The sequence below is a fragment of the Notamacropus eugenii genome, chromosome 2 (assembly GCF_028372415.1).
Source record: "Notamacropus eugenii isolate mMacEug1 chromosome 2, mMacEug1.pri_v2, whole genome shotgun sequence".
Taxonomy (NCBI): domain Eukaryota; kingdom Metazoa; phylum Chordata; class Mammalia; order Diprotodontia; family Macropodidae; genus Notamacropus; species Notamacropus eugenii.
The window spans coordinates 291966317-292038405 of record NC_092873.1 but is presented as its reverse complement, the minus strand read 5'-3'; the positions used below and the strand labels follow the sequence as shown (position 1 = coordinate 292038405).

General features: G+C 38.6%; 1 protein-coding gene and 1 long non-coding RNA gene across 4 annotated transcripts; both read left to right on the top strand.

Annotated features, from left to right (window-relative positions):
• Positions 1-3363: 3363 nt before the first annotated feature.
• LOC140527447 (uncharacterized) lies at positions 3364-14506 on the top strand. The gene is made up of 2 exons (XR_011974805.1): positions 3364-9066; positions 12668-14506. It is a non-coding gene; the product is annotated as an uncharacterized lncRNA (long non-coding RNA).
• Positions 14507-15634: 1128 nt separating this feature from the next.
• On the top strand, positions 15635-58252 carry SLC16A1 (solute carrier family 16 member 1). Of its 3 annotated transcripts, XM_072644379.1 has the most exons (6): positions 16244-16419; positions 45229-45330; positions 48150-48410; positions 50949-51092; positions 51931-52797; positions 54628-58252. In XM_072644379.1, exons 3-6 carry the CDS (start codon positions 48194-48196, stop codon positions 54903-54905), a joined length of 1506 nt encoding a protein of 501 aa, XP_072500480.1. In that variant the 5' UTR covers positions 16244-16419; positions 45229-45330; positions 48150-48193; the 3' UTR covers positions 54906-58252. The 3 variants fall into 3 exon arrangements, with proteins under 3 accessions (XP_072500481.1, XP_072500479.1, XP_072500480.1); XM_072644380.1 differs by lacking the exons at positions 16244-16419; positions 45229-45330 and adding an exon at positions 15635-15750; XM_072644378.1 differs by lacking the exon at positions 45229-45330 and having other exon boundaries at positions 16185-16419.
• The last annotated feature ends 13837 nt before the right edge of the window (positions 58253-72089 follow it).

The following is a 72089-nucleotide window of genomic DNA, read 5'->3' as shown; positions in this document are numbered from 1 at the left end:
GTTAACAAATTATTCCATCAGTCACACTTGAGGCGGTTGGGCTAGATAGTAAGGTGTAGAGATTGGAACAGTCAGTAATAAGTTATCCTCATCACAAGGTGATGAGGAGAAAAGAGGATCATTCAAGACATGGAAAAATACATTACCATTTAGAACTCATTACAGAAGAGTAACAATGTGTTCACCAGTCACACTGGAAACCCACAGTTCCCTGTGCTAGGCTCTGGCTTGTTGATGATCTGGTTAATTAGAGTTTAGTCAAAAGACTAATCTTTTCATGTAGCTGAGTATGGAGTAGTAAAACAATCCTCCTATAACTCACTGCCCCCTTTCTGCTTTTCTTGGCTTCATCAGTTATTCTTCTTCTAGAATTTGTTATTTTTTTTCCTGTTGATTTTTAAAAAACTCTTGATAAACGGATGATTTTCTCTCTGCATTTCTTTTGAGAAAAGGTAAAAGGTAACGTGCGGTGAAAGGAACATACGCCATGGAGTCAAAGCCCTCAATTTAAATCCTGGTTAAGATACATATTAGTCAGAGGAGTTGGAGGCAGCACAGTACAAGAGAAAAGAAACTTGGAGTCAGAAGATCTGGGTTGAAAGTCTAGCACTATTACCTATGTATGCATTATGGAGGGCAAATCACTTTAAACTCTCTTGCTCTGATCTCCGTATCTGTAGAATGGAAATCAGAATGTCTGCACTGTTTGTCTTATAGACTTGAAGAGAGGAAAACATTTTGCAAACCCTATATATGTGTATGTGTACATATATACATACACGGATGGCTATGTACAAAATACTTCAGTATCTTAATATTATTCAACAGGGATCTGTATACCAATTTGTATAACTTTCATTGGATTCTCGGTAAAGAATGTAACACCCTTGAGGATAAGGGGCTGCTCTGTTTTTGCCTTTATACTTTTAGTACCTAGCCTAGACCATAACAGGAACTTAAAAATACTTGTTGAATTGAATTTTAGGCAAATCACTTCATGACTCAATGCTATAACATCCATTCACAAACATTTTACTGTTATATTTTGGATATGATACTAAAATCTCATTAACTGTATGCATTGAGGAAGCATTGAATATCAATCACTGGTAGTTCTTAGGTAGTACACAAGGAACTTGCAAAAGAGAACCTTCAATTTATTCCCTAATTGAGTAATAAAACTGATTGTTTCATTCACCGAGTGGCATAAATAGCATTGTTAAAAAGGGATGTGTTGAGATGATATTTAGATATGAGAACATGACTGTTCAGGAATCTATAAATGTTCCTGCTAAATTCAAAATGTTATAGCTAAGCATAGGGCTTTGTGTCAGGGATGGTCATCAATTCTATTTTACTCTCTAGGCTAGAGTCTTTTTTAAAAAATCAGAAGGAAACAGTAAGACTATCTCTTAAATCCACAGGAAAATTTTCATTAAGACATAGCAGATTTAATGATTATCACCCACTTCTGGTAATTCATGTTAAGAGGGAATGGGATCATATCTGGCTCTTTTCCCCTAAAAGCGAAGAAGGAAGATGTAGACAGTAATAGCCAAAATGACTGAGATCCATAGGTGAGGTCACTGAACACCAAAGGAACTGGACCAATATAAGTGAACATCCATATTTCTAATTGGCATAGTCAAAGGTGCCTGTGATCTGTCTTTCCCAAATTAGTAAATTTGTAAAGAATAACAGCTTCCTTTGTTTATCCTTGAACATAAAACAAATATTCAAGTGACTCACAGTCAATCTGAAGTCTCAGAAGAGCTGTTCATCTCCTGGTTGGACCCTATATGTGTCCTAATATATCTTAAATCAGAGCCAAAGGAACTGGAGGACTATATCACTGATTGACTGACACATGCCTTGCTTTGATTTAAATACATTTCAACTAAATAAGTTCCTTGTGAGAATCAGCTATATCTTTCTTAAATCTTGGACAGACCACAACAGGAGGGCAAATGGTAGTACCTGAAGAAAACCAGAAAGCCCTGCAAGAGATTATGAACATCTGGGCAAGAAAGTGAAGCTGAGATTTTGAAATGGAAAGAAATTGTGGATTATAACTCAGATAAGTGTTTACTGTGGAGGTGGTCTTAGGCACGTTTCTGTTTGGACTCAGAGAAAGAAGCAGTGGATATAGAGTCTGGGGCCAACTGAGGCTTGATGACAGGAAAAATCTGTCAGGTGGAGATGATGTACAGCAGAATGAGAGGCCTGGAGAAGCGAGTTCTCTCCCTGGTAGAGTTCTCTCCCTGGTAGAGTTCTCTCCCTGGTAGCAGCTTGATGACAATTGCTGGGTATATTATAAGTAGGGATTCTTTGGTCCAGTGGAGCTCCACAGGGTCCTTCCAACTTTCATCTTCAATAGTAATTCTGCCTGTTCCCAAAGGGCAGAACTGGTGGCAATGGGAAGGGTGAGGGGGAAAGGCTGTTGATGGCCCTATTGGCAGATTTTAGCTTCAAGACGCAGGGGTGGGAAACCTGAGACCTTGAGGAGAAGAGCTACTAACTTGGGAGTCAATGAATTCCCTGTCAGTGTAGGTTTTCACTAAAAATAACTGGCATTTATATAGCCTAGGATCTGCAAAGTACTTTTACATATATTAACCCATTCAATCTTTGTGAAAGCCCTGGGAGTAGAGGTGCTAGCTTTAGAGACTTGCCAGGTTCATGTCGTAAGTGACTGAGGCAGGATTCAAAACTAAGATCTTCCTGACTCCCAATTCCCACACTTGATAACCGACTACTTGGCTAGGATGTTGATTCTCTAGCCAGTTACTAATTGAACTAGATTGTATCTCAGGACCCTTGCTACTCCAAGATTCTGTAAAACTTCATATTTACCTAACACACAATGCCAGTTGTCAGATTTCCAAATTAAGTTAATTATACTGGTGTTTATTACGGTGAATTGCAAGGTACATGCCCTTCAATCTGCTGAAAAGTTCAGCACTAATCTTAATTTTTTTTCTGAAAAAGGTAAAAGGTAAAATAGGCTTCAATTCAATTGTTTTAATTGTATCTTATATCGGTAAAGTTTAAAACATGGCTGTCTAAACATGGACACTGGGACCCTATATAATTTGATAAGATAAATAGGGCAGAATATTCAGAGCAGAGGCTTTAAGGTCAAGCCTGAAGACAAAGGCTGGTCGTGAAAAGTGACAACTACTTGGACTAAAAGTGAAAAAGTATTACAATTCCCTCTGCCAGAGAGAAGCTGAACTGTGGAAGGCACAGGGGCTTAAATTCCAGAGTTTGGAGAGAAAATTAAAGTTAACCTGAAAATATGATTCTCTGAAGTTATGGCTGTCTGGCAAACTTATAGGTTGTCTTTGAAACTGTCCACAGATAGTTACAGAGTGGTCTTGTGTCCTTAGGAGGTGTTTCTCATAATACATGAGCATTCTAAGTGTTTACATTGATACTATCTTATGGTGATAAGCTGGAACAGGAAGACACTAACTTCTTAACTACTTGATGTAGCTGTACCTTTGGTTAGGTTAAATGGAGGAACAGCTTGAGCTAGAAAAGTTTATATTCTCATGCTTCCCAAGCTCGAGTAAGAAATGGACAATACATGATGGTAAATGGTATCCAGAAAAAGAACTATGGAGTCTGTTTGTTCTTTTTTGTTTTGTTTCTTCTTTCTCATGACTCTTTCCATTGGTTCTAATTCTTCTTTACAACATGACTAATGTCAAAACGTTTAATATGAATGTATATGTAGAACCTAGATCAGATTGCACGCCATCTTGAGGAGGGGAAGGGAAGGAAGGGTGAAAAAATTTTGAACTCAAAATCTTTTTTTTAATTTAATTTAATTTTTTTTAGTTTTTCATTTTTAACACAGTTCATATCACATAAAACAATTCCAACTTTTGGTCAGGTGATACTTCTTTTAAAGCATTTATGATATAGACCACAAACAAATTTTTTTTTGACATTAACTGAGACACAAATAATAACCATGTATGCTAACTTCACAAGCCCTTGACCTAATTGTCTCCACACTACTACTAAGAATTAAAGGACCCTAACTTATTATTGTTGGTCTAAAGTCCTAAGCCTAATAGCTTAATTTTAGACTTAACCTTGGATGTTCCCCTACCAACAATCTATAATTTAATAGATCTGGTATTAAGCTTACAAACCTTTTGACTATAGGAGATTGACACTAAGAGTAGGGACATTGCAGGGAAACAATATCTGCCCAACTTCATGTCAATTCCAGGCAGGGGTAGATTGTCAACTTGCATTCAGTCAGGCTTAAAGTCTGCCAGGTGTCAGTGGGGAAACTGAGTCAGGAGAATCCTACCTCAGCCCAGGCTAAATAGCTGCTCTCCCACCCTTCCCATGAGATCACCTTTTTCAGTTCATATCAGAATCTCATAGGCTTACTGGCATCATGGATTGGAGGCTCAGACTGCCTTTCTTGCTATCCATACCTGGAGTTAGACTCAGAAGAACAGTCACTTAATAGTCTCACAGAATCTTAAAATAGCAAGTTCCAATAACCATGTTTCAGATATGACTATAACTTCACATTGGCTAAGGAACATCTTTTGAGGCAAATCTTAAGTGACTGACATGCCTTTCTGTACATGTTCTAGTTGAACTCCAAATCTTATGGAAGTGAAGGTTGAAAACTAAAAATAAGTTAATTTAAAAAAGAAACAGAGAAAATAACCATTATGAAACAGGAAATAAAATTACATGACAATAAACAACACACATTTTTGTTTCAACAGCTTTAATGTCACAAAACAGATCTGAAAAGTCAAAGGACACTGGGAGAACAGGTAGATTCTTGTCAGGAATGCCCAAGGGAGGAGGCTTCATTTTTCTAGTGTGAGTTGAGAGAATATGACGGAGGGCTATGGAGTGGCTTGCTGCCTTGACAATCTAGACATACCACCATGGATATGTGCCTAGTCCTCTGGGACAGTGTTCCAGCTCTATAAAAACAGGCTAATGAGAAGCTGCATGCAACTCAGTAACATCAATCACATATCAAGGTAAAATTTTCTCTTAAGGAATTCAAGTATCTTTACTAGTTTTCTGGGGAAAGTGAAAAATTTTGTGAGAGGAATCAAGGTTTTATCCTTTCAGCCTAGTTTTTCAAACTGGCAGTAAGCTCCACAGTGAACCTTAATGTACAATTTAAGATTTAGCCATCCATATAGATAGAAAGTCTATCCTTAAGTATTATAGGCCTTTCCTAAAATACATATAGGTATATATACATACCTATACTCACACACACACACACACACACACACACACACACACACACACACACACACACATATATCTTCCCTTCCCCTATGGCTTCTATTCAAAGAGAATATTTTTCTCTTTTGCCTGTTTACCATGGAGAAAATAAGCATAAGAAAAGAAAATTATAACTTTATTGGTAAACCTCCCCCCCCCAAAAAAAAGTATAAACACTATAGAGAACATAAGAATGCCAAAAGCCCTCATGGAAGTCCTCTTCCTGGAACTGTGACTAAGCAGTAGACAAGTTATTTAAATCCCTCAGAGATTTGGTTTTCCCATGTGCAAAATAGGTGGAATGGACAAAATAATTGCTAAAGTCCCTTCCATCTTGGAAACTTCATATACTATAATATTCTCAAGATTTGTTTTGTATTCTATGACACTGACTTTCCTCAAAAATCCCATTACATTGACTGGAGTACCAAATGCTAAATTTTAAGAAATCTTACAAGAAATTATATGAATCTGCTTGCTGCCCCTTAATACTCCTGGAGAGGTTGGAGTCAGTGTATCACTTGAGCTCACAAGTTCTCTGGTTAAAGCTGATCTCCCTAAATCCAGCACCAACAAGATTAGGATCCAAGGCCAGGCAGGGGCAGGAGACAGAAGATCCACCTGGTTGCTTAAGGAGGTGTGAACCAGACCAGGGTGGAAATGGAACAGGAGCAGGTCAAAGCTTTCCTACAGGTCAGCTGTGAGAATGGGCAATGGCAGGTGAAAGAAAGAAAGAGAGAGGGAGGAAGAAAGGTGAAGAAAGAATGTGAAGATCACTTTTCACTTTTGCCAGAGGTCCTCAAAATCTTCAGGAGATTACTAATGATCCAGAAGAAGCTTTCCCATTGATTGTTATTTTCTTAAGAAATTTTTTTTTCTTTCAGAAGGGGTAAGTCCAGATAAGAGTTTGGTTTTCCTCTACATTTTTTGTGGGCTACCCAAAATTCTCTGGCAGGCCTGATGTAAATGTTCACTCCTTTCCCTCCAACTATTTTCTGATTGACTGAATTCACCAAAGTCCAACAATCACAAAGCACAGCAGTTCCTGTGGGGCCAATGTGAAGGAGAGGGAATATTTAGTGTAATGGAACAATACACCAAACATTCTAGCACTCCATCACATGTTACAAATTATGCTCACATCTCTTCACTTCTCTGTGGATGTTGGGTTTTTTTCCTTTTCCCCTATGTGAAGACTACAGAGGTGCATAACTATGGTAATCAGACCCTTTACCTTTGCCAAAGTTGGTTTTCACTGGTCCCAAAATGTTGATATTTTCCCATGTGGATTAGCATTAGAGGCCAAGTCCCACACAACCCTTTTCCCCAGCTATCCACATGAGACATGCCTATGTAAGTCAGAACATATTTGACTGGAATCCACTCTGGAAATTCATCATGCTCACCTCTCATGGACCAAAATATTTTATACCGACTCCATAAGCCCTCAATAATCAATCAGTAAATAAATATTTATTAAGTACCTACTATGTGCCAGGTGCTGAACCAGGAACTGCTCTAAGAACTGGGAATACAAAAAAGAGGCAAAGGAGAGTCCCTGCCCTCTAGGAGCTTCCAATTTACCATGGGAATCAATATGCAAAGAAACATCTACAAAACAAGCCATAAACTGAACAAACAGGAAATAATTAACAGAATAAAGGCCCTGGAATTAAGAGGTATTGGGGAAGGCTTCCAGGATTTTAGTCGGGACTTAGAGGAAGCTGGGGAGGTAAGTAGCCAGAGTGGGAGAGAAAGCTTTCCAGGCTTGGGGGCAATAATATCTACCTCTTTTCTTGCTCAATTTCTCTCCTGCTTTAACTTCACTCAGTAAATAGTCCTTTTACACAGTAATATATCACAAAGAAGCCTCGGGGCCAGATCTCACCCAACTTACCAACAAGAAAATCCAGGCAAAAGAATGTCCTAATATTCCTTTATAGCTACCCTGGAGGAATAATAAGTCTTCTCAGATGTGGCAAACTCTAGTGATTACCTCCCCCAGGATTCTCACTCAATAAAGAGCTACACTCTCTGGAAAGATATCACTGTGAGGTTTCATGTGACTTTAGGTGGGGGGTTTATGTTGCAAAAATTTATTAATTAGTTATTGGGAAACTATAATGGCTGTGTGGTAACATTATGCAGAGTATTCCTGTATTTCTGACTTTTTGTTAATAGAAGTAATCTATTTAAGTGTAGGTAGGATTTAGTAGATGCATTTTTAAAAATTTATGTATTATGTATTTGTGTGTTACATATTAATTCAAGTATTATCTATTTTACTTATGCAGTATATATTTAGGTATTTATATTTTATTTCCAATTTTTAGAAAATATAGGTTGCTATGTAGTATAAAAACTAAAAACTAATTTTCATATGACCTATCACTTAAAGGTATTAGAAGGGAAAGCAAGGGAAAAATAAAGTAAAAAGGTTTTCTCCAAAAAAGGTTTTCTCCAACATCCAAAACTTCTGCAAAAGGGAGTCAATAGCTTAAGGTAAGTTTTAAAAAAAAATTTCAAAGACACTGCAAAGGAAACAGAGAGAGGGAAGCAAGAAGAACAATGAGGTGAAGATGAAAGGGCAACAGAGGTGGAAACAGAAGTGGCATCTTTGGGCACGTACAACATGCCACCTGAATAAGAGAGGAAACCAATGTACAGAGGTCCCAGGTTAGGGCAATAGGGTCAGGTAGAGGGTTTCAATGATCTGGCCTTTGCGTTGGGGTTTTCTCTGTCAATGTGTATGTATGTATGTATATGTGTATGTATTTCTTTGCCTGTCTTATTGATAGTTTCATTGTTCAAAAGGTGGAGAGTGGAGGCAGTTAGGTGGCGCAGTGAATAGAGCACCAGCCCTGGAGTCAGGATGCTGAGTTCAAATTTGAACTCAGATACTTGACACTTACCAGCCGTGTGACCTTGGACAAGTCACCTAACCCCAATTGCCTTGCCTTTCCCTCCCCCCCAAAACAAGAGTGGACAGTGCAATAAGAGGAATTCCTACTCTGGATCTGACTATGCCCAACCAAAAGAAACTTTTTGGTGAACTAGAAATGATAGGAACTTGAGAAAGAGGGGGGGAACAAAGTGCTTTGTCTTAAAATTCATGGTAGAAGAGAAACAAGGAAGCAATGTAACATAGTCTAGATTTTGGGAGCATGTAGGAGAAGTCAATCAAAGAGGGCTGAGAGGTCTCAAGTTTGAAATAAGATACAAAGTAACAGTTCCAATAATGAAAATGGGACATTGTCTAAAGGGATCAATGTGGATGCACAAGGAACTCAATTACCAACTTAAGATTTATAAAAGGCAGATTCAGAATACGGAAGCGAGGGCAATTGATAGAGTATGAATACAAACCTATGACAATCTCCTAGGAATATTTTCAGAAGTGCTAAAGCTAAGCATCAGTGGAAGTCGAAAGTTACAGACAATAGGAGGAGTTAGTTTTTAAAGCTCTATTGGGGTAGAACAGAAAGAATAAAAGAAGGGGTGCAACCACTAGAGAGGGTGGATGGCATAACAGTTATAGATGACTAAGAGAAGGCAGAACCACCCAAATCTTATTTGCTTCTGTTTTTCTCTAAGGAGAAAATCTTTGAAAAGACAGAACAAAAGTGGATAATAGAGACAAGTAGAGAGAGAATATGAATATACTTAACTGCTCGTGTTCAAGTCAGCAGGGTACTGAAAGAACTGGAAGGTATGATTGCTGAATCACTGTCAGTTTGCTTTGAAAAATCAGGAAGGAGGGAAGGACTGCAGGATTGGAGAAAGGTAAGTGTCCCAATTTCCCCCCAAAGGGAAAAGGGTAGAATATGTAAACCCTAGGCCTGTGGGCTTGATTTGATTCCTGGAAAAATTCTGGAATATATTCTTTTGAAAGATGATTAGTGAGATTCTAGAAAAGGAAATAGTGATTCCAGAGTCAGCATTGCTTTAAGGACAAGTCTTGACAGATTGATTTCATTTCCTTCTTTGATGAGGTTTCCCTGACTCACAGGAATGCTTCATGTATAGTTTGCCTAGATATTGGCTACACATTTTGCAAAATCTCTTTATCAGAGCCTTGCAGGTAAGATGAAGCCATGTGGGTAATAAGATACCACAATTAGGAGACTGCTAAGTGGTGTCGTGGTTAGAATGCTGGTCCTGGAGTCAGGAGGACCTGAGCTCAAACCCTGCCTCATACACTTACTTGATATATGATGTTGGGCAAGTTGATTAACCTCTATCTGTCTTAGCTTTCTCATTTGCAAAACAGGGATGACAACAGAAGCCACTATCACAGGGCTGTTGTGTGCATCAAATGAGATAATATATGTAAAGTGCTTTTTGCAAACAAAGTGGACACCTGAATTCAGGAATGACATTGATTAGGTCAAGGGTGTCCAAGATAGTGAAGGTGCTTGAGTCTATGTCATGAAGAACAGTTGAAAGAACTGGGGGTTTTTAACCTGAAGAAGAAAAGACTCCAGGGGAACATAATAGTGAATATGTCATGTGTACTATCACAAAGAGAAGGATTGCTCTTCTGTTTGAACTAGAAAGGCAAAACCAAGAGCAGTGGGTGGAAGTTGTAAAAAAGGACATTAGTAAAAACCAAACCAAACTTCCTCTACCAAAAAAATCTGCTTCAAATTAGAAATGAGCTGCCTCTAAAGGTGGTCACACCCCTTGTCCTTGGAAGTCTTCAAGCAGCCACTAGGTGACCATCTGTCAGGTATGTCATGCTCGAGATTCTTTTCAACAAAATCTCTCCTATATGTTCCTATATGACTCTGCCCCCACTCTGTTCAGGCCCTCGTCACCTCTTGCTTGGATTACTGCAGTAGCTACTGAGAAGTCTGTTTGTCCCAAGTCTCTCCCCAGTCCATTCCATCCTCCATTCAACCACTAAAGTGATTTTCCTAAAGCACAGGTCTGACCATGTCACACACATAAACCCCACCTTCTCAGTAAACTCTAGTGGCTCCTCATTGGCTCCAGGATCAAATACAAAAATACTGTGTTTGGCAATCAAAGTCCTTCATAACCTAGTTCCCTCCTGTCGTCCCAATCTTCTTACACCATACTTCCTGATACATAGTCATTGATCCTAGGGAACTGGCCTCCTGGCTATTTCATGAACAAGACATTCCATTTGTCAGCTCTGGACATATTTTCTAGCAGTCCCTCAGGCCTGGAATGCTTTCCCTTCTCCAACTACTGATCTTTCTGGTTTCCTTTAAGCCTCAGTGAAAATCCCCCCTTCTACAGGAAGCTTTCCCCGACTCCTCTTAATTCCAGTGCCTGCCCTCAATTAATCACCTCCTACCAATCCTTGTATGTAGCTTGCTTCGTATATACTTGTTTGCATGTTTCTTTCCCCACTAGTTTGTAAGGTCTTGAGGGCAGGGACTGTCTTTTGCCTCTTTTTGTATCCCTAGCTCTTAACACAGAGCCTGGCATATAATAAAGGCTCTTAATAAAAAACGGATTTATTTTCACGTATGGGTTGGACTGAATGATATCTGGGTTATTTTTTTCTTTCCAGTTCTCAAATTCTTTGATTTTGTGATTCTACTTCCTCCTCATCTTGGTCTCATATAATTTCTGCTGTCCCATAGTCTTCCTCCTATTTGTGCAGCTCTCACCTGCCTATCCCATTATTTCATCCAGATGGGAATTTCCAATTAGAAACATCCTCTACCAATGCAAATTGACTTCTCTGAATTTGTGCTTTTTAGACATTAAGTTGCCTGGGGGTACTTGCCTAGAGTCTCAAAGTCAATATGTGTTAGAGGAGTTACTCCTTCCAGACTCCAAGGTCAACCATCTCTCTCTTCTACCATAGCCACCATGTTTCGTTGAACTAGAGGTGAATTAGAAAGAACTGCTCCCCCAAACTGCCTATACTACTGATCTCTCCCTTCAGCTTCTTCCCCAACCAATCTAACCTGTTGGGGTGCTTGCCCCCACTCCACCCCTAGCCTGACCTTCCTTGTCGCATTCTGTACCCTGTCTAGTTACATTCTAATTTGTACTGTAGTTACATGTTGCTGTCTTATCTAGCCTGCTAGATAGGATCCGATCTCCCACTGACTAATGCCTAATGAAGAGCTTTACACACAGCAGGCAGTAGATAAACTTTTGCTGTAAATACTTATGTTAATGGCAAGAATCTATTTTGCATCCCTTGACTCCTTGAACAATGCCTTCTTTGCTGAGGGCAGCTGTTTTAAGAAACTATAATGACTCTTGCTGTGAGAAGTGTGAAGTAGTGGATAGAGGGTCTTCCTGGGCTCCACAAGGAGCCTCCTGACATATTGGCCACATGACCTTGGGGAAACCTCTGAAATCTGTCCATGTCCCAGGCAACTTTCTAAAACTAAATTACAGAGGAGTTCAAATTTTCAGAAGTGGCAGATATCTCTATACCTGATGTTCCCAACACTGATGAAATCCCATGTTCAGACTAAGAAATAAAATTACTATTTACCATATCATGTCCAAATTCTTCTGCCTGTTTCTTTTTTGTTTTAGATTTTAAACCTTTAATTTGTTCAATACAAACCCAATATTCTAGGACTTCATATAACACTTCATAGTTTGCAAAGGCCTTTACATATATCTCATTTGTTGCCTACAACAACATTAAGTGAGAGGTGCTATTTTTGTACTGATATACATTTTAAAGATGAAGAAACTATGCCTGGGGAGGTCAAGTGATTTCCCCGGGGGGCATATATACAAATAGTGTCTAAGGCTGGATTTGAACTTAGGTCTTCCTGACTCCAAGTCTAGCACTCTCCACTGTCCTCCTAGCTGCCCAAGTTTTCTGTTTTTTTCTGATCCCAAGGACAGGACTAAAATTCACATGTTTGGACTAAAATCCAAGATTCATGATTAGAAAATACCACAGACATACAGGTCTGGCAAAATCTGGCCAAATCCACAAAAGAATCAGCGAGTGGGGTGTTATTCCCTGCTTGTTGGCCTTTGCTGGAAGTTGGCATTTTTTCTTCACTGATGTGGTAACAACAGCCACTCTCTGCCTCATTGCAAAATGACCTTGACTTGGGTTCTGGGAGAAACTTTTCATATCCATAGGGCTCATATAGCATAGATGTCAAAAAGCAGCATCCCCACTTTGGGGTCTTGGCATTGTTTTCCAGCTTGCCAATGTGCGCATCAATCTTGTATAACACAGCACACTTGAATGAAAGGTGAGCCATATGGTAGTCTAACAATGGAAGGAAGAGACCTTGAGGTGGCTAAGTTGATAGAGCTTAGGGCATGGAGCCAGGAAGACCCAAGTTCCAATCCTGGCCTCAGATACTTGCTAGCTGTGTGACTCTGGGAAAGTCACTTAACCTCTGTTTGCCTTAATCCACAGGAGAAATAAACGGAAAACCACTTCAGGGCCAAGAAAATCCCATGGACAGTGGAATCATTAAGAGTTGAATGTAACTGAACACCACCAGCAATGGAGAGTAGGCAGTGTGGACCTGGCTTGGGTAGGTTAGGATGATTATCTGCACCAGAGAACTGCAAGTATCTACTGAGGTTTTCCATCATTCCTAATGTCTCTAAGTTACTTTACTCTGCTGACAAGATCTTCACATTAAAATCTACATTTTCTGTGTTGAGGAATTTTTCAACCTGAGTTCCTTGAGAACCCAGGAAGTATCTCACACACTGGCCAGATCACATGGCTGAAGGTCAAATAAAGTCAGAAACCAAACAAAGGACACTGCTTGCTGGCAGCAGTAGCATTTGAATGGACCCATGGGACACAGACTGTCTCCACAGGAAAAGCTGACAGGAAATTCTCTTGCTGTGGGTTGGGTGGGGGCTGGCGCAGCTGGGTTCTGTGTACACAACCTAAGGTGGATGGAGATAGTTGCATCAGTTTTTGTTATTAAGTCTACAATAGAATGGGGAGTAATTTGGTCAAGCAAGTACATCCTGATGACCAGGCTATCTTTCCTCCAGAAAGAGCCTCATGGTTCATCTACCCAGGCTTGACTCTGTGGTAGCATTTCTGGGAGTATCATGCCTGACTTCAAGAAACTAGTCTTAACCCTGCCAACTGGCACAGTGCTAGTACTTTGGGGCAGGCATCCTACAGAGACAACTGGAGATAATTTGATGGAGGAATGACTTCTATCAAATGAAATCCACAGGCATTGCCCTTGCACAGTGCTGCCAGTCAGAGATGGGCATGAAGGTGGCAGGGGCTGAGGTGGAGCTAATCTTCCCAAGTAGGTGTTCACTTCCATGGCTATCTCCCGGAAGGGTTTCTCATGTATGTGGGCTTGGTGAAGTACATCTTATCAACAGCAATGATGATTGGTTTCCTGTATTGTAGGTCAAGGAGACATGCTCTCCCAGGTCTTCCCTTTGCTGGAGATGCTTCTTTCACACTCGTCCACTCTTCCTGCCACAATCAGCACTACATAACTGGCCTATAATAGAGCAAAGGAGGCAAGAGGATTCACCACCAAAAAGGGCCAGTCACCTTTTTTTTCCATGTCCTTCAGCAGTTCTAGAATCCATCCAAGCAGCCACTAGGGGCCCTCCTCACCTTGCCCTCTCTCTTAGACCAGGCTGCTTGACTGTTCCCAGGACTTGGTTGGGATGCTAGTTCACAACTCTGTTCCTTCTGATGAGATAAAGGACCAACACTTCTTATCACCTTCTCAGTCTTTAACCTTGGAAGTCTCCTGGTACTGTCACCTGACTTACTTAAGTAACCTAAGGACCTTATTATCCAACTGACTTTGGAACTGTCAGGATCTCCTGGCCTGTCCAGCTGCAGAGCAGCAGGGGGGACTTTCTTTTCTACGTTATCTCCCAAAATCAGAGTGGGAGCTCCTGGAGAACTGGTGACCATTTGTGACCCCAGCACTTAGCACAGAGCTTGACACAGAGTAAGTGCTTTTTTATTCATTCACTCATTCACTAACTCATTGAGTCTTGATGAAGTCCTGGTGGTCTGGGGCATCCCTTGCTGGTGATGAAATACTTACTGATCTCAAACTTCCACAGGGAGAGAGATGTCTGTGGAGGTGTGGTGCTACTGCTGATTCTCCATTTATATTACACTTCAATGCTGTGGTGTCCCTTCAAAGCTCTGTCCTGATAACAAAATTTCTTTTTCCTTCTCTCAACCTGGAGTCTATAAATTTGGGTGTTTTTAAAATGTGCATATACATATATATGTATTTCAACGTAACTGGCTTCTTTTGTAATCCTATATATTTTATTTTGTGCATTTAAATATATTATTCTGGGAAGGCGCCCAGAGTTAAGAACTATTGCTCATTCTGTAAACCTCCTCAGCTTCTATGGGTTCAACTGTCATCTCCATGGAGACTCAGATTTATGTAAAAGCCCTTGTTTCTCCTGAGATAAGTCTCTCAAATCACCAACTGCTTTTTGGACTTTTTGACAGAGATGCCTCATAGTCTTCTCCAAACAGAACTCACGATCTTTCCCCCCAAATCCTCTCCTCTTCCAAACTTGCATTACCCTGCTTTCCAGTCCCAGTAATCATTCTTTCCTCTTCCTTTTCCCTCATCCCTCATAGCTAACCCGTTGCCAGTCTTGCTGTTTCTCCCTTTACAACATCCCTTCTCTTCACTCACACAGCGGCCACCCTGGTTCAGCCTCTGGACTACCGGAACACCCTTCCAACTGGAGTGTCTGGCATCACTCCCCCATGTGAGCGCCCAAGCGCGGGCCCGACCATGTGCCACTGTCCCCACCTCGCCCCTCCCATTCAATGAACTCCAGCGTCCCCAGGCCCCTGCGGGATCGCACCGTGGAACACTCTTTGTCCGTACCAGCTCTCCACAACCGGAACCTTGCGAGCATTTGGCTCCCCTCCGGAAAACCGGCCCACGTTCCGCGGCTCTCGGGGTCGCTCCTCTCCAGTTCCCAGAATCTGGCACGGCTGCCGGCCCCTCTCTGCCTGCCTGGAAGGCTCCACCTCCCCTTCCGGGGGCGTCTTTCCAGATTCCCTTCTCCCGACAACCTTCCCGACTCCGGACTCTCCCGTACGCCGTGCTTTCTCCTCTCAGGTTACTTTCCTTCCTCGCCAGCCCGAGCGTGGAGTCGGGAAGCCCTGGGTTCAAATCCGACCTCCGTCACTTACTAGCTCTGGGCAAGCCCCTTCACCCTGTTTGCCTCAGTTTCCTCGTCTGTCCAAAGAGTCGCAGAAATGGCTCAGCACCGAGGTGTCTCAGCCCGGAAGGCCCCGACGGGGCCGAGAAGAGTCGACGGCTGCCCACGACGGCCTCCCGTGTCCCTAGGTGCACGCAGTGCTTCCCGCTCCTCGAGGGCAGGCCCGGAGCCCGGCCTGTTCCCCCGTGACGTGGACGGTCCTTCCAGAACCCGCGGCCTCCTCCTCGGGGATTCCCAGCGAGGCTCGTCCTCGGAACGTCCACCTGGGCAAACTCTCCCTTTGCTGCGGAGGTGGGGCTTTTCCGCGGACCGGTGTAGACATTAAGCGACTTCGAGCTGGGGGGAGGGGGGAAGCAGGGTCCGCCGGGGAGCTGGGGCTTTGTCCCCCGGCTCCTCCGTCTAGTCTCTCCTCCTCCTCCGCGGTGGGGGCGGGGGTGACGGGCACCCCAGCAGGGATCACGTGGCAGGGCCGTGGGGAGACGCGTGTGTCCGTGTGTGTGTACGTGTCCGTGTGTGTGTACGCGTGTGTGTGTACACGTGTGTGTGTATGTGTGTGTGTGTGTGTACGTGTCCGTGTGTGTGTACGTGTGTGTGTGTGTGTGTGTGTGTGTGTGTGTGTGTGTGTGTGTGTGTGTGTGTACGTGTGCGCCGGTCCGGGCGGGGGGGCTGAGGTGGGGGGGGGCGGGGGTGTGGGGGGGCCGGCGGGGGAGCTCCGCCCTCTGTGCGCATGCTCCTGCCCCAGGCACATTATAAGGCCGGGACTAGAGCCTCGGCGGGCAGACCTTCGGAGGGGACGGGGCGCTGGGGGCTCGGGGCTGCGGCTGCCGCTGGGGGAGCGAGCCGGCGGGCGAGCGAGTGACGTGAGCCGAGCCTGGAGCCTGGAGCCTGGAGCCGGGCCCAGCGCGGCGCGAGCCCTCCCTCACACACGCCCGCGCTCCCTCCGGATCTGGGCACATAACGGTTAGTCGGGTAACGGCCGCCTGGGGAGCTTCCCTTCGGTCCGCGCGCGCCTTCGCTGCGCTCGGAGCCTGGACCGGGGTGGGAGGTGGGGCGCCAGGAACCGCTCGCCCCGCTGTCCGGGGATGGGGGAAAGGAGAGGATGCGCGCCCTGCCCTCCCCTCCCGCCGGCCCGCACGCGCGCACACGCACACACACACAAAGGGCTTTAGCCCCGCGTGGGGATGCGGGACACCTGTGGAGCGGTGAGGGGCTCTGTGGGGCGGTGGAGAAGTCACTGCCTCCCCCATCCCGGGAGAAAGGGACCGAGCCTTGGAGATGGGTGCTGCGGTCCGTCCAGAGTCCGGGGAGAGCCCCGCTGGCCTCCCCCACGTAGCGCCCTGCCGGGCTCCGGGCACTCTCCGGCCCAACGTTGGCAGCGCGAGGCTGCCCTCGGGACCTGGGCGGGCGAATCCGGGCCGGGCCCAGGACTTTTTTGTCATTCCGCTTCGTGACCCCGGGGTTTTAAAGATGTAGGGCGGGGCGGCCGCGGAGGCGCCCCCTTTGACGCGTGGGGAAACTGAGGCCCGGGGGGGGGGTGCGGTGGCTTGTCCACGGCCACTCAGGTAACAAATGGCCAAGGGAAGATTTGAACCAGGGCCCTCTGGAAGACCCCGGAGCTAGTAGTCATCGCGTGCCCCGGGCTCGCGGCTGGCGAGTCTTCCCGGGAGCGAACGTCCAGGTTCCTGGTCAGAACCCCGTGGGGCGGCAGGGTCTGCCCGGAGCGCCTGGCGGTCTGGGCCCGGCGGGTGCGGAGGAGTCATTTCCCCCAGACTGCGGCTGCATCCTCGCGGTTGGTGCTGCACGTTCCTCGGTTACCATTGCTGTGCTAGTAACGTGGCCCCATGGGGGGGGGGGAGATGCCGGCGTGGTTTGCCGTTTGACAGATGAGGAAACTGAGGCAAACGGGGTTAGGCGACTTAGCCAGGGTGACCCAGCTCGCGAGTGTCCGAGATGAGCCTTCCGAGGCCAGGCCCCGCATGGGACCGTCTAGCTTCTCCAGGTTACTGGCTTTTACGTGGTTATAACTTGTGACTACCTGCGCGCACTTACTGGGGACCTGGCTGCATCCGCACCTGGGAGAACCCTTCTCCTTAGTGGTAGCTTTGGGACCTTGTCGTTTGTGACCGCCCTTGTCGTGAGATGAGCCAGTTAACAGGATCTGCTCATGGGAATGAAAGCTTTGTCAGTGCCTACTTAACTTTCTTTGGGAGGTGGTTCTGGCTTAGTTACTTCCACCGGTCTGTCTTAATTACCGTTTCCAAAAGCCACACAGTGTGGCCTTTGTTCAAGATTGTTTATATGCTTTAGGAATAATACCATTTTAATAGCACAGTTTTGGAGGGATGGGGATTGGAGTCAGACTCCAAAAAGCTGCTGCAATTTAGTAATAACTGAGTGGACTATGAATTTTGTATGTTAGGGGATGGGGCTCAGTATAACTAATAGAAGTCCTCTGAGGGGGACCTGCCCATCCACCCAAGCTCCGCTTTGCATGCCTTCAAGTAAGTGGATAAGATTTCAAAATCTACTTAAAGTTTTGCTGTAATTCGCCTGTCTCTATCGCTGCCCTCAACAGCAAAAATGATTGAAAGGAGGTTGAAAATGTCTTGACCCCAGGTGAAGATAAACTTAATTACCATTAAAAGTCATAAAGGAGAAAGTGCTGGATTTGGAATTAGCAAGAGATGGGTTCAGATTCTCACACTAGGTGTAAGTTACTTAACTTTTGAGTTTTTTTGCTCATCTTAAAATAGAGAAAATAATGCTTGTAGTAGCCACTGCTAGGATTTGTGAGACTCAAGTGGGAAAATTAAGGTGCTGTGCTAATTTTAAAGTTTACATAAATCTTATATTATTTTAAACACAAGCTCCTTGTTAGCAATATCCATTTCTTTTTGTCTTTATCATATTAATTAGAATCATCATGAAATTTCTCAATCTTGAAAAGACATTAGGGTAAATTCCGTCCAGATCCTTGATTTTTACATATCAGATCATAGAACCCATCCCTGACTTCTATTTAAAATTTCCTTTCTTACTACATCTTGATTAGGTTACTAAATATGCTCATTCAGACAATATTAGCTGCCTTTAACATGGCTCAGCTCTCCCTGCGAGCTTCCAGAAATATGTTTGATTGTGCCTTAGTGTGATAGTTCCGGTAAAACCCTTGTTAAAGTTTAAATTCTTTTGAGTATGGGGACATTTCCAAGTGGCTTGGTCTTTGAAAGGTTGAAATGCTTAGAAGATATGTAAAATGTAGAAATGGGGTAAGTTTTTTTTTTTAATCACTGATTTTTTTTTTTAACTACCTTTTAGGGGCCTCTAGGGTCCTGGGGAGAAGCAAAAGCATTGCAGGGGTCTGAAGGATGGGCCCTTTTCTGCAGCATTTTCAAAAGTAGTCTTGATCCCTTGCAAATTGTGACCCCCCCCTAGCATTTCTAATTATTATTAGAGGCAAAACTTGATAGCCAGTGTTCTTGTGCTTGTTAAGTTAGCCTCAGGCTATGATGCAACTCAGAGTCTTAACTTGCTGTGTCATATGGGAGTGGTACAGGTTTGTTATGCAAATATTCATTGGTCATTGATTTATGTGGTAGATTATTTATGAATCTGACTTTTAAAACCAAATGATATGAAAAATACTAATGAATCTTTGTCAGAGGAGTGAAAGTGCCTCTGGCTAGAAAGGCTTCCATGTACAGTTCTGGTGACTAATTGTGTCCTTTGAAGACCATCTTGGCTGTTGGGAGACATTTGTTACCAAAAGACAGCCCCCTCCCCACAGAGGGTGAATTTTTTGGCCACAGAAACTTGTGGTAGATGCCCACTGAAGTGTGGAGGCCCTTTAGTCTACATGGGAAGAGGAAAATAGTAAGTATCCATGCCAGTGAATTCATGGACCTCCCAAAGCCCTGAAGTGAAGAAATGATGACTGTTTTTCTGGTAGGAGAGAGTGTCATTATTAATGGAAGCCAGGCATTTTCCTTCATATTTTATAAGTGTGTACAAGTCAGTCAAAATAAAATGTAACATTCTTCTTTGCTAAGGAAGGCCTGTTAGGTGAAACTTATTTGGTGAAATAGATACATATTAATGGTTTTGTTCATAGACACCCCAAGGAGAAAAGAAATATTCTTTGTGGAGATGAAGGTTAGGCACTCAAAGTGCTTTTCTAGAGTAGAGTGCCCTTATTTCAGCCAGTTATGGTTCTGTGATATTGATGTCTCTATTTAACTTTGTTCCCTGGGAAAACTACCCAGAAGGAAAGGAAAGTGGATTTAACAGGTTTGTTGTGTTTTTTTTAAAGCTTCCAAAAAACTTAAATGATAGTTTGTCTAAATTTTTAGATATAGTTCCAGTAAAGGAAGCAGATAATGATTTTTGTCAATAATGTTGGCAAAATCTAGGTGTTCTATTGTTAGCATTTTAAAGTGAGAAATACATTTATACTATTTATGTAAGTGACTATATATATTTAGTGCCTCATAACACCAAAGAATGCGTGTGTGTGTGTGTGTGTGTGTGTGTGTGTGTGTGTGTGTGTGTTTATGTTTCATTATGAGTCTTGGTCTCCCAGGCTGGAAACAGAACAGCTGCTCATGGATTTGATTCCACTACTCATCGGCATGGAATCTTTGTCTTGTGGATCTGGGCTGATTTACCCCTCCATGGCCACCTGGTGGCCCCCTGCACCTGGAGCCACCACAGTGTGGTCACTGGATCAGTTTTAAGCCCTCCTTGAGCTCAGCTTCCCTAGTAGCAAAAATTACAGGCTTGTGCCACTGCATCCTGCCAAAAAATGCTTTCTAAAACTAACTTTGCACATTAACACTTGCCCAAATAATTATTTGTGCCAGAAAATAGCAAAGCAGTCTGGTTTTTATTACTCACTGTTTTTACATGATATTTAAAAAATCACTTAATTCTTGTAGATCAACTGGTTATGGGAATCAGAAATAAAAGTGACAATTGAAATTTACAGCTTCATTTGTTGAACTGAAAGTTTATTGAGCAACTATCAGTGTGTATAGCTAGAACTCCAAAGATCAAACAATAAAAACAGGAAAAAATTGGAGGGAAAAGGCTTGCTTGCTGCCCACTCCCATTGAATACTGGGGGAAGAGGGTAATGGAAAATTTAGAATTACCTACTTTTTCTTAGACTGATGAATACAATTCTTAAAATATATGCTCATTTTCTTTGTTCCTCTAAAGCTCTTTCTAAAATTACTCAATAGGATGACTGACTTGGGAGAAATAAATACATCAGATCATTAGAATTACTTTTCACCATGAACACATAGTATAATACAACTCCCAGATATAAGAATAAGATGTAATTCCTCTTCCATTTGTACAAAAGGAAGTAACCAGTGCCTGCTTTGCTTTGATTGGATTATGGAGCGTATGAAAGGCAGTAATATATAATAAGGCCAGTAAGGTAAGTTGGATCCAAGAAAGCTGAAACTAGAAGCAGACCTCCAAACCCTCATCTTCTTTCCACTTTGTTATCTCATATAATTGATATTACTGAGTACTGAATTTGACTGGATTACAAAAAAAGCACCATAATTAGAAACTGAGGTAGAGATGGTACATTGAAATGTTGTAAAATACAGACTATCTTCAGATGTTTGAGGGATCAAGGCTGGGATTCTGCCACATGTGTTTTATAACACATACAGCCTCTGATTTATTTCACTTTCCTTCATCTGCAATATATGAAATAAACCATATCTTTGTAATGGCAATGTAAACAATAAATTAAGAAGTGAAAGGATAGAGAAATTTAGTTCAATGCAGGCAGGCCTTCAGTTTTTCAGAAATCTAGTAGAAGGATGACAAAAATACATCATAAGGAGCAGAAATTATTCATAATACATCAGAAAATGAGACAAAAGTTCATGTGACAAGAGTTATAGTTGATTTTTTTCCCTCAGCTTTATTCCCCAAAGTACTTTCTCTATCTTTTTGATACTAATGGATTCCAGAAAATAAAACTTTTTTTTTGTTATGTTGATAGTTTCTTCTGTTCATGTTTTACTTGCTTCTTATAATCTGGTAAAAAAATAGGATTCCTCAGATTTTTCGCTACCTTTATAGTTGCACATGTCAGTGCTTATTATTTTGCAAACTATACATTTCAACTTAGCATACCAGAAATTATAATATTGCAAGCAAAGTAAATAATAGACAATATATTTTTGTGTGCCAGCACTAACAAGATTACTTGGTAAATGTAAACAATGCCTTCTAAAAAGCATAAACTTTTTTTTTTTAAATTTCCCTCTTAAAAGGAAAACTTTTCTCTTCCCCACTCCCAGGTTTCAGATCTTCCTGAAATTTTTTTTAGGTTATGCTCTTATTTTCTAGTTTTCAGTTTCCTGTGCCCATTTTACTTTCTGAGAGGCAATGGTGTGTGTTACATAGTAGATAAAGGGCCGGACTTGTAGTCTGGAGACTTGCATTGGGTTACAAACCATTTGTGACCATGGTCAAGTCATTTAACATTTTAGAGCCTCAATTTCCCCCTTCTATAAAATGGGAGTAGTAATAATTGTATGGCCTACCTGCCAGGATTGTTGTGAGAAAAGACTTTTATAGACCTTGGGAATGCTTAAAGTGAATTATGTGCTAGTTTGTAAGCTTAAAAACAAGGAACCATTTTCTCATTTGTCTGTATCTTTACCAGAACTTTGCAGAGTGTTTAACTTTAAAAAATTTGTTGTTTGAATTTGAATATGTATAGCAGTAAGCTGGATACAACAGCAATTCCTGTCTTAGGGATTTAAAATTTAGCTATTTGGGACAACACATAGGTAACATGGAACAATTAAATATAATTAAAATGTAGTCACCTACAAAATTGAAATCTAAAACCATATTTTGAAATTCTTAGTCCAACACCATCTATATGTACACTCATGTGTGTGTAACTTAATATTGGACAAGCATTGTTGGTAGTGATCTAGGCCCAGAATTGGGGAGGAGGAGGAGGAACTCAGGCTGGATTGCAGTTAGAAAGTTTCATAGCTCTTTGATCTTAACATGTTGCAGAAGCCATCTTGTTAATACTAGCGTTCTCCTGTTAATACGGTATGGCTTCAAAATGTGTAGAAGAATCAAAATCATGTTCCAGAGGGCACTGAAAAGATACATGATAGGGGTAAGCTGTGTCATATACAACCGTAATTTTTGTACAAGAAGTTGCATAAAAATATTGAGGATGTTCCTAACTGGAAAAGGAGGTGGAATGTTCACATAATGAGGGGAGATAAGAGGGATTTTCTGAGAGGGAAGACCGATATCCTTGATCTGGCCTTAAGTGCTCTGGGTAGTTATGGCAGATGTGTGGAAAGATGATGGCTAAAAAATAGAATGGGAAGGAATGGAAGGATTTTGGTTTACCTTGATTTCACGCACCTGTCTCAGGATTCTAATTTCTAATGAGATAAAGAGTAATAGAATGTTATAACAGGGAGGGCCATGAAAGATCACCTGGTAGTGCAGTACCTTGATTTTATAGCTGAAAGTGGCAATGGTCGGTGACTTAAGTTCACATAGACAATTTATAGGTGAACCTGGAGTCAGAGCCCAAGTCTCAATATAGAACAAAGGCATGATTCAAGTTTAATGGTCTTAGGGAAGATTTCTTTTGGGTGGGTTTACTCTTTGAATCAGATTTTGAAAAAGTGACTAAATCTATGCCTGAGAAAGATATATATGTCACTAGTGTGAGGAATGGATTGGAGATAAGAGGGACCTTATTGGTAAGACCAATGCAGAATTCAAGAAAGTGGTAACATGAGTCTTACCTAAAGTAGAGGTATTGGGAAGGGTATGCAAGAGATAGGTGGAATAGGATTTGATAACTAATTGTATGGGAGAGGGAATAGCCAAGATAAATTCCAAAGATTAAAACTTGGAGACTAAATGGATGGTAGTATCATAGATAAAAACTAATTTGTGTGTGTAACTTAATATTGGACAAGCATTGTTGGTAGTGAGCAGGTTTAGGGGGAAAGATGGGTTAGGTATTGAATTTTGTTGAGTTTGAGGTATAAGAGGGGTGTCTGATTTGAAATATCCTATAAAGTGTCAGAGGTGTAGGTTTGTGGCTCAATAGAGAAGTCAAAATTAGGGAGAGGGATTTATCATAAAGATAATCTGTCAATAAGATTTTCCTTGGAATTGCTCTCACTCTTTTGTTTGCCCTCCCTCCTTTTTAGGATTGAGGATACCTGAGCATGTTTACAGGTAGATGAGAATGAACCTGTGATGGGGAAGAAATTGGAGATGGGAAAAGGGATGCCTGCTGGAATGAGATTAAGGACACAGGTGAAAAGTAATTAGCCTTAATAAATAATAAGGCTCTCTTCTCAGAGGGAAGGAGGACAGGGTGCTGCTACTAAGGTTTGAGCAGTGATGGGATGGGAGCCAATTAATAGTGTCACCTGTTGACCAAGACAGGAAATTATCTGGCCCAAAATCTATTCACGTTTGGGAGTATTCATGCAATTAGTAAACATGTACTTTTCACCCCTTTTCCTTTTTATTGTTTACAATTCACAGACTGTCTAAATTAGAATTTGTTTATGTACACCTGTGTCCTATTAAACTTTCCCACTCTTCAAATTTTTTTACCCAGTTACTGGAGGGGGAAAGAAATCTATTGCCCTTTCCCCTTGTTTTTGAGCAGAAAGTTGTTCTAATAAAATTTTATCAAAGAAAAGGAATGGGTAATATGTTTTGCATGATTGAATATGTATAACCAATAAAAAATTGCTTATTTCTCAGAGAGGGGGGAAGTGAGGGAGGGAAAGAGAAAATTTGGAACTCAGAAATTTTAAAGAAGGAATATTAAAAATTTTCTTTGCACATAACTGGGGAAAAATATTTAAAAAGAAAAGGAACACTAACTGCTGAAGTACAAATCAACATAATCAGACCTGTCATCTTCTAAAACCCTTGGAAAAAACCAGAAATACCCTTCAGAAACTTTGCAAATCCTCATCTACCTCCTCATCTTTTCATTTAATTCAAACAATAGCATTGAAGACAAACTATTTCTCATTCAGTTTTATTGTTTTTCTGTTTTAATTGCTAGTATTGAAATATTAGTGTGGTTAGTATTTTCTCTTGCAAATATACAGGTTTTTAGTTTGTGAGCTGAGTTACAACATTTCTGTAGGGAAAACGGCAATCAGAATTGCAAATAACCAATTTACAAATGAGTTTTTAGAACACAGCCTTTTTAAGTTTAGGTAATAAGTTTTTGTTGTTTATAAAAATAATGAGTCTTGAACAATCACAAATTGGCCCTATGTATTAGGACAGAGACTTCTTTTTCTCTGAGCCTGAGATTGTTCAGTGAACATTGCTACTATCTAAAGCTGAAATGTTTTCACATCACAGAATTGGAGGGAGCCTCAGAGGTCATCTATTCCACTCCATTACCACAAAGGAATGCATACTGTGACATACACAACATACGGTAATCCAGTCTCAGAATGCATAGCTTTAATGAGGAATAATCCATCACTCAAGGCAGCCTCTGCCATTTTATAATGGCTCTGATTGTTAGGAAATTTTTATAAGCCAAATTGTAGCTTCCACACATTGCTCGTGGTTCTGCCCTATGGGGCCAGGTAGAACTAGACTTATTTCTTGTCTGCCTGATACGTCTTCACATACTTGAAGACAGCTAGCATATCTTTCCTAAGTGATCATTGGATTAAATATGCCCAGTTTCTACAGAACCATACATACATGGACTGAAGACTCTTAAGGAACAGTAAGGTTACCTTCCTGGACACTAACTTCTGAATGTCCTTCTTAAGCTTTTTTGTTCCATGGACCATTTTCTCAAAAGAATGTTCTTAAATGCATAGAGTAAAATGCATAAGATTACAAAGAAAATAAATTACAATGAATTATGGTTTTTAATTAGACCGTAAGTTAAGAACCCCTACTTTATTGAGTGTACATTCAAATGCATAATAAAATCTGGGCAGTAGATAACTCTACATCCATTTGGTCTTTTCTGTGTGGATGGACAAGCCAAATTCCTTTGGGTTATGATACATCTCTTCTAGGAGATTTTGTAGTATCTGTACATCATCTGAAAAAAGGTAGCATTTGGAGGCCCTCTTCATCAATGTGGAATCCCTTCTTGACCTGGAAGGTGTTAGATCTCATCTATCACAGTGGTGAATCTTTGTGACCAGCACAAATCTCCGTGTTAACATGACAGGCAGACAAACAGTAAGCATGGTGGAATCTTATAGTTTCCATACCTTTCAGTCACTTGGGGGGCATTGGGGATGGTGATAAAAATATAGTCCATTATTAGCGATTGTATGTGAAAGCCTACTTGTTCCCTAGTATTATTTCATTTAGGATGTTCTTAGTGATTGATTAGATGACCCTCATAAAGATTTTGTATAGAAAAGAGAGCAGTCGGGTTGGTAGTTGTTGATGATTTTTCAGCTGTTCTTTTTTGTTACTTAGAGAATCTCCCCCTTCCCCCATACCTTTGGCATCTTCTCCTTTATCTACCTGATAACTTGGTCCCTCAGTGACCTCACCATTTTATTGCCTGCAGCACAGATCTCCTCTGTTTCTAACCTAGTTGCTTTTCCTGCTTATGATTGTTTTTTAGTGCTATTTCTACTTCTCAAGGATTGCCTATGATGTTGGGGTTCAAGTGTGGTGGTATTGACCAGGGAAGGCTGGCCTGACTGGTATGACCTCAGCCTCCCAGGATACAAGTAGGCCAAGACCTAATAATAACCCTTTTCAGTTTGTTGCTAGATGAGTTAATTCCTCTACTTCCTACTCCTTATTTCTGCACTCCTTATTAGGCAATTTAGGAAATACCTTCACTTTGTTCCTCCTTGCCCTAAAAGGGCAAGTCTCCCATTGTTGTCATACTGGTTTTGTCTCAGATTTTCAACTAGAGCATGGATTCTATCCCCAACCACACCTGTGTGCTACCCACTCCTGGAAATACACAGCTGGCATGGAGATCACATACTGAGACAGTTCCTGCTAGGAACTATTCTCTTTCCTTTATAAGTAGCAATGTTTGTTAAAGTTATCTTTGTGTGAGCTGGTCCTTTTCATCGAAACCCTCTTTACCTCATGTGGTTCTGCTATTCTTGATGGAAAAAAGTTGCTTGTAATTTTTGCATTTTTTTTCCATTTGTCTTCTGTTTTTGTCCTTTGAATACCCTTGAGATGATTCTCTATTTGGATATCTTGCTATGCTTTCTTTAGATTGGTCTTACATTGAATTACTTCTCTGCTTTATAAGATGATTAATATTTGTTCAGTTATTTTCAGTTGTCTTACTCTTTGTGACTTGGGGGTTTTCTTGGCAAAGATACTGAGGTTGTCATATCCTTCTTCAACTCATTTTACAGATGAGGAAAACAGGGTTAAGTGACTTGCTCAGGGTCACGTAGCTAGAAGGTGTCTGAGGTGGATTTAAACTCAGGTTTTCCTGATTCCAGGCCCAGCACTATATCCATTGTATCACCTAGCTGTCTCTTACGAAATGACATTGCTTTAATTGTCCATCATCTTTCTTCGTAAGACTTTAGAAATGAATTTATAGTTTAACTTGTTGGCTACATCAGCCATTTCTCTCTGCAAGTAAGTTAGATGTCTACTGACTTGAGGTGCAAAGAATCCCTTTTGTGGGTCTCCTTTTTCCTCCATTATAGCTAAAACAGAGAACATTTTGTTTAATTTTACTCAGCAGCCTCATCTCATCCCAATATTTTTATAAGACTGTGCCACATTTTTATATTCATACTCTATTACCTGGCCTTGCCTCCATTTCCTACATATTTCTTTGTAAATGTAAGTTGGTTGTTGAGTTCCATGTGCATCTACATTGGTCTCTTCAAATAACTCCCATTTTTCTTACTTATTGGAATTATCTCCTCTTGTGTCATTCTTGAATTTCCCACAATTCCTGGCTAACTTCTCTCTGTGGAATTTTGTTCTGTTCCTGTCTCTTCTTCCTTTGAACTCATTGAAGTTTACTGTCCTAAAATCTAGAATTTATGACAGATTACACCTAGCTTTCTTCTCCTCTGTTACAGACTCTGGGGAGGGAGTGGTCACTTCTCTTTAAGGTTCCCATCGTTTTCACACCAGAAGCCAGGTCCCTCTGTTTATGAGCATCAAATCCAGAATAAAATTTCCTGTTGTTGATTCATCTGCTATTTTGAAAGATAATATTATTCCCTACTTTGCTTTTGACATGGATAATTCCAGCTGGTGTTCAACAAACAGATTATAAGCCTGGCACAGAAGCATGAGATAGTAGTAGTGGGGAATTTTTCTGTACTTAGCTAACCAGGGTCTTCAATCATGAGCACAAACAATATCACTCAGACCATGCTTGAAATCTGGTAGTAATAGAGAATGGCTGATTAGTTCACAGTATCTTTAATGCTCTCAAATCATGAGTTCTATACCTAAAACACTGAAGTGTTTTTTACTGAGTCTTGAAACTAGAACATTAAAGTTAGTAACCTAGGTCCCATTGCTGTACTTTGTTCTTATGTTTTACTGACTTACTCTGGCTAGGTAAATTAAGGGAAAAAAATCCTTTTAACATACTGAAAACCTACATAACTTTCTTCTAGATAAACATTTTAAAATATATTTAATTTTTTTCCTTGGAGTCTCATAAATTCAGTTTCAAGTTATCTAATTAAAGGTCATGTGATTTTTTTTGTTCAAGTTTTTTTATCAGAGTTGAAAAAGTAAATGGAAAATCTATGTGACTCACATTTTAAAAAGTAGCAGAGTTCATAGAAATTATTTTTAAAGAAAAAGTGTAAATCAACTTTTTGCCTTACCAATTTATGCTTATTTTATTTTCATCTCTGCCAGAAACTATATTGATGTTGGCACAGGGGGAAGGACAAGGCAGTAAAATAGACCTCTGAACTGAAGAATTGAACCTGTGATTCTCCAGTACCTGTCATTGAAACATCTATTGATTAGCAAGGTTTCCTAACAATTAACAAGTATTTATTACCTTCTGTATGCTAGATGAACCCCTCCTATCCTTTTCTTTCCTACCATAAAAGATTAGCATCTCTTATTCTGTTGGTCAGATCACTGAAATGGTTAAAAATAGCTCAGGTTTATTGTAATGCTTTAGGGTTGATACACTACTTTCCTTCCAAGAACCTGGAAAGGACAGTGTTAAGAAATTTGAATTGGTTAATTTTCGTGTAAGAAGAGTAGAGGTTTGGGTGTCAGTGCATTCTTTTATGTATGGCTAGACAGCCAACGTGACAAATGCTTTTTTTCTTTATCCAGAGCATATTAATTTACAGATGAACAATATTATTGTGTTTCTTTTAAGAAAATAGGCTAGTAAATTGAGTGGATGTGTCTAGAAGTAAATATAGTGGTGGGTAATCATTCTTTAGTTTTAAAATTGTATCTTTTGAGCACATCACAGTTTCTTGTAGAATACTGTTGGAGGAAGATGGAAAGGATCAAGTATTTCTTTTCTCATTTTCCAGCAGCTTGCATAGTTAATTGGACTGGGTTCTACTGAGTATTGTTAAAGTAGCCCTACCTCTTTGTTAAGTGATGAATTGACTTCAAACTAGGTATCAGAAAAATCCTATCTATTTATCCAGGGTACAGGATCAGTGTCATATGCATATCATTTCTCAGTTATCTTTCCTCTTCAGATATTTCAGTTCAGAGCTTTACTTGGTTGATGATATACTCACTTATAAAGTATTGAAAATATCTTAGGGCTTTTAGGGGACAAGGTGGGGGGTGGGGGGGTGGTAAAAGGTTAGTTTTGACAAAAGAGAAGCAAAGGGATAAAATAGTAAAGTGACTAAAACCTGGGAAAAAGACTTGATCATGGAGACTAAGAACTGGACATAAACTATCCAGGATATACTGTGCAGAGGGTCTAGGAAACCTATAGTCAATAAACCCTGAGAATTTTCTACATGCCCTTTGGCAAAAAAAAAAAAAAAAAGAAAAGGAATACAGAAAAACTATTCCTGGAACAAAGTTGGAGTGCCATCACAGAATGAGTTGGAAGAGATTGTAGAGGTCATCTGGTCCAATCTGTATATGAACAGAATTCTTCTCTACAATGTTCCTGAAAGACATAATTCAGGATCTACTTTAAGACCCCTGGTGATTGTCCTAAAGCAGCCTCTAACCTATTTTTGAACAGCTCTAATTGTCAAAATTTTTAATCTGTTTCTCTTAAAATTCTATCCATCACTTATAATTCTGTCTTCAAGGCAAGTCTAACCCTTCTTCATCATGATAGCCTAAGACTTCTTTTTGAGGCTAAACAATCCACTTTTTTTTTTTTTTTTTGCATCAGATCTCTTATGGTAATGTTACCAGTTTCCTCAACATACAGGTCACTCACTGCCTTTTAGATGTACTGTAACTTATCTTTCTCTTTAAATTATTGCATCTAAAACGAAATATATTATTTTTGATATGGTCTCACCAAAGCAGAATAGTTTCTTTATTCTAGATACCTATAGATCCAGTTAATTTCTAAGGTCACCATGTAACATTATTGACTTATATTGACCTTGCATCCCCCATAACTTTTGTCAGCGTCTGTTGAATTGGTGGTAGAGGTAGCTCTGCTGACAATAAATTGGACCAGAAACTAAAAAGAATATATTTAGGACTTGTGAATAGAAAATAATTTAATTTCCCAGAGACCCAAAGGAACAACTAAAGGTTTCAGTTCTCTCCGGGTATAAAAAAGAAATATAAAATATCCAGAAGAGACAAAAGTATGATAGACAGGATGTTTTCTAGCCTAGCTTGTCCAACATAATTCCTTGACAAAGAGAAAGAAATGTACCAGACAAAATTTTGTTTGGGAAGGCCAAGAAGAAGTCATTTTTCCAGCCCAGGATGTCTTGAGGAGACAGATCTGCAGACAATAGGGACAAGAATTGGCTAGGAGCATATGGTGGGGAGCATTCCAGTGTCCAGGAACCAAAAAAGGGCACTGGAGCAGAAAGAGATCCCAGAGGAACTCTTTACAAGCACTGAGTGCAGGAATATGTTCCATCTGGCAGCTTTGTTCACCCTCTACTCATCTCTGGGTCACAGATGCAAAGCAGGGAGGAGTGTTGGCCCTAGCTGTATAAACTGAGCTAAGAACCAATTCTGGAAGCAAAACGGTACCTTTGTGGCTCTGATCCCAGGAATAGAGCAGTGACTCAGTTCTAGCCTTTGACCTAGCACATAAACCTGCATCGGAAATAACCAGGACAGGAGTCCCAGCCCAAAGGGTGGTAGGCACTTGAGTTGCTCTAATTGAGTTGCTCTACACTTGCAGAGCCTCCCAGTGGGCTAACAATGCCTGAGCAACAGTCTTTTGAAACTTCCAACTAAGGACAAGTAGATAGATCCAAACCTGGATTGGGAACTTGTAGAGCTTAGACCAGGAGGGCAGTAAATTGACCTCATTTCAGATCACACCAGTTTGGGAACACTGAAAGTTTACAAGTCCCTTCTCTTTTCCCTCCACCCCCCATACCTAAAACAGCAGAAGGACTTGAGGACAGCAGTTCAGACCAGACATCTCACCTGACAACTGTTCAGAGCTTAGCATTAGTATAAAGTCCAAAGTCAAGACTGAAAGAATGAATAAATTGAAAAAGAATCCCACTATAAAGAGACTATGGCAATAAGGAAGATCCAGACACGCAGAAGATGACTTGAAAACATTTACAAATACACTCTCAAAGAAAAATGCAGCTTGGTCTTAAGTCCAGCAAGAATATTTAAAAGTTAATAAAACAAAAAGTTTTTGAATTTTTTTCAAGTTAAATATGATTTTTAAAAGCACATGAGAGCAGTAGAAAAAATGGGAAGTGAACTAGGGAAGAAAGATAATAGCTTAGGAAAAAAATATTTAAAACTTAAATCAAGAAAGTAACTGTTTGAAAATTAGAATTGGCCAAATGGAAGCTAATGACTCCAAGGCATCAAAAAAAATAATAATAATAAAGTGAAAAGACTGGAGAAAAAAAAATGTGAGCTATTAAGAAAAACAAGTGACCTAGAAAACAGATCAAGGAAAGGTAGTTTGAGAGTCATTGTACAACATGAAAGCCATGAACACAAAAAGTCTACACATTTCATGAAATCATAAAAGAAAATTGCCGAGATAACATAGGATCAGAGTTGAAAGAATCTACTGGTTATTACCTTCTGAAAAAGACTCGCAAATGGAAACTCGCAAAAATAATAGAGTCAAAATCCAGAGCTCCCCAGGTTAAGAAAAAAAGACTGTAGGCTGCCAGAAAATGAAAAGAATTAAAGGAACTATAATCAGGCTCACACAATATTTAGTAGTCACCACTGTAAAGAAATGGAGAGATTGAAATATGATATTCCAGATGGTAAAGGATCTAGATTTTAAAACCACAATAACTTAACTAGCAAAAGTGAATATAATTTTACAGGAGAAAAAAGTGGATCTTTAACCAAATAGAGGACTTTAAGAATTACTGATGAAAAGACCAGAGCTGAGTAGAAAATTTGACATATAGACAAAGGAGTCAAGAGAAACATTAATAGGTACACCTAAGCTCTCCAAATATACTACAAAGTTGTAATTGTCAAAACAAATTGGTACTGGGTAAGAAATAGAGAGGGTTGATCAGATTAGTGGACCAGATTATATACACTATACAGAAGCAAGTGAACACGGTAACCTAGTGTGATAAATCCAAGTGTCCCAGCTTTTGGGACAAGACTGTTGGAAAAACTTGAAAGTAGTCTGGCAGGAACTGGGTATAGACTAACATCTCCCAAGTATACCACAATAAGATCAAAAGGGACATATGATAGACATAAAGGGTGACATCATAAGCAAATTAATGGAAGAATGGTAGAAATTACCTGTCAGATCTATTGGTAAGGAAGAGATTTATGACCAAACAATAGTTTCACAGGAAGTCAAATGGGTAGTTTTGATTACATAAAATTTAAAAGCTTTATGCAAAAAGAACTAAAGTTAAAATCAGAAGAGAAGCAGTAAATTTGGGGGAAAATATTTTCATCAAGCTTCTGTGATGATCTTATTTCTAAGATATCTAGGAAACTGGGTCAAACTTATAAGAATAAGAGTTATTGTCCAGTTGATAAACGGACAAAGTATATGAATAAGCAGTTTTCAGAGAAAGAAGTCCAAGCTACCAGTGTCCACATGAAAAAATGCTCTAAGTCAGTAACAGTTAGGCACATTCAAATTGAAACAACTCTTGAGGTGCCTCTTCATACTCTTCAAATTGGCTCAGTTGACAGGAAAGGAAAACGATAAATATGCTTGAGGGACCTTGAGAAAAACAGTACTTTAATGCCTTGTTGGTAGAGCTGTGAACTGGCCCAACCATTCCAAAAAGTAATTTGGAACTGTGCCTGAAAAGGTAATAAACTGTGGGATACCCCTTGACCTAATAATAGCGTTTCTAGGTCTAATACTTCAAAGAGATCAAAGAAAGAAGAAAAGGACTCGTACAAAAATATTTACGGTAGCTTTTTTTGTGTGTGTGTGGTGGCAAAAAATTGGAAATTGAGGGGATGCCCATCAGTTGGAGAATGGCTGATTAGGTTAGGTTATATGAATGTTATGGAATACAATATTGTGCTGTAAGATGATGAAGGGGTTGTAGTTTTTTTATTTTTAGTTTTCAACATTCACTTACATAAGTTTTAAAATGTCTTCCCCTTCTGTTCCCCTTCCCCAAATGGCATGCAGTCTGATAGGCTCTACACATACATTCCTGTTAAACATATTTTCATATTAGTCATGTTGTATAGAAGAATTAGAGAATGGGAGGAACCATGAGAAAAGAAAATAGTCTTCTTCACTCTGCATTCAGAGTCCATAGTTCTTTCTCTGAATGTGAATGGCATTTTCCATCATGAGTCTTTTGGAATTTTTTAAGAGCCTTGCATTGCTGAGAAGGGTTAAGTCTATCAGTCAGCCCTCCCACACTGTGGCTGTTACTGTGTACAGTGTTCTCCTGGTTCTGCTCCTTTTACTCAGCATCAGTTCATATAAGTCTTTGGAGGTTTTTCTGAAGTTCACCTGTTCATTTTTTTTTTCAAAAAAATAAGCATTTTAAACTTGAGTTTAAACAAGTAAATGTGATTTACAATTGTTTACATTTAAATTCATTCATTTCTTTTTTTAATAAATTAATTTGTTTTCAATCGTCACTTCCATAAATCTTAAATTTTTTTCCCTTTCCCTCTCTCCACCCTCCCTGAGATGGCATGCAATCTTATGTGGGTTTTACACATACACTCTTATTAAACACATTTTCACATTAGTCATGTGGCATAGAAGAATTGAAGCAAATGGAAGAAACCATGAGAGAAACCAAAACAAAGCATAACACAAGAGAAGATAGCCTGCTTCATTCTGCATTCCAGTTCTATTGTTCTTTTTCTGTATGTGGATGGCATTTTGCTTCAAGAGTCTTTTGGGAATGTTTTAGGTCCTTGCATTGTTGTGAAGGGCTAAGAAACAGTCCTCACACACTGTAGCTGTTGCTGTGTACAATGTTCTCCTGGTTATGTTCATTTCACTCAGCATCAGTTCATATAAGTCTTTCCAGGCCTCTCTGAAGTCCTCCTGTGCATCATTTCTTATAACACAATAGTATTCCGTTACATTCATTTACCACAACTTGTTCAGCAGTTCTTGGCCAGTACAAAGAGAGCTACTATAAATATTGTTGTACATGTGGGACCTTTTCTCATTTTTATGATCTCTTTGGGATACAACCCTAGAAGTAGCATTGCTGGGTCAAAAGGTATGCACATTTTTATAGTCCTTTGGGCATAATTCCAAATTACTCTCCAGAATGGTTGGATCAGTTCACAACTCCTCCAGCAATGAATTAGTATCCCAACTTCCCCACATCTCTTCAAACATTTATCATTTTCCTGTTTTGTCATGTTAGCCAATCTGATAGGTGTGATATGATAGACTGGGATGTAGTTTCAGAAAAACTTGGGAAAGCTTGTGTGAACTGATATGAGTGAATTGAGCATAATCAAGAGAACAGTTTACATAATAAAAACAATATTGTAAAGATAATCAACTGTGAGGAATTTACGAACTTTGATTAATGCAGTGACCAACCTTAATTCCAAAGGACTCATGATGTGACATTCTATTTACCTCCAAATAGAGAACTGATGGACTCGGAGTGTAGACTGAAGCTTATTTTCTTTACTTCTCTCTTTCCTTCCTTCCCTTTTTCATCCTTACTAATGCTGGAATTTGTTAACTGGATTTTTAAAAAATGTGCATAGAGAATGAATCCCTTTAGTCCTATGGACATTCAGAAGAGCAATCTGGGAAGGATTTAGTGTTTTAAATCAGTCAAGGTAAGTGAATAAAGTGATCTTCAACTATATTTAGACTTCCACCTTTTACCTTACCGTTTTTATATTAATAGCACATAAAATAGTCATCTAACTTGTAACCTCTTGGTTTTACAGATGAGGAAATTGGGTCTTAAATCAAATTCTGGAAATGTATACTCTACAAAAAATCATTTTCAGCTAAATGCAGCTTCAATTTTAAATGAAAATATGTTAAAATCTTGCATGAACATCATACAGTATGGTATATTTTGGATCACATTTGGCATAGATCCTTTAGAGAAAGCTACAGTTAACACTCATAATATTTAGCACTTGAACTGTTTGTGTGTATATGACTGTGGTGGATAGAGTGACGTAAAATATGGCCAGAGAAGAAGACAGAAAAAGCCTAGAGGCACAAGAAGAGGGGCACAGTGCTCTGGAGAAATTCCATTTTAAAAAGCCATCATTCTTGGGTATTAGAAAAACCCAGAGATCTATCAGTGAACAATATGAAGTACCATTTAACCTTTAACTTGTAACATAAGAATTTTAACCAGACCTTAAACACCTAGGTTGAATTGCAAACTAAGGCAGCTGGAGACTATTTCCTGTGTTTTCTACTACAGTGAGTCATTGACAGAGGCGTATTATGAGCTCCTTTTTCTGCACAGATGCTTGGTTTGTGGTTAATGTCATCTGAAGGAAATGGGGAGGTTTGGCCTGAAGAAGAGAAGACCTATGATAGCTGTCTCCATGTAAACTAATATATTTTTGTGAAAGTCAGATTCCATTTATTCTACTTGTCCTGAGAAGACAAGTAAATGCTACCAGTTGCAAAGAGGCAGATGTTCTGGCACTGTGTGAAGAAGAAAGGACAAGTCACTTGAAGGATGTGTTTGTGGAGGAGTAAGAGAAAAGGAAGAAGCTTCTGAAATAAGTAACATTTAAGTGGAGCTTTGCAGGATGGATAGGAATTTGAGGAAAGTAGGGTTGGTGCAGAATTTGTATCGGGGAGTGTTGGTGATGGAAGGATGTGAAGATTGGAAAGGTAGGGATATTCAATTGCAAGAGGCTAGGTGAGGAATTTGAAGAATTGGAAGGGTCAGATCTAATTATTTTTTCTAGAAGCTGAGGAAAAGCTTTTTTTAGATTTGTAAAGAACTGAGAGTACATAACTGAAAGGGAGAGCTTAGACATGAATGAGTTATGAGACTTCATAATAATACCCTTCGTGCATCACTTCAAAATTTTTATAATGCTCCTTTCCTTAAACAATTTTTGTGAAGAGGATAGTTGAAGTATTATTATTTAGTAAATCGCTCAACTCCTGGGCCTCATGTTTCTCATCTTTAAGATGAAAAGTTTGGAATAGTTGGCCTCTACCATTCTGTCCAGCTCTAAATCTGATTATTTTATGCTCCATTTTACAGGTGAAGAAATAGGATTAGAGAGGTGAAGTGACTTGATTGTGGTCACATAGCTAGTAAGTATTGAAGCCTTTGTTCAAACTCAATACTACATTGTGATTAGTATAGCCTTTTATAGATAAATTCTCTTAGCTCCCTGCTAACTTCATGAAACCCTGTTTTCAAATGCTGAATATCATTGACTGTTTTAGTATAGTGTGAAAAGAAGGCTGGTTTGAGAGTCCAAGATCTTGAGTTGAAATTCTGGATCTGTTGGTAACCTGAGACCTTAGGCAAATCACATAACCTCAGAATCAATTTTTTTCCCCTATAAATTAAGAGGTTTAGGCTAGATGAATTCTAGGGTCCCTTCCTTTTTTCCCCATCTGTAAAAAGGTATCGACTCTCTCAGTTTCTCTTGAAGATATGAAATTCCTAAAGGGAACCTTGGTTCTTTTCCTCTGTTTGGAAGAATGTTAGCATTGTATCACCATAGAGGTTCTTCCAATTGCTCAGATAAATTTATCTTTCTAAATTTTTCTGAAGTTTGTATTTGTACTTCAAGATTCAAACTTGGCTTCTGGCCTTCTCATCAGAAATGTTTGGTTCTCTTCCATGAAAAGTTCATTTTCTCTCTTTAGGATTATGCTCAATTTTTTCAGCATTTAAGTTACTCTTAGTTGTAAGCCTAGCTCTTTTGCCTTTTGGAATGTTTCTAAGTCCCTACTTGTCTGTTGCAGAATCTGCTAAGTCTTGCGTCATCCTGACTAGAGTCCCTTGGTATTTGAGCAACTTCTTTCTGGATGTTTGCAGTATTTTCCCCTCTTTGATATGAGAGTTTGGGACTTTGGCTATGAAGTTCCTGGAACTTTTCAGAATGTGACTGATGAATGTTCTCTAGCTTCACTCTGCCCTCTAGTTCTGATAGATCCGAGCAGTCTTTATGTAGAATTCTTGAGAGTGTCCCCACACGTACAAAAATATTTATAGCAGCACTTTTTATGGTGGCCAAAAACTGGAAATCAAGGGGATACTCATCATTTGGGGAATGACTGAACAAGTTGTGTCCTATAAGAAATGATGAACAAGAATACTTCAAAAAAAAAACCTGGAAAGATTTATATGAATTGATGCTGAGTGAAATGAGCAGAACCAGGAGAACATTATACACAGTAACAGCCACAGTGTGTGAGGACTGTTTCTGATAAACTTAGCCCTTCACAGCAATGCAGGGACTTAAAACATTTCCAAAGGACTCATGATGGAAAATGCCATCCACATCCAGAGAAAGAACTATGGAGTCAGAATGCAGAATGAAGTGCATACTGTTTTCTCTTTGTTATGTTTTTTTTTTTTTTTGGTTTGTTTTTTCTTATGATTTTTCCCATTCATTTTAATTCTTCTATGCAACATGACTGATGTGAAAGTGTTTAATAAAGAATGTATGTGTAGAACCCACATAAGATTGCATTCCATCTTGGGGAGGGAAGGGGAGAAAATTTAAAATTTATGGAAAGGATTGTTGAAAACTGAAAATAAGGTTTTTTTGAAAAAGAAAATATTTAAAAGCCAAAAAAGTATCTAGACTTTTATTTATCATGTTTTTAAATAAATTTTAAATTCTTAAAATTATCTCTTCTTGACCAGTTTTCTAATTAGTGATTTTTAATGTCATCATACATTTTTTCTGTTTTTGAATTTTTAATTGTTCTCTTATTTCTTTCTGTCTCATGTCATTGATTTTTCTTTGATCTATTTTGATTTATGTGCCTGGATAATTGTACCACTTTTTCTTCTAAGTTATTTTCTTTTCAGTTCTTCCAGAGCTTTTATTTCATTAAAAAAAAAAACAAACTCTTGTTTCATTTTTACAGGTGTTCATCTTGTCCTTGTGGAAATCTATTTTTGCCTTTGAATTTCTGTTTGCAGTTGTTAAGAAGTTCTGTAACCCTGTGCTGACTGGATCCACTACCAATTTTTATTACATAACTTCAAAAGGGCCTTCACTGCTGCAAAGCAATCCTTTTACACCTCTCTAAATGATGAACTCACTATCCCACTTATCACATTGGCTCTTCCAAACTTTTTTCTCCTTCAGCTTCCCGTGACTTTCTCTCCTCTCACTCTCTCAGCAGACAACATTGACTTATATTTTACTGAAAAGATTGAGACCATTTCCAGAGAACTCTCTCTTTTCCCCTTCTGACATCACATCACCTAGATGCCTTCTGCCACCCATATCTCACATAAAGGGGTGACCCTTCTTGGTAAGACAAATGGACCACGTACACAGATGATTCTGTTCTCCAACGGATTGCCCTCTCTATCATCTCCATTGTCACTTATCTTCACTCTCTTCTTGTCCACTGGCTGCTTCCCTATTGCCCATGTCATCCCCATTTTTCAGAAACCTTCAGTTGATGCATTCACTCCCACTAGCCATTGTCCCAATTTTCTCCTTTCTTTTGTGGTCAGATGTGAGGAGACTCTCCACAATAAGCACTTTCATTTCCTTTCCTCTTAACTCTCTACAGTTTGGATTCCATTGTCATCATTCACCCTAAATCAGCCGACTGGTTTGGTAGTCCTGTCATGAGGTGATGGGGTCACTGCACTGGCATTGACATTGCTAGTGGCCCTTCTTTATTAGGGTTCCTATAGACTTCTGGCTGACTTATTGTGTAGATAAAGACCCTATAGTTTCTCATTGGATTTCTTGGTCCTCATTCAGTGTGGTGCAAAATTTTAGGGGTTTGCTGGAGTAAATATGTTGGAGCTGGGTGGACTGCTTCCCATTTAAACAGTCATCTTGACCAGAAGTCCCTCTAAGATCCTTTCCAGTTCTAAATCTCCAATCCTATGAAATGTATTTACAATTGTTGAGTTTATTATTAAACTAATAGGATTTTTTGCTTACATTTCACATTTATTTTAGCTAAAACAGCAGATTTTATATCATTATTTTTCTCATCTTCACAACTAAAAAAGGAATACTGTGGGTGGGGGGAAAGTATCATTCTTTCTTCAGTCATTAAATCAGTTCATAATCCTTAGGGCATCTGACTTCATAGTTCGAAACAGAAAGTTCTTAAAGGTATTTAGAAAGTAAATGGGGAAGCTACTGGGAATTCATTGGTGGTAGCTTTCAGGCAATCCCTTTTGAGATTATACAGGTTAAAGTATAACAGCACACTTACCAGTTATTGATGGGGAAATTTGATTATTTCGACAACAGCAACTAAAACCTACTTACTGCTACCTGTCAAACAAATTTAGATTTTTGAATTGCAAATAGGTGATCTTGCTTTTATTTAAAAACAAAATATTTAAAATTCCTCTTATGAAGGAAAAATTTTAAATACTTTTAAACATTTTAGATAGTATATTATAGTTTTCTTCAAATAGCACTTCATAGTATAATCATTTAGCTTCCCTGTGAGTTTCAAGACAGGAAGCAGGTTGCACAAGCTTATTATAGCAGAGCCAGGATTAGAACTTTTGAGTCTCTGATCATTAATTCTGTGATCAAAAGATATTAATGGCTTTCACAGCCCTTGGGTTTTGGCCAACTAAGTAGGATAAAAAGCTCAATTTCTTCCCTTGTCAGCTCTTCTGCTTGCTTTCTTACAAGGATATATGTAACCATTTACTTTTACTCTGTTACTTGAAGTGGGGTAAAAAATTGGATGGGGAGAAGTTGTAGAAGTTAACTTAGGTTGAGTGGTATTAGATTCTGTGAAGCCAGTGCAAAGTCCACTTGTGGGGACAAGTAGTTATGTCAGCTAGTTTTGAATCTGGAACTCTCCAGTAAAACTAGCTTTTCTATTAGAGTAGAACTTAATCAAAAAGATTGAAAAGTTTCCAAGTGAACTTCAAACTTTGTGCTATATTTCCCACATTATAGAAACAAGTTTTTAAACTTAGTGATTCTGGAGTCTTTTCTGCCTTGTTAGTAATATTAAGTTCTACCTTATTATTAATATTAAGAAACGGATCATCCCTATCACCTTGGAAAACATCACATAAAGGTCTTTGTGTTAGACGTGGGTGGGGGAGGGAAAAACATAAAAAACATAATGAAGACTGTTCCCAGTATTCTTGACTCTTTTGTAACTCCTTTCTGAGAAAAAAAATAGAAGTGACTGGCTTTGCAGTCAGTTATTACTTCAGATGAATTGTAGAACTAGAGATTTAGAAGAAGCCTAGTTCAGTCCCATTATGTATATTACAACCTTTTCATTCAGAGCCAGATCCTGCATCTTAGAAGGCACACCATGTCTTACCAATCACTTTTAGGAGTCATAGGATAACAAAAAAAAAAATCAGTTTTTCTTCACAAGTTGAAATGACAAAGAGCTTCTCTTCATCACTTTTAGCCTCTATACTGTGAGGCAGTCATAAATAAATAAAATAGCAAGGCTAATAGAAAAAGGACAATGCAGGATAAAATCTTAAATTTTAATCCGCTTGAGCCTTTGGGTTTTAGAATACTAATAGTATCTGTGTTCCCTTTTCTCAGAGGGATATTGTAAATGAGTTGTGAAAAGGATTTCACTCTAGAAATTATCCTTTTCAAATTGCTTATTTATGTATTCTTTAAAAAAAATTTTTTTATTCTTGTTGAACTTAAATTTTTTAAAAAAAGCATTTCCATGTATATGGCACAACACAGAAAGAGCATTCAGTGTGAAGGCATGAATCCCCATTTCACACTGTTTACTTTTAAAAAGCAACCATTTAATAAATATTAGCGTTTTTAAAAGTACCCTGCTTTTCTGTACTGCTTTTTGAGTTTTCTTTTGTTCCCTGATATGCACTTTTTAGAAAGGGCCACCATTTGTGTTTGAACAATATTGTTACTGAATACAATGTTCTTTTGGTTCTACTCATTTCACTGTTCATTATTTCATACAAGTCATTCCATACTTTTCTAAAATCAACTTGCTCAGCGTTTCTTACAGCACAGTAGTATTCCATCATAATCATGTACCACCACTTGTTTAGCCATTCCTCAATTGATGGCCATCTCCTCAATTTCTACTTCTTTGCCACCACAAAGAGAGCTGCTATAAATATTTTAGAACATATGTGTTCTTTTCCTTTTTCCTTGATTACCTTGTGAAACAAACCTAATAGTGGTATTGCTGGGTCAAAGGGTATATGAAGTTTTATATTTTGGGCATAATTCCAGATTGCTCTCCAAAATGGTCAAATCAGTTCATAGCTCCACCACTAGTGTATTAGTGTCCCCATTTTTCTACATTCTCTCCAACTTTTGTCATTTTCCCCTTTTACCGTTTTAGCCAGTCTGATAGGTGTGAGATATTTCAAAATTGCTTTAAATTTGCGTTTCTCCAATCAACAATGATTTAGAACATTTTTCATCTTACTATATGTATTTTTTATTTTTTATTTCATGGAAAAACTGCCTGTTCATATCCTTTGGCCACTTAACAATTGGAGAGTGAGTCATATTCTTATAAATTTGACAAAGTTCTCCTATATTTGAGATGTGAAACCTTTATCTGAGAAACTTTATTAAAAAATTTTCCACCAATTTTCAACTTTCCCTCTAATCTTGGCTACATGGGTTTTATTTTATTTTAATGTAATCAAAATTATCCATTTTATACCTGACAGTGTTCTTTACCTCTTTTATTCATAAATTCTTTTCCTGTTCATGAGTCTGATAGGCAATATATTCCAGGTTTTTCTGATTTTTTTTATTTTCTCACCTTATGTCTAAGTCATGTATCCATTTTAAGTCATGTATCCATTTTGACCTTATTTTTAGCAAATGGTGTAACATACTGGTCTATGCACAGTTTCTGCCGGACTGCTTTTCAGTTTCCCCAGCAGTTCTTACCAAATAGTGAGTCCTTATCCCAAAAGTTGAATTTTTACTTTTGTCAAACACATGGTTACTATAAAGATTTATTGTTGTGTTGCATGTCTACTCTGTTCTCCTGATCTACTTTTTTATTTCTTAGCCAGTACCAGGTAGTTTTGATAATTACTACGTTATAATATAGTTTAAGATCTAGTACTGCTAAACCTCCTTCCTTCACATTTTTTCATTAATTTCTTTGATATTTTTGACCTTTTGTTCTTCCAAATGACTTTTGTTACCATTTTTTTCTAGCACGATAAAATAATTTTTGGTAATTTAATTGAGATAGCATTGAATAAGTAGATTAGGTAGAATTGTCATTTTTATTATTGGCTATGCCCACCAATGAACAATTCATATTTCTCCAATTATTTAAATCTAACTTTATTTGTATAAAAAGTGTTTTATAATTATGTTTATGTAGTCCTAGGTTTATCTTGATAAAGCTATATTCTGTATTCTATACTTAGATATTCTATACTTTCTACAGTTATTTTATTATTATTTTGGCTTTTTAGTTTTAGTTTTCAGTATTCACTTTTCTAAGATTTTGAGTTCTAAATTTTCATGCAATTTGATATAGTCTATATGTGTACAATCATATTAAACATTTCCACTACAGTTATTTTAAATAGGGGTTCTCTTACTATGTCTTCTTTCAGGGTTTTGTTGGTGACATATAGAAATGCTGATGATTTTATATTCTACTAATTTGCTAAAATTATTGCTTGCACTTTTTACTTGAATCTCTAATGTTTGCCAAGTATATCATTATATCATCTGCAAAAAGAGATAGTTTTAATATCTCATTGCCCATTTAGATTTCTTCAATTTATTTTTCTTCTCATTGTTATTGCTAGCATTTCTAATATAGTATTGAATAATATTGGTGATAATGGGCATCCTTGTTTCACTCATGATCTTATTGGGTTAGACTTTTGCTTATCCCCATTATAAATAATACTTGTGGTTTTAGGCATGTATGTGTTCCTTATGAAACAGTAAAACTTTACAGACTTTTAAAATGGCAGTTTTATGTTAATGGCATGATAATGATTTTTCTTATATTTCTTATTCTCTGCCTTTAGAGCTTGAAATATAGGCAGCCAAATTTATTGTAAAACATTGGCAGAATTGTGCTAGAATTCATGTCTAGCTTTTAAAAGATTTCTTTCTTGTTTTTTTAAGTGCATGATTCCTTACTATTTTTTTCTTTCCTCTTGTTATTTTCTAAATTCACTTGATAATTTGAAGGTTTTAAAGCTAATTTTAACATGTTTAAAGAAAGATGTTCTGAATACAGAAAAATGCTTGGGATGAAAAACTTGAGACTCTCTTAAATGCTAAAAATATGATTATTTAAATAAAATTGCAACAAATCATAGTTTACAGTAAAGCTTAAGTTTAATTATGTATTGGCTTTTTCAAAACATTTTGAAATATCAAACAGCTTTGCTTCATGTTTACTCCCAGATAAATTAACCTTGTTAATCAGTTTGCTTGATTGCATAGAAAATTGGAGCTTAGAATGTTTTAAATTAACATCATTTTAGAGGGAAGGCAGGTCTCTTTAGAAGAACTGTTAAACACACTTCCCATATTGTATAATTTAAAGTTGAATTTTTAGTGGATTTCAAGTCAAAGAAAGGCAGTGTGAGGGAGTTGTGGCAAAGACATTTTCCCGGGTGAAAGGCTCCTGAAAAATGGGAGAAAGAAGTCTGGGGAGTTGAGGAATCAAGGAGTAAACATGGCTGACAGAGGCACTTGCTTAAAATGGAAATTTCAGGAGGAAGTGACCAATCAGTAGAAGGGGCTGAAAAATCGGTATGTGGGGAGGGGTAGTGCTATGCTAATAAGCAACTGGTGATTGACTGGGAGAATAAGAGCGGGTATGAGCCCTGAAGCCAGAGTGCATGAGTTGGGGCAAAGGAACAGTGAACAGTAGATGGCATATCAGTAGGGAGTAGAATTTCTTGGCTAACCTCCTTGAGGGGTGGCCTCCTTCAACAGCAGGGCTGATCTTGGCAGTGAACTTTGGCACTGTTTCTGGCATGTGTTTCCTCCTTCTCCATTCCCCTCGATACATCTATTCCAGACTTCATGATCACTTACCTGTGCTGTTATCTAGCCTCCTGATTAGTGTCCTTGATTTTTCCACGCCATTCTTTCTTTTGTCCAGATGCCCAAAGAGTTTTCCCAATGTTAAACATAACCTAGGTCACAAGCTTTTGAGCAGGGAACTAACTGATCCTTTTCCAAAGTCATCTGTAGTTCCCCATTACCTATCAAATAAAATACCAAATCCATTTTGTTTTTGACATTAAAGATTTTTTACTGTCTGATTCCAATTTAACCTCTCCAGCTTTGCCTCAATTTATTTCTTTTCGTGAACTTTCCATTCTAATCAAACATGCCTTCTAATTTTACCCTGTCTGTGATATTTCATTTCCCACACCATTCTTTTGCCACTCTGTATTTCCCTATGTCTAGAACATACTTCCTCCTCACCTCCATCTCTTACAAAGTTAAGCTGTGGTACCATCTGTTTGAGCCCTTTCTTGAAACATACTTTACCCTCTCCCACCCCAGGTTACTAACCTACTTTTCCCTCTTTTGTACTTTGCATTTATTTGTGTACAAGTAAGCTCTTTGATTTCAAGGACTATTTAATTTTTTGCCTTTTTATACCCCATTGCCTTTTGCAAAGTAGGCACTTAATATAAGTTTGTTAAATTGAATTCAATTCTAGATAAACCCACATAGTTGCAATCTCCTGATCCTCTCTTTATTGCCTCTGTACATTAGGACAAATTGTTCCTGCTACGTAACGTATACTGTTTTCACCTCTCTTACCTATTGAAGCCTTTCCAAGGCTTGACTGGGAACCATTTGCTATATGAAGCCTTCCTCTATCAGTCCTTTCAGATCAATAGAATTTTTATTTTTTAAGTCTTCTATTTTACTTTGTTGGCCCTCTCTTTGCACTTAATCATGTTCTACCTTGTATCATATTTAATTCTCTGCATTTTATCTCCTCCTTTAGATTGTAATGTAAGGTCCTTGCAGAGCTGATTTTTCATCAGGATTCTTGCAGAAGTTGAATTTTGATCTGTCTTGAAGGAAGCCAAGGATTCAGGAGGCAGAAGTAAGGAAGAGCAGCCCTGAAAGATCAGTAGTGCTGTGTTACATAAAATAGAGTGGGAGATCCAAGAGATTGAACAAGAGTTACCATTGTTGTTCACAGTTTACTGGTTTGTTGTATACTCTGTAGGGAAAGCTTTATTTCTTGTTTAGGGCAGGAGACAAATGAAGCAGTCTGGATCATTCACCTCATGCTAGGGTAGCTTAGCCTTTTAACGCAGAAAAGAAACCTAGACAATAACACAAGTAGTTTATTGTGTTTAGGTCGAAAGCTGTGGATTGGCCTGGTGTACTTGTCTTCTTTGCTTGTGATGTTACATAACAACTTGATTCTGTGAAATTGGCTTCTTTGGAATCACACAGTTGGACTGAATTGTTCATGAAAGTTTGCCAGAAGAGAAGCTGCTGACAGAGTTTAACTTTACTTGAATAAGTACAGCTGTACAGCCTTGAGTGAGCCTCTGCCTCTGCTGTCCTGAGACATCAGGGCTCGCTTGCCCTTTATTTTAATGCAGTGTTGTTTTTAGTCCTGGTGCTTCTGGATTCAGAACCAATTTAGAGGCTAGTTTCTTATTGCATGTCAGACATGCTTTCATGCCAAATACCATTTCTTATGATTATATTTTTCCAAATTTAGAAAGGCTTGGAGATTTTTGAGCTGCATGGTACCTTAGAGGTGAAGGTGAAAACATTTTCCCCATTCATTTCCTCAAATGAACTTTCTCTAAGGCTTGTTTCCTTCCCACCTCCAGAAAGTTCATATTACTGCATTAGGAATGAAATATAAATAAATCTGTGATCTGTGATCCTAATTATTACGTATAGCTGGGAGCAGCTTGCTTCTTTTAAAGTTTAACTTCTTCGGTCATAACAGTGAAGCTGGGATTCATGTAGCTTCAGGAATAGGATAGTGAGGAATGAGATTACTAGCATAGGAACAGAGTGAGTATGTGAGCTTTTTTCAGAGGAGAGGAATTTGATATAGGAGAGTCTGAGAACAAAGTTTAGACCCCTAGATATATTCCATTGGAACCTAGAAAGAAGCACTCAAACCAATATTGATTGAATGTTGATTTTCTGTGTCAGTATGTAAGAGGAAGCTGTCTAGAAGTTGATCCCTCTAGAGTAAAAAGTCTGCTGTTGTTACCCCAACAAGCTCCAGCCTTGTACAAATTAGTTAATAATATTTGTTGAATTGAATTCATATCTCCTCTCCTCTCCAACCTTTTAATATTGTGGGGTTACTCAGTTCCTAGTTATGTTATGGCACTAGCAATTGCGAAACTTTTTATGGCTGGACCTGCTATATTGTATGCTCCTTGAGGACAGGAATAAATTAAACATTATGTCTACTTCAGAATCTGAGTATATACCTTTGCACATGGCAGGTGGTGCTTGAATGTTTACATGAATAAGTGAGTGAAAGAACAAACCTCCAGAGTCTATTTCTCATTGGTCCTGGGAGAAAAACTGATTTCTGGTCATCTTTGGTCTTTGACATCAACCTTCACATTTCTAGTTGTACAGGAAAAGATATGCTTTAGATCTTAACAGTCATCAGAGACAAGGCTAATTTTCCAGATGTTTGTGTGTGATGTTTATGTCAGCTCATTGGTCTCTGGGTTCACTGTGGTCAACCCCCCATAAATTCCTTTGCCCCTCACCTTAAAGTAAGACTCCAGGAAAATCTACAGTAAAGCTTAAGAATAGCTTGTGTCTGTGATTTCCTCTAAATGTGTAAAAGGGTCCCCAATGCCTATACAGGAACTCTGTAGATTTCACCACCTCAAAAAATGTGTAACCCAAAGGTAGAGATGATTTCATCCTTTGTATTTGGGTCCCCAGTACTCTTTATAGTGTCTCTCATATATTAGAACTTTAATAAGTGCTTGTCAGGTTATAAGTGACTCAAAGTCCATGGACAAATATGGGAATGTAAAGCACTAAAACAGCCCATTAGGCTTGTACTGGAAGGTAAAGACTCTATGGAACTGCTGGACAAATTACTCCTCATTCACTTACATCATCTATATGGTCCATAGAAATAGCATGGATAGTTGGTAAAGTCAAGCTCTTCTGGCCCCTCATCCCTGTAATCTCTCCGGTGATAAACAGTTCCCTTAAACTGTACACTGCTGAGCAAATTTTCCACCTTTGTAGTCTTTACTTTCCAATCCAAGAGTTCCTTATTTTGGGGAAACAAGGAGAACTCAGAATTACCTATTTGGTTAACCTTTAAGTCTGGAAATATACTTTGTAAGCTAGTCTGTGACTTAGAGATTCAAATACAAAATAGAATCATCCCTACCCTCAAGGAGCTTACATTCTACTTGGGGAGCAGCAACACAACTTGAATAAACGCTAACTATATAAAAAGTGATTTTTAGGAGATAGAGAGACTATGAAGGGAGAGCCAGATGGTGGTCAGGAAGGGTCTGTTTTAAGAGGTGGCAGAAGAGCTGTGCTGTGAAAACTGGGATGCTAACAGAAGTGAAGAGGTAACATATTCCAGACATTGGGGACAGCCTGTACAAAGGCGTGGAGGTGAGATTTGTAATGTCCTGTATTGAGAACCACTTTATAAACCAATTTGGCTGGAATGGAGGGGAGTAATAGAGGTGTTTATTGCAGAATGAAAATGCCAAATTTATTAAATAGAGTGGAGGATTATGTCTTAAAGGAATATGGTAATCTTTTTTCCTTTAAATTTGTTAAAAAGTTTTATGGGGAATATCTTGACTCTCTAAGAAATCTTTAACAATCTGTCTTCTTTTATCCAACTTAACTGTGTTGCTAAACAGTGTTTAACTTTGTATTTTGTAGACCTTTGGAATTGAACTGAATTTTGAAATCCATCTTCAGTTAAGATGGCACCAGCAATTGGAGGTCCCCAGGGGTATACCCCCCCAGAAGGAGGCTGGGGATGGGTTGTGGTTATTGGAGCTTTCATCTCTATTGGCTTCTCGTACGCATTTGCCAAATCAATTACTGTATTCTTCAAAGAGATTGAAGTCATCTTTAATGCCACTTCTAGTGAAGTCTCTTGGATATCTTCCATCATGTTGGCTGTTACATATGGAGGAGGTAAGTACCCATGCCACAGAGGGTCTTTTATTAGTTTAGAAAAGATTCCTGGTTAGAGAGTGACATACTTGAAACAATAGTACTTACAGTTATGACTGGTGCTTTATTTACAATTATCATTTGCCAGAAGAACTTTATGCTAGGTGCCTTGTAAAGTCTAATATAATGTAAAATTCTAATATAGAAATTAGAGATTTGAAGAAGCTACAGGTTGTTTTTGGAAAGAGTCATTTTTGTCTGGAGTAGTATGGTTGGAGTGTCAGTGCTTTGAAATTTCTGTTTATTTTCCTGAATCAAAAAGTGCTGTTAGCTAGTTTCTCATTGCTGCTGTTATCTAGGCTTTCTCAAGACAAATTCTAAATATGAGTTTGTTTTTGTTGATGTTGGAAGAGTTAAAATTCAAGCTAATTTTTTTTTTGGTTTCCATGAAAGGGTTTCAGATAAAAAGTTTTCATAGTAATATAATCTCAAAATTGAATAATCTCTCTTTGTGTTTGTGACCTCATAAATATGATGAACTGTTCAGCAAGACCTCACTTACTTATCTTCCTACATTTTTTTGGAATTGCACAAAAGAAGGATTGCTACTTTCATTTTTTGTAAGGTAGAGTAACTTACAAGGCACTAATAAGAATGGTGGTGGTTTGTGTTGCCTCCGGGCCTCAAACTTCACTCTTTTATGTTTAAAAGCTGTACTACCATAATTTTTAATCTCTGCAGCATTTAGTGTTGTAACAAAGCCCTGGCAGAGGATCTATTACAGACATTTATTCTGTTTGATAAAGTAGATCCTCTTTGTTTTATTCAAGATTTGACTTCTGTTACCTTGTTGATTTTGGTAGCAGTCTGATGTCTCAAATTCTTTTTTCTCTTGAATATAGATAAACTTAAATAAGTTTTTGGAGTCTCCATGCTCTAGATGTTAATAAGATGAATAATAATGATGACAACAGGTTATATATAGTGTCCTATAGTTTTCAAAGCACTTTGACATACAGTTTCATGACTTAAAGGCACTGAGTTGGAGGCAGGTTAGTCTTTTCTAAGTATCTACCATTACTTCAGTACTGTGTAAATTGTTACTGGAGGGATACAGAATAAGTTAGAGATATGGTCTTTGCTTTTAAGGAACTTATTTAAAGAACTTATGGTCTAATCAAGTACTGTATAAGCGTAAGTGAACAATATGACGGTATAAAGATAGATACTAGAGAAGAGACAGTTCATATAACTGCTCAGGGTTATATGGTTTATTAGTGACAGAGCCAGAATTGAAACCCAGGACTAATGCCCTTCTGACCCCAAATCCAAGGTTTTCACTATGCTTTTCTATATATTTACAAGAAGTACCTGAGAGTAATAAATCCCAAGCAACTAAGGTTGCTAAAAACATATTTTGGATAACCAGAATCTGGTAGAAAGCTTAGAATGTCTTTCCTAAAAGCAATCTTGAGCTAGTAGTCTGAATTAATGGGCTTTTACTATGTGTGTTTTATATGTGAGGAAACCAGCACTAAGGAAGAGAAACAACTTCTCCTAATTTTGCCACTTAGTGGCAAAGCTACAGGTATGGCCCAGACCTCCTGGTTTCTAATCTGGCTCAGTGTTCTTTCTATTGCCTTATGCTATCTATTTCCAGTTAAGTTAGGGCAGGACCAAGGGATTGGGAAAGAATTATGGGAGCCCAAATCTCTGGAGTCTTGCCCTATGCATCCCAGTAGTCCAACAGTTTTCTAAAATATTTTTTCCCTAAAATGTGAAATTTTATTTTTTATCTGTTGGGAAATGTATTACTTAATCTTTGAAGTAGAGTAATATGACCTAGAGGTAATCATCCCCATGTAGTCACTTGTATGAGCCTAGAATTAATACTAGGGGGTTCATGTTTAGACTGGCAGAAAGCTTAAAATCCATTTGCATTTTGCATCAAAAGCAGCTGACGTCAGTGGACTAATTGCACATGAAAACTTTCCTCTGGGAAACAGTTTCTTCTTTGTATTTTACCCTGTTAGTGAGGTGAAGTGACTAGCATATTTTTCTGAATCAGTATTATAAAGGTCTGGAAATTATAAGCCTTTTGATTTTTAAAAAAAGCTGATTGATGCCATCCTTTCCCCTTAGCTAATGACCCTGATGAACAAATTGTCCTAATGAGACTTGTTTTAGTTAGTAGTATGTGTTTTTGTTTTTGTTTTTAAATGGTATATCCTTTTTATAGTTGTCACAACATTTTAGTTTGAATATTTCTATGCCACACCCTGAACCACTGACATGCTTGGCTTTACGAAAAGGCCCTAATTGTTTTTCCTTCTCAATGATCTGAACCAGAGACAACCCTACCAATATACTTGTAGAGTAGATGTATTGTTTTTTGAGAAGTGTTAAGAGAAGGGCATGTTCCATAGAATGATTATCTTGAGGAGAGAGAACATTACCTTTTCAGTTAAATTCCTTCAGTATTGGCTCCTGAGCTCAAATAAGATGGGGAGAGAAAAGTTTTAATTTTTTCTATATGCCTCCCAATGCTTTCTCTCCTAGGTCCCATTAGCAGTATACTGGTGAATAAGTATGGCAGCCGGCCAGTAATGATGTTTGGTGGCTTCCTATCAGGATGTGGTTTGATTGCTGCTTCATTTTGTAACACTGTGCAAGAGTTGTACTTTTGTGTTGGAGTCATTGGTGGTAAGTTGGGGTGTTCTTCTATATGCTGTAATTCCTCTCATTGGTTGTTCTGCCAGATGCCTGCCAACATTTTTTAGAGGTATCTTTTGACATAGATAACAAGAAATCTTATTAGAAGTAGAGAAATTGATAAGTGATCAGAAGCAGCCCTTCAAAAATGATGTGCCTGACACCCAAAGCGTTATTACAAGAAGTGCCATCTATCTGTCTTACCAGGCTAACCTCACTTCGTTTTTTTACTTTATTAGCAGACTTGGTAGATCAAGGGAATATTGTAGATGAGAATATTAGCAAAACATTTGTCAGAATCCTTTCTAGTTCTCTTTTGGACAAGATGGAGCAGAGTAGGGTGGTTCTAAAGAGTAGTCATGATTGATGTCAACCGAGAGGGAGTTCTCTTTAATGAAATGCCCCAAAGATCTCTTTGGCCCTGTTAAATGATACCAGTGAATATTTTTACCAATATCATGGACAAAGGAAATAGTAGCTGACATTTATGTAATGTTTAAAATTTTCCAAACAGTATATTCATTACATCATTTCTGCTTAACCTTTTGAGGTAAATCCTACAGATATTTTTATCCCCATTTAACAGATTAGGAAACTGAGACTTAGAGCCTGTGCTTAGCATATACTTAACCTGAATTAATGCTTGTTAATAGATTGATGTAGGACTTCTTTGTAGGCTGATCAGATACTAATTCCTGGAGGTGATGCAGCCAGAGGTGGAGGAAGAACAATAGATTTGAGGGAGCAATACCTATGATTGTTTTTAATCCAATTACACTACATACTCCTTAAATATATTTTGAAGTTAATTGGTTTGTTCCCCCCTCAGGTCTTGGACTCTCCTTCAACTTAAATCCAGCTTTAACCATGATCGGCAGATATTTCTACAAAAAGCGTCCGTTGGCAAATGGACTGGCCATGGCAGGGAGTCCTGTGTTTCTCTCTACCCTGGCACCTGTCAATCAGGTTTTCTTTGATATTTTTGGCTGGAGGGGCAGCTTCTTAATTCTTGGGGGTTTGCTACTAAACTGCTGTGTGGCTGGATCTCTTATGCGACCAATAGGACCCAAACCAGGTTCAGCAACAAAACAAGTATCTAAAGAAGCCCTACAGGAAATAGGGAAGTTGGACTCAAAAAAAGGTGCTGGTGATGCCAATACAGATCTTATTGCTGGAAGCAGTAAGCCAGAGAAGCATTCTGTCTTCCAGACAATTAATAAGTTCCTAGATTTTTCCCTGTTCAAGCATAGAGGCTTTTTACTGTACATCTCTGGCAATATCTTCATGTTTTTCGGATTGTTTACTCCCTTAGTTTTTCTCAGTAATTATGCCAAGAGTAAGCATATAGCTAAAGAGTCTGCTGCCTTTCTGCTCTCCATTTTAGCTTTTGTTGACATGGTGGCCAGACCCTCTATGGGACTTGTAGCCAATACAAAGTGGGTGAGACCTCGAGTGCAGTATTATTTTGCTCTCTCAATAATCAGTAATGGCATATGCCACCTGTTGGCACCTTTATCCACCAGTTATGCTGGGTTTTGTGTCTACGCGGCATTCTTTGGATTTGCATTTGGCTGGCTCAGCTCAGTATTATTTGAAACACTAATGGACCTTGTTGGAACCCAGAGATTCTCCAGTGCTGTGGGTTTGTTGACGATCATGGAGTGTGCTCCTGTCCTCCTGGGGCCACCACTTTTAGGTAAAGTATATGTTTTTAAATAGGATATACATAAGTACGTAGGTTTGGGAAACCTTTATGGCTTTAATAAAGCAATAACTCTAAACTGGGAGTAGATGGAGAATTGTTCTAACTTTACTTTAAAACTTAAGTAGGATTTTCCCTAAGTTAGGAAGTGAAATTAGTTCCATAGTAACCCTTTGGGATAATTTGAATTATTTTGCTTGACAACAGAATCAGGATTCAAAAAGATCTTGGTAGACTAGAATATTATACTGAATCTAATGAGATAAAATTCATCATGGATAAATGTACTTGGATTCCCCCCCCCCCCCCCCCCCCCCCCCGGCAAAAAAAGAAACAACTTTACAAAAACAGGATTAGGGAGGCACAGACAGCCATTTATCTGAAAAAGATCTACACATGTTAGCACCCCACAAGCTTATTATAAGTTAATGGTATGCCAAGGCATCCATAAAAGCCAAAGCAGTCTTGGGCTGCATTAATAGAAGCACAGCTTCCTTGAATAAGGAGATGATAATGCCTCTGTCACCTGGTTAGATTGCTCTGGAATGCTATGTTCAGTTCTGAACAGCACAGTTTAAGAAAGATATTGGTAATCAGGAGAATGTTCAAAGGTGGGCAGACTGGATGGATTGTCATGTGAGGATCAGCTGAAGGATCTGAGAAAAGGGGAGTCCTTTAGCCAAAGATTCAGGAGGAGGGATGTGATAGCTGTCTTCAAATATTTGAAGGGCTGTCTTGTGGAACAATCACATGATCAACAAGCATTTATTAAACAACTACTGTGTACCAGGTCATGGTATTTGATGATGGAAATAAAAAGATGAAAAATGAAACAATTCCTGCTTTCAAAGAGTTTTGTTCATATGTTCTGCCAAGAGGGAGCCAATATGTATTTAAGTATTTCCAAATCATGTATAAAATACAAAGTAATTTGGGAGGTGGGGAGGTTTGGAAGTGATTAGACTTACTCTGTTTGTCCTTAGAGTAAAGAATTAGAAATATTGGTTGGAAAGTCATAAGGGTAATATTTATATTTGATACCAAGAAAAACTTGCTTACAGTTAAAGCTGTCTGAAAGTAGGGTGAGCTGCCTTCAGAGGCAGTAAGTTCTCATTAAATCACTTCAGATAGAGACTGGATATTATAGTGGGGATTCCTTTTGGGTATGGATTAGATAGATGACCCAGGAGATTCTTTCCACCTCTTAAATTCTGAGATTTTGTAAAAATACATAACTGATGGAAGGATTTGGTCTTTCTGAGGATGCTTCATGCCTTTAGGGTTATTTATTAATTGTGCGGGATAAAACTCATGGATTTGTTTTGACTTCTTTTCTGTGGGAGGGTAGGTAAGTAGTAAAGAAGGAAATAATACTAGACTAATAAGCTGTCTTAGACAAAATTGAGTGCTCAAAACTAACTGGAAGCATAATAGAAAGGAGTTCTAATTCTGGCTTTTGTTTGTTATTTTACTGACTAGAAGAACACTCTTTAGGTATTTCTTCTCTCCCTAAGCCTTAATTTTTTATTCCTTAAAATGAGATTGTTGGTCTAGATGACCTCTTTAGTTCTCTTCCTTCTTTTTCATTCAGAAGCTTTTAGGAATAAGAAACCTGTAGAATCTGCTTTGACCCCAGTTGGAGCTCATGTGATCCTCAGTGATCCATGACCCCTAACTAAATTTCACTGCTTCTAGTCTGAAGATTGTAGTTTGTAACTTGGCAATATATGTAAAATCCAAAATTTGGTGGTGGCATCTTGGGAAGGATGGTGATATCTCATCTTGCTAACCACGGAACATCTCTTCTTTTTTGACTTGTTTTAGGTCGTCTCAATGATATATATGGAGACTATAAATACACATACTGGACCTGTGGCGTCATCCTGATCTTGTCAGGCATCTACCTCTTCGTTGGCATGGGCATCAATTATCGCCTTTTGGCAAAAGAACAGAAAGCAGAGGAGGAATCAAAAAAGGAAGGAAGAGAAGAAGATACCAACATAGATAACATTGAGAAAGAGAAAGAATCCAATAAGACTGTGGAGTCTGCCCAGCAAAAATACCCAGAAGAAGGCCCCAAAGAGGAGGAAAATCGTATTTAAGACTGCAGCACTGCAGAGGTGGGGAGATAAGAAAGGAGAGCCGGAGATGGTCTCCTGGCCAAGTGATGCCAGTGGTGCTTACCGCAGAAAAGGGCATTTCTGTGCAAAATTGTACCAGGGGTTCCGCAAAACTTTTCAATTTTAAGTTTTTTCCTTTTCTATTTAATATGATTATAAACTAAATCTGCCATACTTTGGAGGGGAACAAGGATGAGGGGGAAAAGCTAGTTTTTACATATTGGATTTTAATAGTGACTTGAAGATCCTTATGTGCCTTAAATGTTTGTCTATAGACCTCGTTAAAAGCCTTAACTTTTTAAATAGTTTAGTTTTATTTTGTCTTTAAAATTATCTTGTTTTTTTTAAAAAAAATCAGGCAGCAAACATACCTGAAAGAAAAATACACAAAACGCATGTGATGAGTGTCGATCCTAGTCTGAAACTAACCCTGCCTGGCTTCACGGTACTTTGGTTGTGTCCTGCCAGCTTGTTATCCCAGGGAGCTGCGTTGGAACAACTGACTAGAGCTTTGAAGTTATCTTTTACTGTTAAAATTTTTCCTTCTATAATTATTATGCTCCCATTCACATTTTCTAACTGTGTCTCTTTGTGAGTCAGAATATAATTCTAAAAAACATTTTTCCTTTAATGTGACTTATTCTCAGTACCCCCTCACTTTTTTTTTTTTATTATTTTTTCCAGGGATGGTAATTAGAAGTTAAAAATGCTCATGGGAGTTCTTTTTAAACACTATTATTAAAATTTACTCCACTGTTTTTTAGAAGTGTAAAGTGGGTACTTTAAACTCTTTACTGTACATTAGCCCCCCTTTTGAAATCATTTGGCATTATTTTCCATTTTTAATATTAGAAAGTAGAGTGTTTTTGTTTAGTTTTTAAACAAGTCTCTGTCTTTGGGCTGCCTTAATACATATCCTGAATTCCATTAAGTGTAGAGTGGCATTTGAAGGAATGACTGAATTTAGCTCAGTTTGTTTTTTGTTTTTTGTTTTTTTCTTTTTCAAAACCCCAGTTAAACTTTGTGAGATTATTGGAAGTATTTTTTCTGGCAGCTTTACTTTTCCTCTATTCACACTGGTCGCCCTTTGCTCTGCTCTGAGCCTTAAGCATGTGTAAGGTTTTATTTTATTTGAAAGTTTTTCCATGTTTGCATACTAAACCAGGCCGAAGGAATTTGGCCTCTGTAGACTGACTATTTAGGAGAAGGTGGGAGGGAATTTGCTGCTGTACTTAATACTCAGTGAAGACTTTCACTGTCTTTCTCATTAGACCTTAAAACGAATTAAGATAATTAGTCAGAAACAATTAGATGTGTTCTCTTCCTAACAGAAATGTGAAGAGTTTGTAAGCCTATTTATTCACTTCAAGCTAGACATTTGGAGTTTGAGGAGATAAGAGAATGGAGAAGGGAAGATTACGGAAAAGTTTTCCCAAAAAGTCTTGTACAGAGAGAGGAAGAGACTGATAAAAAGGCCTTCAGTGAATAGTTAATTTAGAGTAAGTGACATAGTGAAAGTGTTGATCCAAAACCTTGTAAAAGGCTGATTTTTTCCAAATAAATACTTTTTAAAAAAATTTATTCACCAAACTTGGATTTGTCTGTAGGAGCCTGAGTCTTTTCTTTTTTTATAGCCAAGTTCCAGAGTATCACTTGTCAATAATGAACCAAATCATACCAGCTTTTATGTGCCTTGGAGATTTGTGTATGTGGTTGGTGTCCATTTTTTTCATTCTCTTCGCTCCTTATTTTAAGGCAGGCAGATAAGGTACATTTTTTTTAAACTTCCTCTGTTACTTCAACAGCCTTCAGATCACTTAGACTTCAGGGGAAAATGCAGAACTCACTTTTCAAGTAAAATGTGCTTATATGGTTATTCTCCACCCCATCTCCCTACCCTCAGAATGTGTGTTGAGAAACAAAATGGAATTGACTAAACATGGTATAATTTTTGTTAGAATTCATAAAAAATCAAGAGGCTGGGGGAAAGAGGAAGCTTTATGGAAAGAGGCACTTAATACATTCTGCAAAACATAGATAAGAGTTCCATGGCCAGATAACAAAGATGACAGCACTTCTGTGTAAATTCATAGCATCTTATAACAGAAGGGGTCTTGGAGATCATCCTGTCAAAAACTCTCATTTTAAAGACACAGAAACAAGTCCCCCCACAAGCTAAGTGATCCAGGCAGCAAGTGGGTAGGAGTGTTGGAACTAGAACCAGGTCTCCTATTTCTCTTTCCATTGTGCCTCCTTTTCCTCTTACTGACCTGTTATTGATGTAAGTCATGCAAATAGAGACTGCTTGTGTTTTCTGACTCACTGTGGAGGCTTCTGAATGAAGGAAGTCTAGGAATTAAGTCATCATTGCATTTCACAGACTATTACTGATTGCTTTAAGAGGGCAGATATGTATACACAGTCTATTTGTCTGTTTCATCCTTTCCACCTCCATTCCCCACATTTCTTCATAAACCATAGAAAAAAGGCAAATTTATTTGTAATTGCAGTGTCAACTTAAAAGAGAAGTCCCAGGAGCTTCTTTTTGGCAGTGCTTTCATCTCCATGCCTAAGGTAGGGATCCAGTTACCAATCATGCCTGTTAAATGCCAGTAAAGTATGTAAACTTTAAAAAAAAAAAACAAAAGTAAAGTTGAAATTAGTCAAAGGTAGAATCTGTCACTGTCACCTAAGGCATAAAGGATTTGGGGAAAATTCATTGTTTATTTTACTGAATGACTGTTGAATTTAATAAAAATAAAGGCATTTTCTCTCTTCTAGCTAAAACAACAACCAAAAAACCTCACAAGTTTCAAACTTTGACACATTATACTAAATTCTGCTGAAATTTGGAATTTTCTATAAATTCAGTATGAGAAAATGGCCAATATAAGTTTATTAGGTTGTACAAAAAAATCTTTAGGAAAAGATAAAATAAAAAAATTATGAAAAATCCAGAGATATTCTTATATTAAGTGACCATTCCTAAAAATTTTAAGCTTGACCCAGAGACAGTATTAAATGGTGTAATATGAATAATTTTCTATTTGGTCTTGCTGGCTTACTGGGTTACTAGTTATATGTGTACTGTATTTATATATGTGTGTGTATTTTTATCACTGTTGTTTTCCTAAATTTTACAAAAGGAAAAGGACAATGTGAGTTAGGGTATTTGCTTTTTAAAGCCATTTAACGTTTTGTATGAAGCAGTGTTTTATTGTATTGAATTTTGAACTTGTAAACTAGGTATTGTTTAGTTCCAAGTATTTAGGTTTTTTCTCTCTTAGTAAATGGTTCACACAATACAATAAACTTAGCAATAATTAGTACATGTGCTGTATCTATTTTTTTTTTGTAAAGATAATTTGAAGAGGAAGAGGAAAGTTAAATGCTAAATTGATGCCTTCATGCATTTTTACTCCTGAAGTAAACTTGTTTGAAAATCATGTGCATAGAGGACCTAATTTTATAGTAGCTGAGCTACAGGTTGTTCCCAGCCAGACTTACCTGTCATGCTCAAGTGTGGGCATCAGAAGTTTAGCCTTCGTAATAGCAGCCCAACAACCCAAACAAGAGGTCACCAGTGTGATGAACCTGAGTCAAAAGCCACAAGGATCTTCTTTGACCTTTTGCTATGGATAGAATAATGTTAGTACTTAATAGGGTCTAGATTGGAGCTGAAAGGGACCTTAGAGGTGCTCTAGACCATCTCCCCAATAGCTTACAGGACTTGCCTACTAATAAGTAGTAGAGCCTGGATGTTGAACCCACATCTTCTGACTCCTAACTACAGTGCCCTTTCCACAGTCCTGTACAGTCTCATTTGATTACTGTTCAAAGAGTTGTTGACATGGCTTTGGGCAGGCAGAATGCGAAGAGTATTTGTAACCACGTTATAGCCGTGTTGATTCAGAAGAGCCGGAAGAATGAGGAACCCACCTAGAAAGTTGTTCAGGGAATTTTATAGCTCTTTTAAAAACAAACTAATAAACCAAAAATAGATCTGGCTCCTTACCCTACTTTGCTTATCTAGCAAAGCTTTCTGAATATAGGCCTTAATAAATGTTTAATTTCATAAGAGATCTATTCATACATTAAATAATACCAGGCACAGAAGGTAGAAATGAAAAGAATGAACCATTCCCTAGCCTCAAGGATCCCACATTCTATGGGGTGGGAAATGAGGAGACAGCAACAATTAGGAGAATTAGAATAGGCCTGTTGTAAAAATTGCAGGCACTTGTGCCAAGCCTTGAAGGAAATCAGAGGTTGTAAGCGGTGGGGGGAGGAGAGAGTCCCTTCCAAACATAGTGAGGCAGGCTCTCAAGCATTCACTGTCATGTATGGAAGAGCAAATGGTCCAGATTCTCTAAGAGTCAAGTATGCAGCCTTGTGCCAGCTTATGAAGTGCTCTGAGTGCTAGATAGGGGAGTTTGTAGGAAAACCAGAAGGAGACACTGGAGCTTCACGAGCCGATGAGGGACATGGGAAGACCTGTGCTTTAGGTGAATCTTGGATCATTGTGGGGAGACTGGATGCAGGGTGACCTGGGAGGAAGTCTGCCTGCCAAGGAGGGTGGTGTTTAAATGACCACATGCCTGCCCTCTTTGTCCCCAGGACTCTGTATGCTGCAGGGTATATATTTGGGTGCTGTCATGTCAGGGAATTCTGTTGGTAATGACCTCTTTGGAGACACTGGTCTCCTTTATTATCAATGTCCAGCATTTATTTAAAGGAGTCCTCTAACACAATTAATTGTAGTTGGTTGCCATAAGACAGCATAGCTAAATAAGTTCCTAGTGTGCTAACTCATATTTACAAAATAAAATATTATTAGACATTTGCTAAGAGCCTACTATGTTTAAGGTACTGTAGTAGGCCCCAGGGTTACAAGTACAAAAAAAGTTTCTATCCTCTGGCAGTAGAGAGAAGAATACATGTACGTAGATGAGTGAATGCAAGGCAATTCAAAGAGGGAGAAAATGCCAACAACTACAGGGAGGAGTAGGCAGGGGAGAGAAGAACAGGAAGAGAAAGGGATGAGATACCTGAGCTGATCCCTTGAGAAGTGGGAAAAGGATTCTGAAAATCAGGGGTAAGGAAGGAGTACATCTCTGACACTGGGAATGGCCTATGAAGACCCAGGCATGAGAGAATTCTGGGCCTTCCAGTTTGGTTAGAATAGAGTGCCTGAAGAGGAGGTAGGAACTTTAAATGTTCAAATAAATAGTTTGCCCTTTAGCCTAAAGGCAATAGAGATCCATTGAGAATTTTTGAGCCAATGACATGGCCAGATCTCTGCTTTAGGAAGACTTCTGTCATATGAGGGATGGATTAGAGGCAGGGACAGATTGAAAGCAGAGAGACTCCAAGTGGGAGTTTATTACAGACATGACCAAATAGAGGCCCAGACATTTTCTCTGATCCTCATGACTTCTAAAATTTTCCAAAGAAGAAATTACATACAAGAGACAAAGCAGTTTCAGCTGGCTTCACTGGGACAAGCACTCAAACTAGGTAAGATCTTGATGAACTAACAGTCAAGAAGGATGATAATCCCTTATTACTCACTCAGTACTCACTTCCAACTCACTGCCCACTGTTGCAGTAGTAGGATTGCACAAACAGATCCACTGGCTTTCAACCAAATTCAGCTGTACTGCCCATCCCCCTTCCTCTCAGTGCCTCAAACTCAAAAGGCAGAAGTTTGCCATTGTGTGCTATAACAAATCAGCTAGAGAACTAAAGAACAGAAGAAACTGGATTAAGACCTGAGTAGCTATATGGTACCCCACTAAGTCTAAGGGAAAGAGCCTAGCACCCAGTTAGGGCCAATTCTCTTTATTCCCCCTCTCACAGAAGTAAAAAAAGAAAACTCAAAAGACTTTGAACCATAAGCAGATAAACTAATAGAGAAGATTGTAACAATAGAAGAAAATATGACCTTCCAGATCAGTTAAAAAATAGGCAAAATTGACAAAAATGAAAAATGACAAATGCTGGAGGGGCTGTGGAAAAATGGGTACTTTAATGACTTGGTGAAGCTTTGACCTGCCCCACCATTCTGGAGAGCAGTTTGGAATTTTACCCAAAAAGCTGCTTACTCTTTGACCCAGCAACACTGCTACTAGGCTTGAACCACAAAGAGATCAAAAAAAGAGGAAAAAGACCAAAAGGTACAAAAATACAATAGTCTTCATGGTGGCAAAGAATTGGAAATGAAGGAGTGCCAAACAGAATACCTGATCGAGTTGTTATATGAATGGGATAGATGCTACTGTGTCGTAAGAAATGATGTTGGGGGGATGCTTTCAAGGAAACTTAGGATGACTCAAAGTGATTCATGTGAGCAGAGCCAGGAGAATAATTCATGCAACAACTATAAATTATAAAGTTAACCAACTTTAAAAGACTGAAACTCTGATCAACATAATAGCCAACCACAGCTCCAAAAGACTCATGATGAAATATGCTGTCCTCTCCAGAGAGAGAATTGATGGACTCTTCAGATTGAAGCATATTTTCTCCTTTTTTTCTGGTGGGAACGGTGGTCTAATATGGCTAATGCTATAATGTGTTTTGTGTGACTACACATATTTGTACTGGATTTTGTTTTTCTTGCTTTCTCAATGGGTGGTAGCAGGGATAGTAGAGAGGGAAAGAATTTGGAATGGAAAATAAAATTGAAGTAAATTTTTAAAAGATGCAACTCCAAGATGTCCTGCCCTGCAAATTTGAGTTTAACTACAAATGTAAAATGATTGACACTGAATAAAAAAGAGGTGTTCAAAACAATCCCATAAAGAAAACCATACCTGAAGAAATTACTTGCTCCTCAAACACCCATAAAAATATGAGGATAAACAATTACCGAAGACAACAATAAAATAACAGATCATTAAGATACTTCACTTAATCTCTTTCAGTTTCCTCAACTGTAAAATGGGGATAGCAGCACCTGTCTCATAGGGTTGGTAGGATTAAATGAGTTAATATTTATGAAGAGCTTAGCACAGTGCCTGGCACATGTTAGGCTCTATGTAAATGTTTATTCTCTTCCCCTTCTAAACTCACAAAAAGAGCAAAAACAGAAGTCAAAATAAAAGTAAAGGTGGACTTCCAGGTCATATGACCAACAAGGTGGCAGATTAGACATTTACTCCTAATTCCTAAAACCTCTCCAGAACAGAAGTAATATGCAACTTCATCTGTCTCTGTGGTCTAGGACACCCAGAATCCAAAAGAAGATTGAAGAAAGAAGTTAATACCTTAGCTTACTCAGTACCTTTCCCTTACCAATGGAATGCCCAAAGTGAGGTTACATAGGAGTCATGAATTAATTGCCCAACCTAGGAGGAGGCTGAGATACTTTGAGATTGAGCCTCCCTAGGAAACCACCCCCGAGGGGAGGGAATCACAAAGTGAGCAATAGGGGAATGTAAGAAGAAATAAAAGACTGAAATTACCGAAGATCTCACAAGAAGAAAATGCAAAAACCTGGAAGTAAGCAAATGAAACAACTGGGAAAACATTAAGAACACAAGAAAATAAGGCCTCCAGATCTAGTTAGAGAGTTCAGGAGGCTATGAATAAATACTGCAGAACAAAAGAAAACAATCAGATACTTGAGACTGAGAACCCTATGAAATGTGAAGAGAACCCAACTACAGTATACGGTTTCCTGAGTGGTTCAAACAAGAAACAGGAATTATAAATGAAAGCTAGACTTATGGCCCGTACAAAAATTGTGTTGCAATTCTCACCAAAAAAACAAAAGAGAGAACCATTAATTGAGAATGCAAATACCCAAAAGCGAAGAAAATAAAATACCCAAAATCTAGGAGAAAATAAAATAACCAAAATCTAGAAGAAAAGCAAAAAAAAAAAAAAAAACCCCACGGTAACAGAAACACTAAAGAAAATACACTCAGTATGCAAGCAAAACATACTGGTCTTGAAAACAGGATGTCAGGAGATAACTTAAAGATCATAGGTCTCCCAAAAGAACATTTCAAGTGAAAAACCTGAAAACCATAATGCAAGAAATAATACAAGAGAACTACTCAGAACTTTTAAACACAGACTGTTCCAAAGAACTCTAGATACAGCCAAGCTCACCTGCCCTGCAAATGTAAGTTTAACCATAAATGAAAAAGAAAAAAAAAAAAGATGGATGTTCAGTAGTGAAGAGGCATTTGAAACACTCTGAGAAAGAAAATCAGACCTGAACAAAGACAAAGAAATTCAGCAAGAGTGAATAAATAGCAGCTAAAAACAAAAGCAATAGAGTAACAGTAGAGAGACAAATGTACACAATGGGGCCATGTTGAAGGCAAACTGTGGTGGAGGTCACACCATGAAGAGGTGAATCTGGGGCATTGTATGTGAGAGAATAGGAATGCCTGGACCCAGGGAGATTTTGAGGCAAATGAAGTAAAAATAACACCACCAAGATAACTAGGGGGAGGATAGAGATCAGTAGCAGGCTGCATAATCAGGGTGGTTGGGAGGAAGGTATCCTGGGACAATGTCCTCTCTGACACCTACAAGAATCGGCATGGTTATTGGAGTGAGGCACAAAGGAAAAAAGGGAATCTGTAGGACAAGCTCTATAAGGCAATGGCAAAAACTTGTCGAGAAGGGAAAACCCAGAATAAAAACTTTGGAAGTTTTTATTGCAAGTGGAATACAGAGAATGCTGAGAGACTTAATTATTGGGGCCATAAACTAGAGAGTGGGGATCTAGAATCGTTAAAATGAAAGAATGGATAATGAAGAGAATGAGAGAAATTCTTTCTGGAAAGAGACACATACAAAAAAATGAAATTTTAAAAACTATTGAGCAGGATTAGTTGAAGGAAGGAGAAGAAGAGGGAATCTATTTGAGGTAAAAAAGAAAAAGGGAGGGAAAAAAAATAACTGAAGCAAAACTTCAAAGAGAAAGAGTTGAGAGGAAGGGATCAAGAATTGGAGAGGCTACCTTAAAAAGGATCAAGTTAATAGAAGTGAAGAAACACTATTATGTCCTGCACAAGAGGTGGAGTAGGGAATCAATAATAGAGGAAAATATAAACCTAACTCACAACTTTAAGCGTGAATAAATTAGACAATTGAATAAAATGAAAAAGTGTCATTGGATACAGTCTGTTGCTTATAAGAAACATTTAAAAAGGATGTACACAAAATAAAACTTAAGTGATATTTTTTGAAATTACTGTTGAAGAAGACAGGAATTGTAATCACGCTAGCTGCCGAAACAAACATTTGAAAACGTGATAAAAAAGGAAACTACATTATGCTTAAAGGAACCAAAGGCAACAAATCAATTTTAATAATAAGCTTACATGCTCCAAATGCTTTAGCATCCAAATTCATAATGGAAACGTCTGTGCTACCAGAAGACATAGTAACACAATAATGATAGGAGATATTCCTCTCTGTTTTAAGTAAGTCTAAGGAAGATAAAGGAAAATATGAAACTGAAGAAATGAATTAAAAGACTTATGACATCTCCTAAATGGGACTGTAAAAGAATATATATATATACATAGGCACAGAGATATTGCAGAAAGTTGTAAAAAGGCAGAAATAATCAAGATAATCAACATATGATAATGCAATAAAAATAATTAGTTCAAGGACCATAAACAAAAGATAGATCCAAATGCAGACTAAGCAATGAAATCCTAAAAAATGAGTGGGTAAAAGAATAAGTCATAAGAACAATTAATGATGAAACAACATCAAAATTTCTGGGTTGTAGCTAAAATAGTCCTCTGAAAAACAACCATAGCCCTATAAACAAACATTAACAGAATGCAATTTAAGGTTTTTGAAAGCCATCCACCCCAAAAAAGCCCTAAAATAAACACAAAATAGTATGACAAAAAACCTTGATCCTCTAAAAAACAATCAGCCCTACAAGCATTAACAAAATGCAATCTAAAAAATTTGAAAATCAAGAAAATAAACAGGATAAGCATAAAGGACCATGACCTGTCTCCCAGAAGAAAAAAAAACTAAAGAAGAAATAGATAAATTGGTAACAAAAAAAACCAGAAATGATAAAAACCAGTATTTTGAAAATACTAATAAAAGTGATACCTTCAGCCAATCAATTAGAAAGAAGAGGACAGAAAATCAAGTCAATAAAATAGCAAATGAGCAAGGTAAAATTACAACAAACCAGAAGAAATAAAGATAATCAGAACATATGCATAGTTCTATGCTATCAAAATTGAGAACAAAAGGACTAGAAGGATATCTTCAAAGATATGAAATACTCAAATGATTAGAAGAACAGATAGAAATCTTAAACAACTGAAATCTCATGAAGGGAAGTAGAACTAGCTGTAAAGGAAATGTCAAATGAAAAAACTCCTGATTGTGATTGGATTTACAGGAGTATTCTATCAAGCTTTTAAAAAACTATTAGTACCCATGTTTTGCAAATTATTCTCAAAAATCATGAAAGAAACCAGAATAATTACAAATGCAGTCCTAACACCTAAACTAGGAAAGTAACAAAACTATAGGTCAGTATCGTTAATGAATATTGAAAAGTTTTAAACAAAATACTGTCAGACAATAGCAATTTATGAAAGAAATCACTCATTATGACCAAGTGGGATTCATACCAAGTATGTAAGAATGGTTCAACATCACAAAATTATCAACATAAGTAGTCATTAAAAATTATAGCATCCAGAACTATATGATCAACTCAATAAATAAAGAAAAAGCCTTTGACGAAATACAGAAGTCTTTTATGCTAAAAACTGTACAAAGTATAGGCATAGAGAGACCTTTTAAAAAATACATAAAACATGTCTCTAAAACCAAGTACCGTGTGCAATGGAAATACCCTTGAACTTTTCCATTACATATATTCTAAATCTATGATTCCGTAATACTAAGTGTTTAGGAAAGGTACAAATAGTGGATGGACTCAAATCATGGTAAGGTTTGCTGACCATATATACTTTTAATAGGGCAAGAATGTCATTAAACCGGAAGAGAATGACTTGTCCCCTAGACTTAATTTTGCTCCTGTGCTTTTTCCCCTTTCCCCTCATCTTCTTGGGAAGCAAAAGAGTTTTGAAACTGAGAAACAGTGGGAACTCAGACCCCAAGGCCCCTTCACCATTTCTTGGAAGAGTAGTTTGGCAAACAGAAATTAAGTAAACTTTCTGACCATAAGTCAGACTTAGGTTTTCTGACAGAGACCTAGCCCCTAGTGAACAAGAAATCTAAGGGAGCCAGGGCTTGGAGGGGTGGTGGTGGAGATTCAAGCTTGAAAACATGTGTTAACTTAGAGCAGCTCTACTTTGTGTTCCAAAGAACATGGTTCCCAGAACAGGGAATCTCTTTCTAGAGAGAAAAGCCCATTCTTAGCCAAGGCTATGAAGGACAGAGTCCCTCTTATATGGGGAAAAAAAAACCTAAGGAGATTTTCCCTTAGTTATATGACTGGGTTCTGAGGTTTCTGCTTTTCAGTTGACCAGTAAAATTGATTTGTCCAGGACAGTCTCAGTCCCCACCTCCCAACCCTAACCCCAAGGAAACAAACATTTCAAGGCAAATAAATCTACTGGGCAGTAACCCTTTTTAGCCTCTGGTTGGAATGGTTATCATTAGGGCTAAATTTGCTATTTTCTTTCTCCTCATCCCTCACTCCTTATTAGGTAATTCTAAACACCATCCCTTTATTCATCCTGTAGAGAACAGCATAGTCTCCTGTTAATATCATATTGGCTCTGTCTCAAACAATAGGGAAGTTCATTTCTGAGGGGCTTGGGCCTTTGGAGCATGGCTACAGCTCCCCATTCACCACCCCACCCTCCCACCTTCATGTTGTTCACCAAAGATCAAGAGACCACACACCAAAATTGTCCCTACTAATGGCTGTTCTCCTCCACTTGTGAGTAAAAATAGTTCGTTAGCTTTCTCTCTGGAAGCCAGTGATGTTTATCTGAACTTCCCTGAACTCTATCCTTTTTAAAGGAACCATAGCAAAACGTCTCCACTCTCTAAGCTAAAAGAACAAAGACAAAACTGCCTTGCTTTCCTATGAGGAGCAGGTGGTGCCTCAGTTGAGACTCCAGTTAAAGCCAGAAGCTGAAAGCAGAGAAAACCTTCACATCCTGGAAGACACCAAAAGCAACCATGGAAGCAACATCAAGTTGGATCCATATGAGACCAGTGGGGAGCAATGCATGGCAGAGACTCATCCATTCATCGTTGCCTCTTACTCAACTTCCTTCAAGACAGTTCAAATCCACCTTCTTCAGAGGGTCTTTTCCAGGTCCCCAGAGTTAGAGCCTTCTCCTCTAAGGGTACCTTCTTTTTACTCTGTATGTATGTATTTTTCATATATCTATTTATTGACAAGTGATGGTATCCCTCATTAGAATGGAAGTAAATAGGAACTAGTTTGGCTTTTTTTTTTTTTTTTGGCATCTCCAGGTTTTAGCTCAGTGACTAGTGCATGGTAATCACTTAATAAATGGTTGTTGATTGATCAGATGAAATCACACTGAATTCCCTTTATCTTACCTCCTGATCTAGAAATTCCCACCTTGAATCCCCACTCCAGTACCTGGCTTTCTGCTTGGCTCTCAACCATTTGAATTTTATCATTATAAAGAAACCTTGGATCCAACCCAGGCTGGTTTTGGATTATGAAATATTGGTCATGCTTCAGACCCTGTTTATCTTTGCCTATGAAAGGATTGCTCTACTTACCCATAGGTACACTCTTCTGCTTATGGCTGACCACGTAAAAGCTGCTAACTGGGTAAGCCCCAGTAGTGGGCTTCAAAAACCATGTAGTTCTTGTGATAGCTGAAATAGGCCCCTAAAGACCAGACCATGAGGCCATTTTGCAGGATTCAGACTCTTGCCTTTGAAAGTGTTTGCTGTCAGCTGGGTTGCTTATAAATAGCATCTATTTCCCCACATTCTTCCACCTGATCAGCAAAGGATGTCTCTAGTTTCCAAGTGGTCCTGGACTTCCAACCCCTGATATTCCTTACAACCTGGGTCTTCATTATGCCCCACTGTATAGAACAGGTTGCCCCCCCATACCAACCCTAACAGATTAGTCATCAGGACAGCGTCATTCACCCAACTGGACAAAGGAGTGGGGCAGGGGAGAGATGGAAATCTGAAAAATAAGCGGATCTGGATATGAGATAGTGATGAGTAGAACCCAGACTCCTAGATTCAGTATGATCTGTGTGAATACTGGGCTTTGCTTTTTGGTTTATGTAATGCCCCCAATAATCTTTCAATAAGTTCAAAAATTTACCATTTCTATTCAATTCATTAAACATATTAAGCTCCTGTTAGGTATATGGTAGTACAACAGGCACTGGAGATACAATTACAAAAGTGTAAACAAAAATCTACAGTCCCTGCCTCCAAAATATTTACAGTCTACTACTGGAAGAATATCACACAAAGAACAAATAGACAAAGTAATTTCAAGAACAAGACAGAACTATCAGCAAGGGTACTTACAGCTTAATAAGGTGAAAAGACAAACACACGAACTATAATACACAGTATCACATATGCATTAGAGGGGTGTGAAAAAATGCAAAAGAAATTCCAAAGCCTATTGGACCAGAGGATGGTGATTCCTCACAATGCTCCAAATGCCAAGTAGTGCCAAGTACCTCTAGCACCTTAGCCAGTACTCATTATTTGCCAAAATGGAGAAACACACATTTGAGGAGATGGAATTCCTTGGGTCACAGAGCAGTTCAAATAGGAATCAACATAAAGGAGAGACCATATATATTGAGAAACCTCCATATATAGCTGCTACTTTCTCCCCAGGTTTTCTGCCCTACTGAGGCTTATCAGTGATCTCATCAAGTTCTCCAACCAGCCCCCTTATAGTCAAAAACCTTTGCAGTATTTAAACTTCAATGCTATTGACTAGAGTTGGTCCACCAATGGCAGCAGTTGTAGATCTAGACCAGGGGTGGGGAATCTGCAGCCTCAAGGTCACATGTGGCTTTGTTCTGTGAAGTTTGAATTCAGTCGAAGAGCTGCACTTGAGGACCTAGAGGGCCACATATGGCCTCCAGGTGGCAAGTCCCGACCTCCCCTCTCCCCGCCTCCTGCCCCCGTCTAGACTTAAGTATAGCTATGTACATTTTGAATGAGCATGTCATCAATACCAGCATGAAGATTGGTCTCTGGTGGCCCTCTGGATTTCTGTTACAGCCTGAATATTCCTCCTAGTGAGTTTCAATGGTCAAAATGACCCTTGTCCCCTATAACAACCTGGCAATAAGTCAGATGCACTAGTCAAGACATTTGCTAAATTTTTCTGGATCTGTGATCCCATTAGTATAGAGATCTCCCAATAGCTTCTCCTAATTATCTTATTTATGACTTATGTAGTCTGATAAGCACTGTAATGTTAAATGACTTTCCCAAGGTCACACAGCTACTGTGTGTCAGAGACAGGGTTTAAACTCAGATCTTTATGACTTTATGGCCAATCCTGAATCCATTATGACACACTTCTATTCTATATATGGTTGCCCATGATTTCTGATAACATGATATCTGCCAGTATGTTCAGTTGTATTGACATAAGTGCTCTGGCCAAGAATTCAGTGGGGAGACTGGTGGATTTATTGCCCCCTCCCCTCCCTTCCCCTCCCCTTCTTATCCCTTGGTAGCAATAACATCAGATTGTGTCATAAACCTTACCTCACCATCCCAGAGATCTAGTGACATATTGATGGAGATAGATAATTTGGTCTCCATTTCACTCAGGAACTCATAAATTAGACAAACAATAGGTCCCTGCCCAAGCAGCACTTAATGGCTATTTTTGGGGCCCTCCTGGCTCAGAGTGAGTGTAAATAGCAAATGTTTCTCTTCTGGTCAGCAACCCTGAGCATCTTCCCTCTCAGTTTGATTTTTTCTTTTTAAAGGGGCCATCCCTTAAAGAGGCCTATTCACTGAATGGGCTTACCTCACTCAAAATAAGAAGCTGAAAAGACCTTAGCCTAAAAGGATCACAATTTCCCATTGCATCCTGGGCCATCTCCAGTCCTCCTGATGAATATCTGGCCACTGGACCCAGATGGCTCTGGAAGAGAAAGTGAGACTGGTGACCTTGCATAGACCTCCCTCACTCAAATCAAAGTCAACTGCAAGTCATGTCATTATCTCCTTTTCTGTCATCATTGTCCTCTTTGAGAATGAAAAACAAGCACAAGATAATTTGATCAAGGTGCCCTCTTTCCTCTCTGGTGCTGGGCTTCCTCCCACCATGCCCAAGGCTTTCCCTCTATTCCTGAAAGAAATTTTCCAAATCCACAGTCTTTCTGCTCAGATCCCTTTTGATTGGAACTCCCAGTTGATTTCATACTTCTAGACGGTACTTTTTCCAACCATTAAGCTAAAAATCCACATGTGTGTGGTTTATCAACAAGGGTTCCAGTTAGTTCATACTGACTTGCAAAAGCCAATTGTTAAAAGAACATTGACAGCTCAGAAACCAGCTGATTGTTAAACATTTACCAGTATAATCCTGCTTATCAATTCCAGTCTGATATATACATATTGTTCATGAACCAAACTCTGGAATAGTATATTCAGTGTTATCCTATCATGTCAAGCACTTTTACTACACCATGAGTGATAATTCCATGTATTCTACCCTAGTCCATCTAAGTTAGTTATTATCGAATGAGTTAACAAGTCATCCATCACCTTCTCCTCACAAAGCCACCATCTTTATTCAGACCGTCATCACTTCTTAGCTATTCCCAATAGCTTCAGAATCCCTCAAAATGCCCAGCTCAAGTGACCCCTTCTACATGTGGCCTTTCCTGATAGGCACGGTTTTTACTTCTTTTCTGTCACCCTGAAATTGTCTTTACTTTGTATATATTTTGAATTTGCTTATCCATTTACATTTTATCTCTCCCCAAGAGAATGTAAGTTTCTTTGTGGGCAGGAATTGTTTAATCCTGTTTCAGTATCCTTGCTATGTCCTTTACACATAGCAGGCACTTAATGAATGCTTGTCTACTGATTTATTGTTCAGACTGCAAGTTCAATATTTATTTAAAACTAATATGGCAGCCATGAAAAATCATTCACTGTTAGCGTTGAAAGACAGAGAAAGCAGGGTTAATGAAATGATGGTTCTACCCTGCCTTAGTCCACATCAAGGGTCCTGTGTTCCCTGTTCAGTTCTAGGTACTGCATTTTAGGAAGGTCATTGATGAACAGGAGAGAATCCATTGGAGTGGAAGCAGGATAATGAAGGATTTCCCCCTTCATGCTATAGGAAGATCAATTAAAGGAATTAGGAATTTTTAGCCTAAAGAAAAAAAGACTTAATGGGAAGGTGATAGCTGTCTTCAAATACTTTAAGAACCATCATAGGAAAAAGAGATGAGACTTGTTTTGCTTAGCCCCATAGGGCAAAACTAGGAAAAACTGTACAAGGCAAAACACTTTCCAACAATTAGTAAGTGTACTCAAAATGAAATGAATGTAAGGATTCTCCTCTCACTTGAAATCTTCACCCCAAGACTTCCTGATCACGTCATTTACGTTGGATGGTATTTGTTCTGGACTAGGTGTAACTTGGACCAGGCAAGAGAACTCATTAAAACAACAGGGCATTTAGGGACCTTAAAATGCAATAAAAAAATTTTGCTGGTAATAAGGGACAAAAGGGATTATATAATTCCTAAAGTTAAAAATATACTAATTCAAATAAAACAGCTGCCTCCTCCACTTCTGCTTTCACCATAGTACATGACTATAGTAGGTCAGATAGAAATTCCCCACAGGGCAATAAGAACTTAGGTAGCAAGGAAGACAAATTCTCTCTTAAAGGACCAGCCTAGTCTAAATAAAACAGGTCTCAGCTTCTAAGTCATAACCTATTCATGAAGAGAACTAAGATGGGACATGAGGACACTCTTGGATATATCATTTTTATTTAACAATAGGAGCCTCCTATGTTCTGCCCATCTTGTTACAAAGACCATGATGAACCACTCCACATAGAGAGTAATTGGTGCTGTCACTACACACCTCTTGGTTGTAAGATCTCCAAAATATTCTAGGTAACCTGCCATCACTAAAATAATCTTAAAACAATCCTTGCATCAACAGTTT

What these genes read in the sequence shown, in the direction of transcription:
- SLC16A1 (XM_072644380.1), top strand. Translation starts at nt 48,194, where the DNA reads ATGGCACCAGCAATTGGAGGTCCCCAGGGGTATACCCCCCCAGAAGGA. An exon ending in TTGTGTTGGAGTCATTGGTG is followed by an intron (nt 51,093 to 51,930) that starts GTAAGTTGGGGT and finishes TTCCCCCCTCAG; the next exon opens with GTCTTGGACTCTCCTTCAAC. An exon ending in CCTGGGGCCACCACTTTTAG is followed by an intron (nt 52,798 to 54,627) that starts GTAAAGTATATG and finishes GACTTGTTTTAG; the next exon opens with GTCGTCTCAATGATATATAT.